Source organism: Brachyistius frenatus, unplaced genomic scaffold, assembly GCF_029030835.1.
Source record: "Brachyistius frenatus isolate BFR_SWC_R1_liver_20210118 unplaced genomic scaffold, ASM2903083v1 Contig_39, whole genome shotgun sequence".
In the NCBI taxonomy this organism is placed as follows: Eukaryota; Metazoa; Chordata; class Actinopteri; family Embiotocidae; genus Brachyistius; species Brachyistius frenatus.
Window position 1 is genome coordinate 2,083,123 of NW_027210638.1, and position 60,948 is coordinate 2,144,070.

At 43.5% G+C, this 60,948-nt stretch overlaps 1 protein-coding gene and 1 long non-coding RNA gene across 2 annotated transcripts; one reads left to right on the forward strand and one right to left on the reverse strand.

Moving 5' to 3' along the window:
* Positions 1–7,895: 7,895 nt before the first annotated feature.
* On the forward strand, positions 7,896–51,205 carry znf469 (zinc finger protein 469). The gene is made up of 2 exons (XM_069701943.1): positions 7,896–8,055; positions 38,097–51,205. Exon 2 carries the CDS (start codon positions 38,287–38,289, stop codon positions 50,098–50,100), a length of 11,814 nt encoding a protein of 3,937 aa, XP_069558044.1. The 5' UTR covers positions 7,896–8,055; positions 38,097–38,286; the 3' UTR covers positions 50,101–51,205.
* LOC138622850 (uncharacterized) lies at positions 50,937–57,734 on the reverse strand. Its single transcript, XR_011311042.1, has 3 exons — positions 57,480–57,734; positions 53,970–54,040; positions 50,937–51,682 (listed from the first exon to the last, which is right to left on the reverse strand). It is a non-coding gene; the product is annotated as an uncharacterized lncRNA (long non-coding RNA).
* Between the last annotated feature and the right edge of the window lie 3,214 nt (positions 57,735–60,948).

Sequence of the window (60,948 nt, forward strand, 5' to 3'; positions counted from 1 at the left end):
GGAGATCAGGTCAGGACAATCCTGCTGAATATGCTTTTAAGTGCATCACACATGAGCAGCGTGTCTTCATGTCATACCGATGACGCATCTTAAATGATGCTCATAAATGTTGGACGAACCATACAGACAGAAAGTGGAGTAGCAGGAACAGTAGCTGGATTGTGTCGATCTAGGGGACCAAATTTGAGCTGAACTGAACAGAAAGGATAATCTCAGCAAAAACAGAGGGAGGTGTGGGTATAAGAGTGCAGGGTGAGCATTGATTTATCTGCAGTAAATAGGTTGCACCACTCCCCTCTCTGTGGGGTAGAGCACAGTTGACACCCCTCTGACAGCAGATGTGGCTTCAAATGAATTAATCACTTTTATTTCTATCTGCTCCTTAAAGTCCCTCTACCCATTCTGCGTGGTGGCACTCATGTTGACTGAAAGGCAACACATACTGACAACTGTTTGGTCAATTCCAACCACAGCACAGTGACTGCAATACAGGGATGAAAGATTTTGACACACCCCTCCTTCATAGGAGATGTAGATTCCAGTCATTGTCTCTCATGTTTGTACAATCACCTTGCCTGCATGTAGCCGACCTCTGACCTCAGGAAACACATCCTCGTGGGAGAGGGAAATGTGCCTGTGCGAGGCCCACTCGTGGGCGGCGGAGTGGTTTTATACACAGACTGGCATTATCTGCATCTCCTGCTCCACTCAAAGGACAGCGCCACTAAATATACCCTGTGAGGCCTTCCCAGGCTCCTCTGGGCTGGGGAGATGCAGCCGCTGCTTGGGCCGAAGGCCAATGACATGGCTGCCGACCTCCACGCAAAGTATTTTTAAGGTCAATTACAGGGTACAGTGCCTTTAGATGGCCGAATGGTGCTGAGGAGGCCTCATATTAAAGGTTTATGTGGAGAGGGACCAGAGAACTCTGCCTTAGCTCACCCCAGCTTCCATTGTTACCAAACAGTCACTGAGACAGTGCATCCTGAGTGATTCCTGGTGGGGTGTCTGTGCGTGTGTGCGTGTGTGTGTGTGTGTGTGTGTGTGTGTGTGTGTGTGTGTGTGTGTGTGTGTGTGCGTGTGTGCGTGTGTGTGTGCGTGCGTGTGTGCGTGCGTGTGTCTGTGCGTGTGTATGTGTGTGTGTGTGCGTGTGTGTGTGTGTGTGTGTGTGTGTGTGTGTGTGTGTGTGTGTGTGTGTGTGTGTGTGTGTGTGTGTGTGTGTGTGTGAATTGTTGACCATTAAGATTAGTTTGTTGTTGGTCCTTGCCTCTAAAATCTGCTTTGATTGATTATGTATTTCTTAGTTAAGAGGATGTATTATTTTTTATGAGAGTTGGTGTATCAGTGTAGACGGTCTTGCGAATCATTGATAGATTTGAATCTGTTCTTTAATACAATAGTTATGATTATGGTGGTACTTAGAAAATAACTTTTGATCAGGCAGCTAGACTCCATATTATTGGAGAGAAACAGTCTCAAAAGAGAGAACACATCCTATTCATCCATACAGACACAGACAGATAATGAACACAGAATAACAAACACACTTTGTTCCTCATTAGAGGACACTTATCCTAATCTTCAACTCCCACACATACGCACACAACTCCCATTCTCTCTGGGCCACACACGCAGACCCACACAGCTGACCGACACTCAATATAAATGAACATCCAGCAAGATGATTTTGGTCCTTTTCATGATTCATTCCAACACGACTCCGGTCGGCCATAAATACAGGCCTGTCAAAATGTGCTATACCCCATAGAGAGGGGAGTGGTGCGAGGTACAGTAGACACCATTCACTTCTCTGTGTGTTCGGAGGGGGCAAAGGGAAGGTTGGAGTTGGTGGCTTTGGTCTCCCTGAAGAGTAAGGTATTGATGGGACAAAAGTGAGGGGAAGGATTGAAAGGCCCATTTGTGCAGATGAGGTCCAGGCATCTCTGTGTTTGCTGTGCTGTGGCTCTGCTACAGTTCAATGGGAGCTCTATCCACCCTTCTCTATTTCAATCCAGACGTTTCAATCTAACAAAATGAAGACACCGGAACTCAAAGAAGAAATACTAATATGGCATTTAAGTATTTAACTGAGTCACTTCATTTTTTTTATTTATTGCAGACATTAATGACATTTTGAAACAGCTACCTTTGAATTAGCTTCAGTTTATACTGCCTAGCAAAGTCCAGCTTTATAATTAACTTGTCTTGTTGGGTTTTTGTGTCATAGGATTAGAACACCATTCTTCTTATTGTTATAGATAATGAAGATGGTGAGCAAATCCAGGAGGCTAAAAGGCTTCATTTCTACCTAATGCAAAGTGCAACTATGCATACACATTATCCATTTACAATTCAGGATTCCATTAATATATTTGTGGTTCGTTGTGAAAGTGTTTAAGTAATGCACTTTTCTTTTCATGCAGGAGACTGGAGTTCATAGGCCTGTAGTTAATGCTCATGGTTTTATTTAATGTAATCATGATCTTTACTCAACCTTATTCCAGTGTTTTATGCTCAACCTGCAAGGGAAGTGCAAGCAGTGCCGATTTTGTCACAGTGGGCTGCCATTTCAGTTTTTATTGCCACAGCAACCCAGGGCTTCACCATACCATAAATAAAAAACATCTCAATATATTCCAAGGAGTCAGATATACAGGTTTTAAATTAGGGATAAAAAAAAAAAAAAGAGGGCTGTTATGGATTGATAATACCCTGAATTTAAATATTTGTGTGAGGAGATTGGAAGGTGATTCGATGCAACTAACATGACTAATTAACTTTAACCAAGTGTTTTACTTTTCTAACACTCATCATACCTGAACTCAAATGTATGTAGGTAGAATACATGAACTGTTAAAAAGTCACAGAACATAACTTAAAGTAATTTGCAGAATCATCCAATAACTAAGTTCTTGCCTGAAAATAACTGTCCTGACGCTATTCTACTTTTTTGGAGGAAACGTTTGACTTTTTTAGAAGAAAAAAAAAAAATCTCTTTTCCAGCTAATATTAAGTCTACTTTTGCTCCTTCAAGGACACCGAGCACTTTGGGTGCACCTTTTCCCCTCTCTTCAGCTCTTCCTCTTTCAACAACACCCCAATCCCACCCCACTCCCCTGAGCCCCAACCCCCAGACCATGTCTCCCTGGGAACATCATCACTCCTGGTCCACATGGCGAGGCGAGTACACATCGCCAAGCTGCTATGTCTACACTGGCTGGGGTGCCCTGTGTTTGCCCGGGGGGAGAGCATGTGTTCGTGGCCACTGGGCTCACTGGGTCAGAAATGGCACACCATGGTGTGATGGGCTCTACCTGTTTCTGCTCATGGCCTTTGAAGGTGTGAAATTCCCAGAACTCAGGCCGGCCACTCAGACCAGCAGCTCCAGAGCCCCAAAGCTGCACAGACAGAGGGAGGGAAAGGATGTGTAAGACCTTTTGGTTTCACCACCATCACCTGCGTCTGCCTTGAAACTGGCAGTCTCATTTTTCTGGGGCCCTTCCTTGTTTCAGTACATAAACACACAATACACTCACAGAAGAAGTCCTTGTGTCTATTTATGCCGTAAAGTCTTAATGTAATTGTTTTTATTGGACATTTCAGGTGTGTGACAGTCAATGAGTCATGGAATATAGTCACCACATATATTCAGTGCCTACACTCAGTGCCCTTAATTGACAGTTACAGCAGCGCTGGTGTTGGTGGCAATGGGGAGGCCTTTCATTGAGGCTCTGGGTGTGTCCCCAACATGACCTGGAATAACCCTGGTACTGTAAATCCTTACCGCAATTTGGGCAAAATCAGGTTGCAGATATCATTTTACAACTTGGAAGCCAAGAAGTGCTCTTATGTACTTTACTGAGAAGCTACGTGCACGTCAAGCTGCAAGTCACTATTTTAAAAAACACAGACTTGAGGCGTGATCTCTTCTTAAGCAGCTAAGACACTTCTTTGTCAAGTCTTGTCCAAGAAACAAGACTAGGTATTATGCATTAAATGTGTGCGTCAGAGTGCACCGACAATAGTGGCATGCAGCCAGGGTACAAGACTTCACTTCTCTGCCGTCCTGCTAGGATTGAACCAATTCATTGAAAGCCAGAAAACGGAAGCCACAGATTTATAGATTTAGGTCAGGTGAATGTAAGCACATTTCTCCCAAGCTATATTTAGTTTTAGGAAAATATATTCAGTAAAGGGGTCTGAATACTTTCCGTACCCACTGTAGATAGGTAGGTAGAAACTGTACAGGAGGTCAATAAATGTCTCCATGCACATTACTTCTAAAAGGTCACAGATTAATTAGATTTTTGACCCAGGTGTTGCTCCCCGAGGGGAAGTTAGAATACTCTGAGCTCATTAAAACACTTCTTAAGTTTAGCGGTGGTGTTTTATATGATTTTTTTTCTGTGACAGAGAGAGAGAAGGACCAGGGGGAAGATATGTGTTAAAGAGCAAAGCATAAAATTGATGCCCTGTATGAACTAAGATACCTTTTTATTCTAGTAAAATACAAGCAATTGGTACTCTGATTTGCACAGGCCCCCAGGAGTCGGCTGAAACAATCACCATATTCATCCTGGAAATGTCGACAAGTCAGTCTTAGACTTGCTTACATTGATACATCTCACAAAGGTTTTCTATGTTAAGAACACAGCATGTCTCCTTTCTTTCCATCTGCATTGACTGTGCTTTCAATTTAGACTATTAAGAGTGAAATTTCAATTTCACAACATCCTATAATTGAATCCTGAAATCAAATTTAATTCCATCTGCCACCCAAAGGCAAATCTTTGATGCATCACAATAGCTTTGAATGTTTTTGCTCTATTGATCAGGTTTAGTTCATTTGCATGCATAAATGATATTACTACAAAAAAAAATTGAAGTTAAGGAGTTTTGTTTTGGACTATAATTTAGGACTCCCTTCGGCTCATCCCAGCTTGGTGTGTTGCCAGATTTGCGTGATGCCTGACAGTCAGACATTTGGCTTTCGAAATACAATCACAGAGGATGTCTATTTTTAGCTTTTTCTCTAACCTGAAGTTACTGTGAGATTATAGTGTTGTTCCTCTTTCAGCCGGCTCTGTGTGAAGGTTTTAGGTGTCTGTAAAGGTGTTTTTAAGACAGTGGTTTTTAGATATTCACTTATTACATTATTATATGTCCCGTTAACCTGATATTTAGTGTTGCCTTTTTTTAGTAAGTATGTCATAATCAAGGCGTTCGTATGCATTTTTCAAGCCTGAAGACCGCTCATCCCAATCTTTTGTTTGTAAAAAGCATATTTTTGCATTACATTCTCATCACACGTCCTCTGTGTTTGTTTGTGTCTTTGGAATAAATTCACTTCAGAGTAACAATAACAGAAAGGATAATATCTAATCTTCCGAATATGTTGTTGTGCCGTATCTGTGCTTCACCCGATTACACCAGAATTGCAACTTACAGTAACTTGAATTATCAAAAAGTATGTCCTCCCAAAAGCAGAAACCTGGAGGAGGGTGAGAGAGATGTGCTGTAAAAGGGTTAGTGCCAAGCTTTGGAAATGGACTGTATTTACATGACAGTACAGTTCATCCCCTAGTGGCTACATAGGATATTGAGTCCTCTCAGTAAATTCCACCTCAATCCTAAATGTCACATCTAGATCCTGAAGCAGTCACGTCTTTCTACTTCAAAGTTTGACTGACAGCTTGTCATTACACTTTTAATTTTCCTTATTATATGACCATTTTATGTTATTTCTATATATTTACAATCTTTATGGTAATGACAGCAGTTGATTATATAGCAGACAGTAAACAAACAACAGCTTTCAGATGTTGGATTAGTCTTTTCTCTGTCACTAAAGCCCCTGATTAAAAACATAAAACACTGAAGAGCTATCCAGGTCTCTGGTTTTGGAAGATTACTGTTTCTTAGCAATAAAGTACACTGAAAAGAGTTAGTCTCTCCTTTCTTTGTCGTCCCACTCAAACCGTCTCAAACCCCAACCCCAGGCCTGGGCTTTCACAGCCTACAATGAAGGCAGCTTAAGTACTGTTTTGTGGACCTGTGTAAATTTGACACCATTATGCCACGGAGAGGGTCTGTGTAGGTGTTAATGTTAGAGTGGGAGATCACCAGAAATCGGTATAATCCCTGCTTATCTCATCATGATCTGACAAAACAATGCTCCCTCTTTATTACATCATGGTCCTTTTTGGTCCTTCTGGTCTTGTCTATGATCTTTGGATTTTTTTCCTGCAATCTTTTAGCTACTTCATGACATTTCGTGTGACAGTAATCATCTTTGTCCCAGCTGTTCTTTTGCTTATTTCCGTTGTGCAGTCAAGAAACCACTACTGTATCCAAAACGACATATGTAATTTTATTTAAAGACAGTGGTGCCTTTTTTCTGTGAAACTGCATAAAACTCAACGCCATATACAGAATCAGAAGTCCTGGTGGATGTAGTGATGCGCTGCGGTGATGTCTCTGTACAATTTTGAACAGGATTCAAACTCAACTGTCATGTTGTGAACTGGAGCTTTCCCCACAGCATTTAGCAGCAAAAGAACTTTCAGATGTTTCGTAAATCACTACTTTGAACCTTGAGACCTCCAGTAATTTGTTTAGAATATACTGTGCTGTTTTTATTTTTCACTGAACTTGACTTTTGCCAACACATTTTTCTTCACATTTTACAAGTGGAAATGAAACTTGAAACGTAACTTTTTCATTGACTTCACTCCCACCTTTCTGTGCCACAGCCCAGTTTAAACTGGCAGACTTGGAAGAGCTAGGTTTGTGTGTGGTGGCACCGGGGCAGGGTGCAGAGCTTGCCTGGGCTGACTGTACCCAGCCCCTCATAATTACAGACAGTAAACAGCTAGTGCTTTTAGGCCTATTTTCCCCATCTGATGGGGAGAGAGTTCACTTTGGCAGAAGAAGAAAAGCCAGAGAGATTGAAAAGGAGGGTAAAGACACTCTGAGGATGGCCAAAAACTGTCATCCTTCTTTCTGGGTGTTGACAGTGGAGGCAGCTTGCAAAGAGTTGCTGAGATTCAGAGTCAGGTTTGTAGACATACAGAGACAGACATCGTCCCACCCCCAGTATCCAACACACACACACACACACACACACACACACACACACACACACACACACACACACACACACACACACACACACACACACACACACACACACACACTCTCTCTCTCTCTCTCTCATACTCCTTCTGAGCAACAGTCTTTTGATGTGATCTTTTTTACAGTAAGTGTTAATTAGAACTTGCAGCAACCCCTGTTTAGATTTATCTCTTTTCTTTTTACTTTGCTCCCTGAAACTGTCAAATTGATCACTTCCATTATGTCTCTCTGAGTGTCTGTGTTTTTCTTTCCGTCTGCCTGCCGTCTGAGTCCTTACCTCTGTCTCTTTCCCCCTTCTCTCAAGTGAATTCCTGCTGCCGCACACCCTTACTTGGTCCAAATGTAATTCTCCTCGTCATGTTTTCCTTCTTTGTTATACTTTTTACTCATTTCACACTCTCACCAGCCACCTCAACCCTACATTATATGTCATCTTTCTGTTTCTCAGTCTCCTTCCTCATCTCTCTCTGTCCCTCTCTGTCTGTGCACTGCACAGCACTGGCAGACGGTGGGATGGGAGTTTTCTTTGGCAGTCTGCTCCCCCTCTCTTGGCTGGGACAGGCCCTGGAGCGTGCTACTGGCTGCGAGTGTGGAAGGGAAGCAGGGAGGGAGGGAGGGAGAGAGGGAGAGCGGGCTTGGGAGGAGGGAGACTGGAGGGATGGAGGCGTGGTCTGCAGCTGGTAATGAAGTCTTCTCTTTTCATCCTCAGAAGGCAGAGTGTGAGCGGACGGGCCTGGGGTCTGCGCAGCTCCGCAGCCTTCTCTGCCTGTGAAGTGTGCCGAGCGCCGCTCCACTCTGCACTGCCGGTGCGTCTCAGCTCCCTTCTCCCACGGCTGAGTGATACAAAGAGACCGACACTGAGAGAGACCGTGACAATCATGAGGCTTTTCCTGGTATCGGCTCCACAGCGTTACTCTTGAGGTAAGACTTCAGACTGTCTCTTCCTCTTGAGCTGCTCCTGCCTGTCTCTCTCTCTCTCAGTGCTCTCCTTTACTGTCTGTCTGTCCATTGTTGTGGTGGAGGGTGGGAGGTGGGGCTGTGCAGATTAGGCCACTCCCACTTTCAATGTGCACGTGTCTGTTTGTGCTTGTGTGCACATACAGTAATAGTAGGCAGCTGAGTATCTGCTTGTGAGAGCATATATATATATATATATATATATATATATATATATACACACACACTGTATGTGTGTTGTCTCTGTACAGGTCAGACATTGTTAAGGTATAAACTTGTGGGTGAAAGGTTTATGTTAATGATGATGAATGGCTTCTATTTGTCAGGCAAGGAAAGAGGGCTGATACATTCTGAAAAAAGGATGAAGAGACATCCATTATTTATGAGAACTTCAGTAAAAGTTAAGTTGAAGTGACTTTTGTATTATAATGATGTTTTTCAGAACAGCTTTTTTGTTCAATTTAATATGACTCTCTTTATAGTTGGCTTGTGTTAGTGTTTAGGGAATATACAGCCGTACAGTAACTTTAAATGGGGTGTTAAAGAGGGTACAGGGTGCTGTTACTGTACCTGAGTGTTTGTGCAGCCACGTGTGGAGATTTATTTGTTTATCTACACTGTTGATTGCTGTTGAAGGCAGATGGATGCAACAGGCTACAGGGGCTCATCTCTGTAAATATAAAGGACAGGAGGCAGTTTATACTCATCTGCAACCCAGTGACACCAGGCTTTGAAGTGATTTCAGTGGATCTGTCCTCCTCCCCGCTGGGCAAATCAGATCCGGCCTGCGACTCACTCACTTTCATCCACATTCCCTTGGAAATCCATCCATCTGTATTCTTTCACTCAGCTCCTTCCTGATCCCGTTCACCCCATGAGTTCTTGCACCCTGATACCATTCGGTGAGGCCTTTAGCTCTTATCAACACCTCCTGTATTCCTCTTGACAGTGTGGTTTTATTCTCCATCCCCACTAGTCTGACATGCTGCTAGGGATTGGGTCTTTCCGATACCTCCCAGAAAAAAAAAAAAAAGCCTAAGCGACTTTCCATTAGTTTCTGCTGGGCCATGAGAATTATGGTTTCCCAAATGAATAGTGTACAGGAGCCCGGCTTAATTGAAAAAACACAAGCATGGGCTGCCATGGAGGAGACGGTCCTTGTGTCACTGTTGAACTGTGCGAATGTACTTTCCAGAGCTGGCGAGGGGGAGCGAAAGAGAGAGAGAGAAATACAAAAAGAACATGAGATGGAAGACAGACAGAAGGCTGAGGTAAATAACATTATGAAACGAAAGTGTGGAAAGTCAAAAAGGACTGATTGAAAACATTGTTGGTGCTATACAATGTAGATCTGGAGGTGAATGGAGAGGAATCATCAGGGGACACAAAAATATATATAAAAATTCTTCTGAAGTAACCCAGAAGAAAAAGAAAGAGCAGTGTGTGTGAACTTCATCTGTTCTCTCAGTTAGGACAGTTTGTATAAAACGGGATTTTAGTGGGATATAATGGCAGAAGGAGGCCATCATGAGACCGTTTTCTGGTCATTAAGCCCCAAAGGGCAACAATAGAGCCCACAGTAAAACTTGCTTGATTGCAGTCTCGCTAACAGCAGCGTCGCTCCCATGATTTTCCCAACAGGGAGTCCTCATAACATTTAACCCTGCTGAAGTTGTATATTCAGCTGTGTTAGTCTGCACCACACCAGTTTAGAGGATTTTTGTTTCTGTTACTTCAACTACCATGTCAAGAATACTGAACATATCTCATCAATATCTGCCTTGTTATCTTTTATTGTGTCTGCGGCTGCATCCCCTGCTGTCTCTCTTCCACCCTCTCAGCTGTGTTTGTGTGGCAACCCCATATGGCGATGATTGAGACCCTGTCATTGGTTCAGATGGCACATTTGTCACACACATGTTTGCCAGAAGCTGCTGTTGCTATGGGCTTGCATTGCTGCAGGGGGAAAACATCTCTTGTTGACTTCCTCGCTGGGTGGCTCATTTGTTTGTCAGGGCACCGTGACCCCTGGCCCCGACACCACCTCCTGCTTTTCTCACTGCCTGTTAATGTAACTCTAGAATCCCCCCAAGACGTCCCCACCACCCCCTCCCTTCCCCCACTGCACTCATGCATGATTACCGACAGACAGAAATATGAAAAGATCAACACAGTAGGTCCTAGTTAAAGTATTTCTTCTGAGGACAGATCCACCGGAATCCTGCATGCAGTATGTATGGAGAGATAGATAACTTCCAGGAAGTGTGATTTAACACCCCAAGGAATGGCACGTGCCTATTCTTTTTCAAATCAATGCACATTTTATTTATTGAATCCTTAGTAAGGAATATTAATCATAATCCCCCAACCAGATACTGAAACCCTGAGACTGCTAAATCTCAGTATTCAATGTATTTCAGTGTCTAAGGGGCATGATAATGACTTTAAGGTTGGTTTATTATCAGCTCAGCAGGTACTGTTCAGACCAGTCACTTAGGTTACATAACACTATGGTGGTTATTCATCCCTTAATTCTCATGGTGAGTGATCGGGTCATGACTTCCGACCTCATTGATTCACTGCTGACAGGGCTGAAACCGACTTTCATTAGACTTCGATAGTGAAAGCTGAACGATGACTTCAACCTCAGAAGAAGAACATTCTCCTGCCAGTGGTTTAAGCTGTCCTTCATCTCCAGGATTACGGTGTCAAATAATTGGCTCAAAATATTTTAAGGAGATCAGGAGCAAATTAAATTGTATCTTATTGGGTACATTTTATGATGTTTAGGGGTTCTGTGTCTGATTGACCATAGTGCTTCACCGAGATAAAGCATTTGAACCTGCTTTTCTTTGAAACTTCTGCAACACCCACTGCGTGTCTATAAAGGCCATATTTCATGTAGAACATCCAGGGGCAGTCACCAAATTGGGTCGAACAGAGACGGATACAAATACATCCCTGGAGTTTATGTCCTAACCACAATCTGTGCATCAAGCACTGATGTAGTCAATGACAAAAAGTTTTCTCAGCCGTGATATATAGATGTAAACTTGAGTCTCCTTGTTGAAATATTGTTTAGATTATTGTCAGACTAGTTTCACATATCCAGACCTATCTCCAACATGCTGTGCCAGGGCCTGAGAAAAATCTGGCTGCACCCATATATCATTCTGCTATAGGGCTTGTTTGTATTAATTTAAAGCAATCACATTTGTCATGGGCAACACTAGAATGCACTGGCAGTGGCCTTGCAAACTAGTGTTGGGGGGGAACTTTGTATTCGCACGTGAGGAAACGAACTCTAGCATTAAAATGATTAAATCGCTGCTAAAGATCGAAAAGAACCAAGAAGCCCTGCCTCATTGAATTCAACTTATCATTTTCAGCTTGTAGGTAGCTTGTTGTTGTTGTTTCCTGTTGCAACAGGGATTTTAAAACCCGTAACACTCAGATAGCAGAAGAGGAGGATAGAATCGACTGAAATAGTCGGCCAACGGTTTATTACGACATTCTTTGTCTGGTGAGTCAGACTATTCTCAGACTGACCACTGAATTATCAAACAAACATGTGGCAACACTGCCACAGCATATTGCTGTCTTTCAAATTTGACTGACAATCCTTTTGCAACCACAGCTGGCATCACCATACTCTGGATAATTCTGAATTTAAAAAATAAGTTTCATGATGTGGGTCCTGGGAAAAATACTCCTTCTGTCTTTTGCTTGAAAAAAAGAAAAGTTTGAAACTGTTGCTACTTTAATGTGAGCAAAAAAAACACGGCATCAGCAAGGGGAAAACAAAAGGACAGAAATTATGTTCTTGAGCGGGAAATTATTGGATTTTATATAAAATCCCCAGATTTGCCGCCAGACATTAAAACGCAGATGTGTCTCAGATGAGTTAGATGTTATTTCTTTAATAGACACATGTGAAGGCCAAACCTTAATTTCTAAGCAGATACAATTTTCAGCTAGATATAAATACATAATATAAGCCTTTGTTTTTATTTTATTTTATGATGTTTATACTATGAATGGTATCCCTGTCACTAGCTTGTGACAAGTCCTGTCAATAACTTTAGGAATAGTAGCCATGTAACAGTATGATGAAAGTTATTCTGACACAGCTCTCATACCTGTCCAGATACAGAACACACACTTAAGGTGACAAAATCTGAAGCATATTTTGATAATAAATATAATACTACAATGTATTCATACTGTGCTTTTCAGGATACTCAAAGACACTTATTCAATCCCTATTTTTTTATTTTATTTTAATTTTAACGTTCTTTTTCCTGCATTTTCTACAATGCACCTCTTTCGGTTTAGCTCATATAATGATATAAGATCTGGTTTTATTGTAAAAGCCGTCAGTCACATCAGGACACTCTCAGAATTGAACTGCTTGACCTCACCTAGACTGTCTCAATCTCTTTCTCATCCATTTCTTCTGACACTCTGAAACTTTTAAGGCAGAGATTATTTATAAATGGTCTCAGCTGATTCCACTTTAAAGAGTCTTTATAATGAGGTGGTGCGTCAGTTTTTAGCTGCTTCAACCTCTCTGGTTCCCTCTCCAACTGGTGGTGCTTTTACTCACTAACTAGTAAGCCCACACCTAGAATCAGGCCTGTAAATACAATTTGGAGGCAGAAGCCTCTCAAACAGATTCAGCACAGATGTAAAACACATGACTTGCAGGAGAGACAAGTCTCTCAGGTTCCACCCTCTCATCTCTTCCCCGACCTCCCTCTACTTCTGCTATTCCTCCCTATCTGTGTCCTCATCTTCAAACAGGATTCAAACATTTCAGCATATTTTCCATCCTACCGTACGTCTCTTTGTCAGGTCACACCTTCAATCTAAAGGGCTCCCTGAGCTCCCACACAAATCCACTCCAGACTAATCTATGTGTGTGTATGTGTTTGTGTGTAATGTCGTACATTTTATGTATTTAAATCCAAATATCTGTGTCAGACTGTAGGCGGTGCAATATGTGTCCTCTGACAAATAAGCACTGGATCAGCCGTCATGTGTTTGTTAGACACTTTATCCAACAGGCAGAAAATTGGCCTGAATTTTTGCCGTGCACCTCTGCTCCTTCTGCAGCGTGAAGGCAGGCCCAGCAGCTCTGATTGCTTCTGACACTGACAACAAGAACAGCCTTCCTGAAAAAACCTTCTTCAGCACTCCTCTTATATCTCTACAGAAAAGTCAGAGGAAATCAAATCAAACAAAAAAAGGGCTTTTTTTTTTCCCCTCTGAAATCATTTTGACAGTTGATGGAACTCAGACGTTTTTAAGCAAGTTGTGTAACCACCACACAATTGGCAGGTTTCAGTGGGGGTCGTCCCTCAGTTTTGGTGGACTTTAAAATGTGTTGATTTCATGTCAAAAACATTAGCACTTAATCTTCTTTCATTCTGAGTGATGCTTGGATCTGCAGTGGTGACATCAGATCTTTGACGGCGGGGGTCAGCATTGGGAATCGCAAGTAAATTATAGCTTAGGCACATCCCCAGACGCTTTGGCCCAGATCCGAGAGCCAAACAGCTTTGGGACCGCTTTCCCTTTTCAACCCCTTTTCTACTACATTCCTGCTCTTCCCTCTCACTCCTGCGTTTCACTCCAGATGTGGCATTGTTTGGACACATTTGTTTTGGGCTTGGGCTGGTAGACCTGCGCATGGTCTGATGTCATGCTCTATTTAAAGGGCAAGCCATGAGAACTGGGTGGAAAGGAGTGCACTGTGGTTTCACTTCAAAGCTTCTGTCTAGCATTGCTGATGACTGTCATCCATGGCACAGCAATCTGTGTCATGGACAGATGACCACATTCATTTTAAGTGTTGACAGACATGTCATTTTGAAAAGGTTCAGAGAGGAGGCGCAATTTTTCACAAAAGCCAAGAACATGGAATTTTTTTGTTTTATCTCATATCACCTTCAGGTTCTACTGAATTTATCTCAGTTTCACTCTTATTTGGAATAGTCTGCCACTCCTACAAAGAAACAATACTGGGTTTTATTTGAAGCTTGTACAAAGACTGTTTATGGTTTAACTGAGAAACTTGATACCATAGTTGGATGAAATGAAAAGATGATAACCTCAACTGAACTAACAAACATGACAGGCTTTTTATGGGTCAGAGGAGTCACATGCTGCTAAAACTTCCATGCCTCTCTAATTAGCTCTGTCAGTCAATGAACCTGGCACCTCATGCCATTAAAGAATGGGATAATGAATCTCTGTCTCTCTCTCAGAGTGCGGGGAATGTGTATAAGTTCTTCTCCGCCTCTCTAAATACGAAATAATCCATTGTGTTCAAGCCATACGGGAGTTAGCAACAGCAACTTTTCCTCTTTGAGGGACACAGGGGGATCTTTTCCTTGATGACTGAGCTTATTGTGCGGTCTTATTTAAATTGTCATCATAGTGGAGAGTCAGCAGCAGCTGACTATCAGACTCTACTGTCAGATTCCCCATGGGAGCTCTGCCCTCAGCACTGTTTGGCCTTCAAACACATATATATTTGCCAGGTCCCCTCTAGTGTCCCTGGTTCAAACGGCTATAAGTTCTAACCTGGCTGAATATTTCCGGTTCAAACGGTCATGTTTGCTAGATCTTCATCCTTCCCCATTGCCTCTCCTTGCTGCACGGTGTTTACTTAAGGAGTTCACAGTGGCTTCTTGGCCCTTCAGGAGTTGAAAGCTGGAATGAATGACATGCTAGCAGACGATGGGTGTCTTTCCATTCTGTCATGCACACATACACACACACACACACACACACACGTCCAGACACAGAGAAAGAGAAAGTAGCATTTGGATAATTCTGCCATCAGACCATCAGTATACAGTCTAAATTGCCTCTCAATGACCCACTTCCCCTTGCATCATCCTAAGAGGTCCACATCCTGACAGCATTTCAAGCACTTACTTTTCAAAAGCATTGCTCTGTGTGTTTTTGATGGTACAGATTCCTCATGTTAGAAGGTAACACTGTCATCAAATGAAAACAGAGTGCTGAATGTTTGTAAAAGTATAGTTTGCCTCACCTGTGTGGTATGTCAGCTTTCAGAATCCAGGTGAGCTGTTGGTTTTTTTCTCTCGTGTTCGGCCACAACTCTTGCTGTTTTATTCCAAAGATATTTAAGGACCTCCTCTCCAAAGAAGTTGGCAACGCAGTTTGAGTTTTCCCACTTTTGTAGCACACATATAATTCTGTTCTTGTATTTTGAGGGTAGTTATATATAAATGCAGATGTTTTTGACACAAAAATGTGTGCCTGTGTTGGTCTCTCCCTTTCAGCTTAAAGTTCACTACACTGCAGTGCCACTGTGGTCAACATCAAAGACTTGGACACAGCCATGTTTACACACTTTCATGCGCAGACATGCAAACAGACTTTTGGATCATTTATATTTACTTCCATACAAGAACATAAACATTAAAGATGAAATCAGGACAAATCTTGAGCATGCGTGTCCTTTCTCAGACATGCACTCAGACTCACACACTCACACAAACAGTTTCTCTGGCTGCAATCCAGTGCATCACCCAGTGTTTCCTCCAGCCGTAGAGGCCAAATATTACACATAGTGAAAGGATAACAGCGCAGACCCAGCGTCATAAGGTCAAGCACATCTAGACATCAGTGCTTCCATTTCAAATTTTGTTTACGACCATGTGTATACATACCATGCAGTCTGACAGACAATTGTATACATCCATCACCCAGCCTCAAGCTCACACAGCTGGCACAGCCAAACATTCACAGAGTCTGTTTTAGGGAAGGGGGAGGGTGTCTGCGTGTGTGCGTGCGCATGTGTGTGTGTGTGTGTGTGTGTCTACTTACGTTACTCGTTGTGGGGACATAAATCTGTTTACGCTGTCCCACTGTTGTGACTCGCCTCCCTTTTTTGAAAAACACGGTGAAGCCGGTTTGAATATAAACAGTAGCAAAGTGGAGATGAAATGCTGAAGTTTGCTCACACAAATTCCTCACGTGCTCAACACTCACTTTTTAAGGGTAATACACTTACTTTTTAAGGGTAATACACTCACTTTTTATAGGGCTAAAACAGGTGGCTGAGCTGTAGAAATAGGAGGCACAGATGGATGAAGTGACAGGGTGGAGTAATGACAAACTTCTGAAGAAATTAGAGTTAAACATTGTCATTTGATGGGAGTGCCAGACTGGTTGAAATGTACCTTCATTTGCTTGCTTCTCTCTTCTTTTTTTTTTTATTCCATTATGTTGTTTGTATCACAGGTTCTGCATTTGCTTTTATATTTAAGGAGTCTGAACTTCTGGAGTTACCAAAAAGGAAAAGACGCTAAATCAGGTCATTCGCGTACATTTGTTGGTGGACAGTCACATCTGCCAAGTTGTAAATAAAGATTTCACTGATCTGAAAACAGGAAATCTATCTATCCAGGAAAAAAGTCTAATTTAAGCAGCCCCGGAGGCAAAGTTTTGCTTCTTTTCACAGTAGCTGCAATCGTATTTTACGTAACATGTTTTACCCATTAGGAACAGGATGGTGATCTTCATCAACACAGCTGATTGACTGAGCCTGTGTGGAGCTGTGTATGTGTGAAAGTATTTGTATTTGTTTGTGTGTGGGTTTGTTTATCTGTGTATGTTTGTATGTAGCAATGTATATACACACCTACATGTGTTTTTGTTTAAATAGCCCTTTGTGGTTTCTCATGGCTATCTGCTGGTTATATCTCTGCAGTCAAAAGTCGGTGCCCACCCTTCAAGATTCAGCCTCAGCACAGTAGTGTATATCTCATTTCCATGTTTGCATGTAGCCCTAAACTGCCAAGGAGAAGAAAGGGATTTGTTATGTGAACCATGTGTGATTGCTGACGCAGATGGGAGAGGTTAAAGCAGCAGAGAACTCAAAGAGTGTGGCTTCATCTGCCAATCTGTTTCACTTGCCATCTGATGTCGGGACATGAGACTGACAGTCTATGAGATTATATCAGCTCCTAGACAGCCGGTGAGGCCGAAAATTACCACTGATACTAGAGACAGAGGGTTTTATTATCTATATTAGCCCTGTAGGTTCTCCTTGAGGCCAGGATTGCTTTTGATAAAAACAAATATAAGCCAGTGGTGTACTTAATTTCATACTGCATAGTCTCCTTTTGTTCATTAGGTTGTAGGAAATCTACCTCTTTTTTTTGAAGATAAACTTTCAAAAGCTTCCATCTTCATCCAGATTTATTGAGTGGGCTTGTGCAGCTGGGATCAACTAACAGAGTTTCTTCCTGTGAGCCACAGTGGTATTACAAGTAAATGCAACAAATACAGATACTGTGGAGGCGGATGTATTCACAGATTATAGCCTCATCAGTGTGAGCTGCAGTAAGTTGGTGCCGCTTAGAGCTGTGTGGTGTTTCTGTAGCCATAAGAAGGCTGTCCTGCCATCATATCATGTTGAGTTCTGTTCAGTGTTGATGTATCAAGCAGAAGTTTTCAGTCATTTCAAGTCATTATTTGTGGTATCCAGGTCCATTTAGGGATTGGTGCCAATCTTTAATACTTTTATGGCACCAACTACTATTAAAAACTGCTTTTTAATCTGGTACCAGGTTTCGATACCTAGGCTACATCCACACTGATATGTTTTCATTCTATAATGCATACTTTTTACTTCATTTATTCAGGAATAAATCTCATTAGCATCAGTGAGCCAAAGTATTTACCATACATAGGGTACATATAGGGTACGGAAAGTATTCAGACCCCTTTAAATTTTTCACTCTTTGTTTCATTGCAGCCATTTGCTGAAATCAAAAAAGTTCATTTTATTTTGGGCGGCACGGTGGTGCAGTGGTTAGCACTGTCACCTCACAGCAAAAAAGGTTCCGGGTTCGAATCCGGTCCTGGGCCTTTCTGTGCGGAGTTTGCATGTTCTCCCTGTGCTTGCGTGGGTTCTCTCCGGGTTCTCCGGCTTCCTCCCATCATCCAAAAACATGCACCTCAGGTCAGGTTACCTGGCGCTGCGCTAGTGGCAGCCTGCTGCAGCATCTCCCCCCTGAGAGCCCCCCTGCTGTAGTGAAGAAATTTCCCCTCAGGGATTATAAAGTGTATAAAATAAAAAAAAAATTTAAAAAAATTAATGTACACTCAGCACCCCATCTTGACAGAAAAAAACAGAAATGTAGAAATTTGTGCAAATTTATTAAAAAAGAAAAACTGAAATATCACATGGTCATAAGTATTCAGACCCTTTGCTCAGTATTGAGTAGAAGCACCCTTTTGAGCTAGTACAGCCATGAGTCTTCTTGGGAATGATGCAACAAGCTTTTCACACCTGGATTTGGGGATCCTCTGCCATTCTTCCTTGCAGATCCTCTCCAGTTCCGTCAGGTTGGATGGTGAACGTTGGTGGACAGCCATTTTCAGGTCTCTCCAGAGATGCTCAATTGGGTTTAGGTCAGGGCTCTGGCTGGGCCAGTCAAGAATGGTCACAGAGTTGTTCCGAAGCCACTCCTTTGTTATTTTAGCTGTGTGCTTAGGGTCATTGTCTTGTTGGAAGATGAACCTTCGGCCCAGTCTGAGGTCTAGAGCACTCTGGAAGAGGTTTTCTTCCAGGATATCTCTGTACTTGGCCGCATTCATCTTTCCTTCAATTGCAACCAGTCGTCCTGTCCCTGCAGCTGAAAAACACCCCCATAGCATGATGCTGCCACCACCATGTTTCACTGTTGGGATTGTATTGGGCAGGTGATGAGCAGTGCCTGGTTTTCTCCACACATACCGCTTAGAATTAACACCAAAAAGTTCAATCTTGGTCTCATCAGACCAGAGAATCTTATTTCTCATAGTCTGGGAGTCCTTCATGTGTTTTTTGGCAAACTCTATGTGGGCTTTCATATGTCTTGCACTGAGGAGAGGCTTCCATCGGGCCACTCTGCCATAAAGCCCCAACTGGTGGAGGGCTGCAGTGATAGTTGACTTTGTGGAACTTTCTCCCATCTCCCTACTGCATCTCTGGAGCTCAGCCACAGTGATCTTTGGGTTCTTCTTTATCTCCCTCACCAAGGCTCTTCTCCCACGATTGCTCAGTTTGGCTGGACGGCCAGGTCTAGGAAGAGTTCTGGTCGTCCCAAACTTCTTCCATTTAAGGATTATGGAGGCCACTGTGCTCTTAGGAACCTTGAGTGCTGCAGAAATTATTTTGTAACCTTGGCCAGATCTGTGCCTTGCCACAATTCTGTCTCTGAGCTCCTTGGACAGTTCCTTCAACCTCATGATTCTCATTTGCTCTGACATGCACTGTGAGCTGTAAGGTCTTATATAGACAGGTGTGTGCTTTCCTAATCAAGTCCAATCAGTTTAATTAAACACAGCTGGACTCCAATGAAGGAGTAGAACCATCTCAAGGAGGATCAGAAGAAATGGACAGCATGCGAGTTAAATATGAGTGTCACAGCAAAGGGTCTGAATACTTATGACCATGTGATATTTCAGTTTTTCTTTTTTAATAAATTTGCACAAATTTCTACATTTCTGTTTTTTTCTGTCAAGATGGGGTGCTTAGTGTACATTAATGAGAAATAAAATGAACTTTTTTGATTTTAGCAAATGGCTGCAATGAAACAAAGAGTGAAAAATTTAAAGGGGTCTGAATACTTTCCGTATCCACTGTACATCTCGGGTGCCCCACCCATGTAGATACAACCACTTTCTTAATGCCTCATTTCACCTGTGTCAATCAAATTTTTGGCCACGTATCTGTCTTTTCCTGTGCAGCTGTAACTGGAGGCTTCTCTGTGCCGGCAACAGTAAATTGTAGCAATTAGCAATCGCTTGCATGTGAAGTGTTTGGAGGACATCTGGGTTTCACTCTCCCCCTCTAAACTGCATGAAAGCTAATGATTTGTGCCATAGTTTGAAATGTAAATTTATTTTTTCCAAAAATGGATTTTATCAAATTGGTTCTGAATTTTTTAAATTTCAGGAACCAAGTCAGGGTCTTATTGCAGGAGTATTTCAGCATGCCATGCCCTGACACTCAAGGCTATATAAAAATGTTTCTGCAGAACGCCCTGCTAACAACATAAGTGCTCTGGAACTCTCAAGGGAAAAAGGCTTTTCCTGCTACAGTTCTGAAAAGGAAACCATGGGCCTTAAATTTCTTCTAACAATAGAAAGCTCAATAAGATCATCACCTGGACCACAAATGGGTCTTTCTCTGAGCTACCTTTATTTGAGAAGCTTGAACACATCTAAGGAGCTAAGTTGTCTTGTAGACACCAGCATACACCTGGGAGAGGTGAAGGGAGAGGGAATCCCCTACACCATCTCACTATCAGCAGAGAGCACCCCTGTCATCTTCACTGTTCCTCCTTCTGAACAACTCCCCTTCTGTTTTCTTTTCACTTCTGCCACTCTGTCTCTCTTGTCCCCAGACACAAACACAGACCCCCAGTCTCTGATGCTGCAAGGAAAGCCAACTCAGTCCACCCCTTTTAAAGCCTCATGGCTCAGTGAGATGCCAGACTGCCACTGTGGTCTAGAATGACAGACTCAGAGCAGAGCAGCAAGGGGAGGGGGGAGAGAAAGAGGGTGAGCAGAGCAAAGGTATTGCTATCAGGTTTCCCTCTAACTACAGAAAAGACTGGGTCTGAGCCAGCGCTGCCATCAGGCTTTTCATATTTCCAGAGGCACTCATGTGCATTCTGGTTATGAAATAACAAGCCTGGTCTCAGCTATTCTATTTCACAGAAGAAATTCACTGTTATTGCTGACATTTTGTTTTCCATGACTTTCCTACTGAATGAGATGCATAGGGAGAGGGATAAAAAAAAAAAAAAAAAAGAGCGGGGGTGGCAGTGTTTTTGTAAAGCTGTTGGATACATCTATTTCTACTCGAGAGCTGGTCCTCTCAGTTGCACCATATGTTTTGGATAAAGTAACATATCCCACATAGATATTTTTATGTGTGATTGACAATTAGCCCAAATGTGTTCCTTGTTTTCTGACTTCAGCTCCCAATGCATCAATAAAATATGCTTGAAAAGGAGCAGTTTGAAGTGGTTTGATGGACTGTAACTCTGTTCTGTGATTAGACCTCATTTTCTCCTTTGGTTTGTCTCTATCACTTTCCCCTCTCATTTTTCAGTCGTCTTTTGCAGCTAGCTAGCTAGCTACAGCTAACCAGAGAAGACCACGAAAGTTCGCGGGCAAAATGTCTTTGATCAAGAGCACGTAGGCACGGAAAGAAACTCAAACCCAGCTGTCAGTCAGAAGCTTTGAATTTCAGGGTTAAATCTATGATCTATCCCGGTTTTCAACTAAGTTCCCAGGACTCACTGGTTAGGCTGTGATGCAGGGCATTATAAACACTTCAACAGAACTGCTCTGTGTCACTTATTATTCAATATCTAACACAGAGCTTCAAGTCATGATGGACCTTGAGCGAGTTTTAATGAAAGATTTCCTGCTTGGTCCCTGCCAGGCCGACTACCACGCAATATCACCCACTCCTTAAGAAGTCACTCCTTCAAATTAAGGGTGAGGGAAAAGTTGCAATTCTAAAAACAGAATATTTTCAAAGCAATGGGCTCATTTTCAAAGAAAGTAACAGGAGCTGTATCCGACTTTAGACCTTTGTATGGGTCAGTGAGCATAGGACTAGTAAAACTCAGAGTGCCGTGTCTCCCCCTTTTACTTCACCAGTTCGGGCCAGAGATGAGGTGATCCACATGGTGGGGAAGTGTGGGTATTTGTATGTGTGTTTGCAGAGACAGGAGGGAAAAGTCAGACTCTGGTCTTAATCCAAGACAGGAAAATGTTGAAGTAAGCTCACCCGTCACCTCCCAGACTCCTGGATAAAGCACTGGCCTAATTATACCTAATGTAGTTGTGTGATTTATTCTTTTAGCACCCTTTTAACAGTGTGTGTGAGTGTCTGTGCATGTATGCCTGTGTATAAAAGTCACTATGAGTCTGTGGTAATGTCACTGAAGGAAGGGTCATGTGAGGAGAACTGCACTTCGGATGTGATGATGTATGGGTCTTGTGTTCCTGCAGCAGATGCTTGTTTTCTGACAGCTTGTTTTTTCCTCCCGCTGCTAGATTTGTGTCAGAAGTTGAGGCTCACCCATTTCATGCTGTACAGACAGAACAGCCCCCACAGGCAGAGGAAAGAGTTCAGTCTGTCCAATGATGTCAGTGTTTGGAGTAGATGAGTGTGTGTGTGTGTGTGTGTGTGTGTGTGTGTGTGTGTGTGTGTGTGTGTGTGTGTGTGTGTGTGTGTGTGTGTGTGTGTGTGTGTGTGTGTGTGTGTGTGTGTGTGTGTGTGTGTGTGTGTGTGTGGAGGGGGTAGATGAGTCTGGGAAGTGAGAGGAGTTGGTGTGGGGGAGGTAACACAAGATCCCCCACAGAGGTGCTCCATTACAGGCTGAAGAAAGGGAAGAGGATTCTTTACAAGGATGAAGAAAAACGTTCCACTTTTAATCTGTGTGCAATCTAAAAATAACCTCCCCTCTCTGTCTACTGCCTACTGGGGCAGGCTTGTTAAAGAGTCTGTCTCCAAAGAGAGGGAGAGTCAAAAGTGCTGCAAAGTACCAAAAGAGAAGCAAGAAGGGACAAGAAAAGAGTGAGGGATTGAGATGGAAAATGGAGCACAAGTGGGAGGGCAGAAACAGAGTTAACAGCAAAAAAAAAAATACAAAGAAGGAAGAGTGCTGTGAAGATGTGGGACAGATGAGTCAAGAGAGTGAGAATGAGTTCATGAAACTTTAGAGACTGCTGACTGGGTCAGACTCCGGCATTGTCAACTGTTCCCTCTCATCAGACAGCCAGCCGGACTCAATGTAGTGCCATTATACCCCTTCAGTGTTTGGCCACGAAGCTTTTGTGAGTGTTGGTGCAGCAATAAAAGCACCTAGTGCTTGGAAATGTGGAATAACAGAAGGACTTTTACAGGGCCCGGTGGCATGGTCTTTCTCTGAGAGGCTCACCATACTTGCAGTGAATCACACACATACCAGATAGTCACCCATTCTTCAAATGCTTCCCTGCTTTCCAGTCTCAGCATCTGACTCACAACTCACTACTGTATCTGTGCAGCCAGCCACCCAGCCTGATGTGTCATCCTCATCTGTTACTGTGATGTTGTTCTTTTTCCCCCTGACTTCCAGGAACATGAATGGAACAGGACAGTGTTTGTTTTCAGTGTCATTTGGTGATTTGAACCCAAGATTCATCTTACAAAGAGGGAAACGGACTCTAAAAATATTAGACGCCGCCTGCGGGACATTCCGAACTTCACTCGGAAACTAAAACAATCTTCAACCTTTTTTTACTGACATCCATCCGCCCAAGTATAGGAGACTTGTCTAGCCTGCATGCACCCATGGATGTATCATTTTGAACAATCTGGAACAAATCTGCCTGGTGGATTCATGTGCTCATCTAATGGTGATTCTACCATTTGAAGCAGCTCCCTCTCTCTGAACTGCAGTGCTTGATTTCAACTTTCCAGTTTAAACGGGCCAGTAAGATGTCCCATCATCCTTACTCCAGCCTCAGTTCCCTTTCATTTTATACACTTACTCACACTGCGGTTGCCAGTAATTAAATATTGTTCACTTAGATGACATAAAGTGCAGATTGCCAAACTGGTTGCCAAGTACACAATCACAATGGTGCAATTACCCAATATAGCTGATAAACAACATATGGACCCTTAAAGTTCATGGCAGGATCACACAAATATAGTTGCATACTTTATCAGTGGGGCCTTTTTTACCACTGTGATGTCATTTTCCCACTTAAAACTGTGGAGCTGACCTCCCAGCGCCATTGCTTTTTTCTCTTTTTTTTAACAATGGAACATCAGCTGGGCGTCTGTGGAGAGATTGCATCACTGAGGTTATTCAAGTCTGTTAGAGCAGCAGCCGTCTGAGGGAAGTGAATCAGCACAGAACTAGCTGAGCCCCCGACCAAACCCACCAAACGACCCACTTTCATAAACTCCTCCAAGACTGCTGCCAAGAGCATAATACCTAGCGATGTGTGGACTGTTTGAGCCTGTAGTTGACTACCTTTCCATAGAAAGGAAGGTATTCTAATGTAAGATAAGAACATGTCCTTGGACAGCCTCTCCATTAACATCTCAACAGCTAGCTCTCACTGACTCCACAAAACAACACAACAGATATTTGCGTATTTGCTCTTTGAGGTTGGTCAAAGCTTTTAACATTTCAAATCCTCTCAAAATTTATGATCTTATATTTCATTTTAATTACCCTCTGCTTCCCTGGCTCCATGCATGATATCAAGGTTGATAAGGGATGCAGAGAGTCACTCTCTAGAGAAAATACACTAATCGGATGAGAATTATGTTCATTTGTTATTCTTTCTTGGAACTGCTGCAGGTGGGACTCCTCCACATAGTTTTCAGTACATGAACTTTGAATGTGTCTTTTGTTTTTAAACAAAAAATGAGTTAATGTAATTCTTAGTCTTTCAATTCATTTTGTATCAGATGAAAAGGACAACATTGCATTTATGTTATGCCTCTGACATAACATAAATGCTGAAAGCAGGCGTAACTAATGCACTTTTAACATACATCAGACATACAGAAATAGTCAGTTGTCAGTCCTCAGTGATTGGAAATAGAATAAGAAAACGGGATCAAAGTCATGCGCAGAAATCTCATTTTACATTTCAGCAGCTCTTCTTTATTTAGATTCAGATATTTGTATATTCTCTCTAAATTATGGCTCCTATTTATGACCAAATCTTTGAGCAAGATCAGGGTGTGTTTTAGTGACCAATGGTCCTCACACGGTCCCTAAAGACTCACTAACCCTAGATTAATGGCTTTCCTGCTGCCCCAGAGATGCAGGCTGTGCCAACACAAATGGTTGGGCACGCGATGCTGGCATGACAAATTGAAGTGAGGGTAAAAGGGCAAAAGGCAGACCACAGCCCAGACTGACAGCTTTTCTAGTGCAGCTGCATGAAGAAAGCATGAGGACCAGGAGCTGAGAGGTCAACAGCGCAGGGTTACAGACCCTAGCTTGTCACTCTGACTCAGTCTTTAATGGACTGTGACAGAGCTTCCAATCCCAACAGCCTGGCCGAATGGTTTATTCATCAGAGCTTCTCATGGGTGCAACACTAGCACATTTCATGCATGCAGAGTTTGACACATAAATTGCAGTGTGCTATCCTTACCTCAGCTTGTGAAAATGGAAATGTTTTCATCTGATGTGCATGGGTTGGAAAGCAAAAAGCGATGGGAAACAATCACAATAATTGTTTCATTTGATTTACTGACTGAGTTAACAAAATATCAGAATAGTGGAACATCATTATAACACTATACAGTGAACCATTTAAACAATGATAAAGATAAACAGCAGCTGCAATGAAAAATATGAAGGTCCATCTTTCACTTTGGGTAACTTGCTTCCTTCTTTATCCTAACGTCTGATTTTATAGATCATTCTTACTCTTTAGTGACACATATTTTGCATCCTGTCCTACTAACACTGGCCACTGTCAGCAATCGTTAAGCAGTTGCTTAATGTTTTCCAAGTGTTCATTTTGTGACAGTCTGATATGGCATTGCAGTTTCAACTCCTGCATTTTAAAGTCAATTGACTAAATCAAAGTAGAAAAACAGAGCCTGTAAATCATGACTCCTGCTCAGATAAGATTTTTCTGAAATGTATGTGCATGGAGCATTATGTTTACACACGTTTGTGGGCATAAATGCCTCCATGTGTTTGAAGGTCAAGAGGGGATCATTGGTGGTTGAGTGAATGTGAGAAGGTGAGTCTTGAATACTCTGGATTTCTTGTCTTTCTCGGTCACCAAGGAGTAAAGCATTTGAGCAGATCCTAGTTGTGCAGCAGCTGTATAAATAGGAAGCCAAAGGAAAGTATGATTCATGAGATGGTGGACAAAAATTACTCCAGCCTGCAAATCCTGTTTTGCTGTACCATGAAGATCCAAATAATTTTCCCGAGTCGATCTTTGACACTCGGCTCCCACAGTGACTCAGAGAGATGGAGTATAATGAAGTCCAGTTTGGTACAGGTACAGTTGTGACTGAAGACGTGGTGATGACAGTACAGTTACTTATTTTCATGATGAATAATGCCCTTATAGATTTTTTCTTAAGAGTAAACTCTCCTTATCCAAACGATCTCTTAACCTTCTGCCTTAAAGCTGCTGCACTGAGACACTTATGTATCAGAAGCACTTTTGCTCTGTTAGTATTTGGAGCCTCTGGTGGAGCATCATCTGACAGACTCGCTATAAATCACACTCATTCATCTCACAGTATATCCTGAAGGGTGAACATATCACAGCAGGAAAAAGTTGTGTTGTCTTTGTCAATGTTACGTAAATACTCGATTAAGTGCCCCTGAACAGGTATATTTTCCATAAGACATGGGTTGAGAGAAATATTCTTAAGTACACAGCATTCTCTTTGGGCCGCTCTTTGGCTTGGCCCAGCCGCCAGCCTCACACGCAGGCATGTGAAGCCAGAGAGGTTGGACACAGCTGATGCACAGAAGCTACTTTCTCTATCGCAGCCTCCAGCACTGGTCTCCAGTGAGCCTGAGCAGGTCTGAGGGGAACAACGTGAGCTCTGCCAGGGCCTTTGGTTTGTTCTGCAGCCTCCACTCAGCCACTGACCTATAATAAGGCCTCCTGTTCAGCATGGCAAAGGCAATGGGGAGAGTGCAAAAGAATTTACTGTAGTCTGGGTTGACTGAGTTTGTTGATCAACCAGAAATTAGTCCTGTAAACAAACAGGTTTGGGTCTGTTGCATACACTGCTATGCCTCAGTTAGAGTTCATTCAGTAGCAGCTAATTTTGACAGGCTGCCGTGATTCCGTCTTGGAGACAGTTGGGGATCTTGATGTTCCTCCTCATCCATGCAGGTGTTTAACAGAAGTCTGTCTCTCCAGGTGAATCAGTGGTGTTGTTGTCTACGTCGGTGAGACCCAGCAGTGATCCTGCTGAATCAGTGGACATGTAGTCTCAGTGCTGTGCTGCCAGCATGGACTAGATCAATACTGATGTTGTGTCGTGTTGAAACAGCAGGCACTGGATCAGTACTGGTTCTGTTCTAGCCACCATGGGTCAACGCTACACACTCTCTGTGGTCGAGTTGTGGCTCTATGAATGGCTTCTTGCAGTGGCGGTACAGAGCGTCATTCTTCTCACCTTCATCTGAGGCTGACATCCAGGGGGAAGCCCAGGGAGCCGGCAAGCTAAATGTTTTTCTATCCCCCTGGTAGGAATGGACATATCGGGTGCTGTTTTAATGCGTTTAAAGTAGAAAAACAAGGCAGTGTCCAACGACCGAAAGTAGAAAACGACAAGGACAGTAGTGAAAACAGACTGTGGCTCAGGCCGTTTGCCCTCCAGTTGCAAGGTGCCGGAGGAAAAGCAAAAACATCCAGTCCTGTGACAGACTCATCATTAATGCTCTGGGTTTGTTTGTCTTGAGCGTTACTTGCCCACTTCGCCATTTCCCCAAGAATCTTAAATACCCCTGCCCCCTTGGCTCCTTGTGTAAATAGTCTGAGGTAGAGTACACTATCCAAAAACTCCTGTCCTCCCCACTGTTTCCAGGTCTAGATGGGACAAAGTGAGCATTCCAGGAATAGCAGCACAACTCCAATACCCACTCCCACCTGCTCCCATCCCCCTCAGACGTTTTTTTTTTTTTTAGGTTTGTTTTTTTTACCTTGCACCTATTATCCCCTGTAAGTTTAACTGTGACAGTGGGGGTCCTTGCTCCACTCTTTTACTTCTTATGTAACCCCACAGATGGCAGATGTGTGGCTGTGCCAGACAGACAGACATCATACAAATACTTAACACCAGCACAATATTACCTCCCCAGACTGGGGGCAGCAGTGACACAGCCTGTCTGCCGAACACCACTGAAAAGAGGGAATGAGAAGAGGGAATGAGCAGTTAGTTTATCTCAGAGAGGGCAATATTTGTGAATTTTAAAATAAAGCTTTCCCAAGGTTGGTCAGGGAGAAGCAGGGAGGCGCTTTGAGGAGATGATGAATAGGGTCCTGTGCTCGGCCCCTGGGTGGACTGAACCCCTCTGTTTGGGCTTTTTTCGGCATTGGCACACAGGGCTGCCTGTGAGGAGTGGGTCGGAAGCAGGAAGTGGTCGTGTAAGGCGATCTGCAGATGCAGCACAGAGCTCCTTTTCAACAGCAGATCCCTTGGTCCTTTTTTACACAGCGACACATCAGGTAGTCCTCCTGCTGCAGCCACAGCAAGACACAAGCCACACCGACATTGAAGGAATAGAGAGGGGGACATGAGAGGAAAAGATAGAAAACGGGACCAAAAGACAGAGAAAAAAATTGGAAATAATGAAGAGAGAGGATGGAGTGTTAGGAAAAATCAGAGTGTGGGCTTCTGCTACTCAAGTCATTGATCAGATAGGAAAAGCGGTTTAACAGAGCACTGCTGAGGTCTCTGCCAAAGTATGACAGTCCAACTGTCCAGACCGTTATCAATTAAATCTTCCACTGCAAAGCAAATTATAATTTAGTTAATGTTATTAGTCTACTAGGATCAAGCTACAGGTGAACAGCAGGTTCATCTTTCCATTGCACATTATGAAGGAACCTGTTGAACTGCCCCTATCTGTTACAGAAAAGCTACTGTAGTATCCCATCCTGGATCTGAAGTAGATTGGCAGTCTGCACTCTGAGCCCTGGGAGCTGAAATCTGTCTCCTCTCTGCTTGACTTCCTTTCCTCTTCCTCACATCTCTCCTCCCTCCCTGTCCCTATTGTGACTTTTGGATTTCCCAGGCAACATAATTGTTGCAGGTGAATTACTGAACTGTGTTATATCTGATTTCAGATCCTGTAACTGCCCAAGGACATCATCCCCCTGCCCCCGCTCGGTATTTATAGATAGTTTTTCCAGCTGCATATAAAAAGGGCCTCACTTGCAAAGGTGGCCCATTGACAAAACACTTAGTTAAAATGCTTTGCAGGAATGTGAGGCACTCCAACTAGTCCATCACGTTCCCCTTCATTTTGCTTTAATTGTCATGGCTTTTCCAAACCATTACTATAAAGTGGTTTAGAGCAGGATGCATACCACCTTGTCTCCCTCAGCACTAAACAAACAAACACTGTAAAAGGATAAAGTTAGAATCCTGCTAAAAAATTTCAGCCCGACTGGGCTTCACTTTGTATGAATGAGGCTTTTGTTTAAACAGGATTCATTGTTATTGTTTCTCAGCGTTACTTTGGGTGCCGCTAAAGTGGACCAGAGTTGGGACCCCAGAATAGAAAAATTTTTGTAATGCTGTTTGTTCAGAAAAGGCAGCCCATCAGTGCTCTCTGTTCAGAGTGCCACTGTTCAGTAGTAGTCTGACTGTATTTCAAGTGATGTAGAATGTAGAATGTATTACTGAAACAGAGTTTGCGGTTTATACTATTGTGACATAGATTAAAGAGTGATGAAGTGGTCTGGTCATGTCTCTGGCAGATCGTTTAGCTCTAGTGAGCCTTTGAAGGTTCGCCCTGACCAAGGAAAGCTTTGAGAGCTGAGACACAACAGAGAGAAACATAGACACAAACAGAATCTGGCTCACTGTGCCACAGTACTGCTAATAAAACCAAACAGAAGGAAAGCATGCTTCACTACCACCAAAGTCCTGCTGTTGTGTGACAGTGTGTATTTTTGAATACCATGTCATGCATTGACACAGGCTACTTAGGAAAGCCTGAGTCGTAATTAGGTCATTTGGACATTTCCTTGAGCTATTTAAAGAGAGGCAGGCAGAGTGAATTTGGAAAATGCTGGTACTGACTCACGCACACTGTGCCTGGAATTCCCTCTTTACCATTGGCCAGGGGACTACTGATTTTGGCATTGGTGCAAATTGGAGTGAAGAATAAAAAAGGGAGAAAAATATTACTCAGTGTTTTTTTTGTTTTTTTCTTTGCTACCCTTTCCGCCCATCTCTTACCATACGTACTGGAATTGTGCTGGAGAAAGAAACTACTCAGGTTTGCCCCAAAACACTTGACTCCAAATAACCTCAGCTCACGATCTTGTTCTTTGAGTTAGCTGTGTTGCTTCCAGCATTAAACCGTGGCTGTCAATCATGCTCCCACTCCTCGAACATTCATCCTAAATCGTCTACAAATGTTTTTGTTTCCTCCCCGCACCAACCCCCCACCTGCCCCTTACTTCCTGTGGCCTAATGCCAAACTGAAGAGTTTGGCTTTTGTGTGGATGTGGGCTGGACAGAGAAAGAAAGTATAGGAAAGGACAGCAAGAGCACAGGACGAAGGGAAGGAGTAAAGAGACATGATGGTGCATCTGGCGATGTGGTTTGAAGCAGTGGAACTTAAGAAGATGGAAGTTTATTGACGATGGTTTTCAAGCCCTATTTTTGTCTCCGTCCCACCCTGAAGGTTATATTTCAGAGCGCTTTCTCTCACCATACATCACATATTACCTGGTGCCAAGTCTTTTGGAAATGAATCACTTCCTGTCAGGAATCTGCTCTCCCTTTGATTTAAATGTCTGTGTGCCAGTCTGTGACCCCGGCAAGACAGCATTAAATTTGACTTAAACACTTTGATTCATGGGTTAGTAATGTAACATTATATGTACCGCTCTATAAAAACGCACTACAGTCACACAGTGTATTATGCGAAATTATACATGAAAGCACTTGCCTGCTTAAATACAGCACAACCTCACTCACAAAGATGCACATATATACAATTATACCCATTTGAATGTAAGAATGTACTCACGCACTTGGTGCATTGATGTAAAGCCTGGAACATTCTTCTCTCCTAATTGCGAACACGAACTGAGACTAAAGGTTCATTCACAAATACTGCTTTTGTGTATCTGTCGGCTGTGAAGTCTCACAGGAAAACTGTATTTCAAGAAAATTTGCTTGTTTTATTTGGCATTGATATGTGGTGCATTTGCGCAGCCCAACTTTCCCAAGGTTTAGGGGAAAACCCCTTTCACAGTCACGTGTTGGAACTTGACTGTCTGTCTTCTTGTCTGAGGACGCATGCAAAGAAACTCCATCGAAGTTCTAAAAACAAAAGTCTGACCTGAAGTTGAAATGTGATGAGTGTGGCCTGCAGGTACTTTAAGATCTACAGACTCTCCGCTGATATCATTTAAGAAATTTCTGCCAGTCTCAACCTTAACAAGTCACACTTTATATTCATTCTTACCAAATGTCACTCCAGAGACGAGGAGACAGTCAGTACAAGGTTACAGTGTGAAGCTCGTCGGGGTTTGTAAATGAGAAACACTTCCAGCTAGAATGTCACATTTGTTTAACAAAGTTAAACTGTACTGCACTTGTCGGTTATTTACTTCACTCCGTCACACGACATGCTTTAAATTCAAGATGATGGTAGGTTTGCATTTAGTTGTTTTGCGGAAGCATATAGAATTTCCTGACTGCTCAATACATTAGCCCTCACTGTGAAGCGCCAACCTTGTGCCGCCTGTAAAAATCATTATTGAGCTTCTGTGACACTGTACAAATAGTGTATTGCTGAATAAGTAGTTTGCCATTTATGCATTACGTATGCAGGACAAGGGAGCTTCTGTCAAAACTTAGTGGCATGAGGACACAGTTATCTGCAGCCCTGCCTGTCTGTGCATGCTTGTCTTAGGTGAGTTTGTTCATTGATTCATGGGTGAAAGGGTGACGGGTCAGTAAGAAAAGACTGAGTCCCCAGAGGCCACTTACACTTAGGTTGTAACTCTGCCCCTGCAGGCCCAGTCTCATCTCTGGATTTTCACCTATGTGGTAGTGGCCCCAAACTCTTCTCACTGTCTCTGGCCTCCTTGAGATATGCAAATAGTAATGGAGCAAAACATGCAGTTCTTACATAAATAGAAGGCTTCCACTGTAATCCGTTTCTAGAGTAGTTTCAGATCAGAACAGTGGGAGCCTGTTAAGTAATGATTGTGGAAGTTACTTAATGACAGTAACACTGCAAAAATGTTTATTTCAGATAAATACAAAGTTAGACATTCAGTGGGTTTGCGCTTTAGGTTTATGCAATATAGAGGTGAAAAAAATGAAAGAGAAAACTGTAACAGTAACATTTGTCTCATCTCTAGATGTTTGTATAAAGATTTACACTGTAAATACTGAACATAATCTATTAAAAAAAGGTATTTATCTGGCACCTCTGAATGACACTATTTGAGTGATGAGAATGTGAAATAGATTTTTTTTTTTTAATGTTTTCACTGCTTTATTGTTGTTTGCTGGTTCGGTTCTCTTTAGCAATTTGAAGGACAATTAAAACTACAGCTTTATGATTTCCCTGTCGTGTGTGGCTGCAACCGTTGAAGTCGAGGTTGCCGTATTTTACCCTTCACTTCTTGTTTACACATGTGGGGGGTCCCACATCCAGATTCAATATTTTCCCCTCAGAGATCACTTTATAATGGCATTGCATCTGTTTACCTTTTAACCAGTGATCGCTCAGTTCAGCATTTCTTAGGGTATATCACTTGTTATAGGAAACATTGATTGAGTGACCTTTACCCTTATAAATATCTGAATATGTGTAGCCAGTACTGCTTATTAAGCGTAATAATTGCATTTGAGGTTTCGGGAGAATGTTGTTAATGAATCTTTATCTCATCCCATCTCAAAGTTTCTTTCACATTTAATAAGACTTTGATGATTTTAAGTGGCAACCAAATACTTTTGCCCAGGCAGAAGAAAGGACAAGCAAATATTGATACGCTAAAAAAGGAATGCGGGAGGAATAACACCCGAAAGAAGGATTTTGTCCAAAAAGGATAAAGTTATCGTGGTTATAAGCAGGAGTCAGGAAATTTTGTCTACCTTGCCCTTTCATTAATATCCTCTTCTAATAAGTCATGTTTCACAGTCTATCACTGTACCTATTTCTTTCACAATCACACAAGTAAAGTTCCATAGACATGCAGAAATACGGGAAATTGGGTCAAAAAAGAGGAAAAAATAACGTTTAAATGCTCTAAAACAAAGATTCCATCATGTTTGTGGAATGTTGTGGTTTGCAATATGGAAACAGACTGAGTCCAGAATCCAGTGGTTAGAAAAAAAATAAATAAAAGAAAAAGTTGTCTGAGAAAGAGGAAAAACTTGGGAGGGGGTAAGGGGAGCCTCTGGAATTACACACCAAAATCCCTCAGACATGCACACACACATACACACATACACTCAAACTCACACTCACACACACACATACACACACGCTCCTTCTATCTTCCCCACTGAGCAGTTAACCACATTGGGTGAGGGGTGGTGGTGGGAGGGAGGCACAAGTATAACAAGCCTCCTTTAGTGCTGTGCTCTCTGTTTCATTTGAAGTGCTCAGACGTTGGCATCTTTTGAATATTCTGAAGGCTTCTGACAAAACGTCACCAGCGTAGAAGAAGCAGATGACTCTTTAATTGTCGTCTGTAAATCAAAAATTGAGAAATTACGGTTGTATACTACTGACAGGCCACTGCTGTTCACACACCCACATCCAGAGCTTCTGTTTTAATAACTGCGGTGGCAGAGTTGTGAAAGCATGCTGGGCTCTGAGCATCACTGACATACCTCTCCTCCTAGCCTGCCTTTAAACAGACATGAGCACCGAGATCTTAAAGGCAAATTGCCTGCATAATGGATGTTTCCAAAAATACAGAGGAGCAGGCAGGCACGCTGACCGAGGTTTTGGCGGCGCGCCCTAGCATGGGCCTGGGGCCAGTTGTTCTCACTGTGCATTCCCCCTCGCTGGACCAGTCATGCAGCGAGAGGTGTGAGGAGAGCAGTCAGACAACTTTTATTCTGCCACCTGATCCTCCCCCCCTGCATCTGTCCGATTACACAGCCTACTGGGCTACGCAGCACACCAGCATCCCCCCTTCGCCTCCTGACACTCATCTCTTTGTATGATTTCCCCACTCTTTAATGGCATTCCCTGCTCTCCTGGTAATGCCACTCCTCTTCTCTTCTCTCCACCACCTCTGACCTCATCATCTCTCATCTTCATCTTCCTCTCCTCTCTCAGTGATCTTCGAAACTACTGTGTGATGATATTTCAGTGCACAAGCATCTGGAAAACATGAACAAGTTGGGAAATTCCTAGTAATGACAGTTATTGATTTACATTATTATAAAGGAAGCTATTGTTTGTAGAAGTGGATTGCTCGCCCTGCTGCTGCCCTTCGCTTGGCTCTGATAATGTTTTGTCTCTCTGGAGAGCGATTGTCTTCAGGATCTAACTGCTTTGTGTGGTATATTACACAAATGTTAAATTGCTGCACTGTTCAGATCACCCATCTTGGTAGCTATGGTCTGCTTTTACCATTTCTTGAAGGCACCATTGGGTGCTCTCCTGTTACAGAACACACATCAACAGTAATGTTGAGTAGCTCGGAAGAAAGTGATGCGGAGCCTGTCGTCTTTTAAGTTTACTGACTTTGAGAGATATGGAGCTCATTTGGGGTTTTAGCTTCTTGGAAAATTGAAATTGCAGAAGCAGCTACATAAGACACTGATGTGATGAGTGGACAGAGATTTTCACCTTGCTACCAGCATGTTTTCACTCAACGCAACACCACATACATCCTGCACCAAAATGACTTTCAGGAAATTGAGTTTTCTTTCAAGCACCTATAACCCATTCCCTCATTCCAACTCAGACCCTTGTCAAAGTAATGAAAAAGAAAGTTGATCCACTTTTGTTCCAGTTACGTCCTTGCACACGCACAAAAACACACGTGCCCATACCACAAACACACCAGTTCTTAAACACTCAGCAGTCTCAAGCATCAGGGTGGTGTTGTGGTGAAGCCATATGGGGCGCCAATGCTTGAGAAACTTGGTGATTTGACAGGAGGCCTAAACACACACACACACACACACACACACACACACACACACACACACACACACACACACACACACACACACACACACACACACACACACACACACACACACACACACACGTGGACACACACACACACGTGGACACACACACACACACACACACACACACACAATGCCTTAATTGACTTGTAAAACTGCACTAAAACACACTTTTATGGAACAAATTTTAGACCAGTCGCACAGGGTTTGATATCAACTTGTGCCCAGCTTTCATTTCTGCCACCACCACATTGTCTTTATACACAGTCCAACAGCAATTTATACTTTTCAAGATAAGTCTGAATAAGCCGTACCAAAGACGCCATCAAATTGGCAGATTAATGTGGGCAAAGTCTGTGGATGAAGTAATTCTGGTTTATGTGAAGGAGACTGGTGCAAGGGGAGAATTACTGAGCTGCACAGGGCTGTAGGGGAAGTGGATAAGGCATTTGTTAAGATATAAATGACCCCTTACTCTTTGTAAGCTGACAGCTCAGGCTTTGGTGCTACTTCTGTAAGGTCCCTGTGATCCTCATACTGCTCCTTTTCTTGCTGCAGGCAGTCATTCTCAGCCTCAAACCGCAACAGCCGGTCTGGGCAAATACAATTGGGGCTATGATGTATGATGTATGATTGTGACTGTTGACTCTGCGGAGTTGGATCAAGCGCTGCCTGGTGGAGAAGCTGGCAGGGCCTTTCACCCCAGTTTCCCCAACCGGTGGCAGAGATAGCTGCAGACACTCTGGCTTTCAGTTTCTGTGGAGCTGTAAAGGGGATGTGATTTTTCACAACTAGGTCTAAACCCAGCCAGGTCTCAGCTTCAACCTTCCCTCCCAACCTGTTAAATACCTCTGGGAGGTTTACCAGAGGATGAGACAAGGAAACACATGGCAGAGCGGGATCCTCTGGGTAAAAATGCAGCATCGTATCTTGCTATTGCATTTGTCAGGTGGTTTCTGGACGTATTTGCTACTGGCCTATGGATGTAAACACAAGACTCAAGACGCAGGGGTAAAGGCCAATCCGTCCTATGTGATTTTTGCCTGTCCTCCTCTCTGTGCCATGTGAGAGCGCCTGCATTTATACTTATTGACCTGTCGGACTGTGAGACCTCATTTATCCTGTAATGCAGTCGACACACCATGCATATGACTTTTAGCATTAATAAAGCGACAACACGTAGTCCTTATGAAAAATGTTGTGCCTTTAATTTCTGATCTGGACTTTGTGTATAAAATGTTTCATCTTGAGTGTAGGTGGTTTGGTTATTTTGCCCGGTTTCACAAATAATTAATTTGTTATCATCTTCCAGATAAGCAGCTCTAATGTTATGTCAAGCAGTCTTATCATAGACTCAATGATGAGTTGATCAGACAAGATCTCTACGAAATGAATTTAGATAAAAAATAACCCTTTTTTTTTTTTTATCTATGCAGCCCTGATTAGACAGCTAATTGCACATAGCTGGAATCTAGCTGTGTCTAATACGCAGGTACCTACCTGCAAGACAATGCTCAGTAAAAATATTGGTTGCATTGTTCAGATTTGGTGCTCAAAAAGGAAAAATATTATAGAACACAAAGCCCTTTGTGTAATTAAGTCAGTGCATTGCTGTAAATTAGCAAATCAAGTTTAAACCCTTGGACTGATAAAGAGGCATTCAGGATTGAAACAATATCAGATTCAGACCACAAAATGGCTCTGGGAGGTTCAAAAACATAATCTGAAAGATTTATGAGGATGGACATATTTACAGTATCTTTTTATCTTTGCACATTTGACTACCCTCCATCTGGTTGGAAAATTTATGGTGCAGAGAAGTGAGCGCATCCTGCTGAAGGTGTGTTTTCAGTTTTCAGGGTAGTCATTGCTGGAGGGAGAGGCCCCATAAAACAGTGCTCACATGCCACACATTTTATATAGTAATACTGGGATTTCATTATGCAATTCTTACTCAGGCACAAGTTAAAACCCTCCCAAGTAAACCCTTAAGAGCACCCTATATCTGTCAGGAACGTGTCTTGCTCAAGGACATGTCCGCATAGCTAAAAACAGAGGCTTGAACCCAGTTCCTCTGGCTAAATGGTAGTCTCTCCAACCCTTGGCCACCCCCAGCATTGGTAATAGCCAGGGAAAGCAGACAAGAAGGTGGGATGGAAGTTTGGTTACTAGGCCAAGAAATTACATTTTGGTGCTAACTCCAAGTTTCATCTGGTCTCACCTCAAAAGAAGCCGGAGCAGTGGAGGGCCAAAGTAAACTAGGACCTGAGAAGCGGTGTCTGGGATGCCTGAGGAAAGGCAACAAACGTCAGTGTGCCCACAGTTCTCACTGTCTAAGGCCTGACTGACTAATCCTCGATATTCCTCCATGATCTAAACCTGAAGCCCTCTGTAGCAATAGAACACTGTGGCATTGTGTCCCTGCTCCTAAGGAGTCTGTGATTCATTTACTGGCAATGCTTTTTGGATCCATGAACTGTATTTTTCTCATCCTCAGTACTGTATTGAGCTTCATCATTTCAAGACCGAACTGGCTTCTATGTGTGATTGTTTATGTAGAGTATTTTGAGTGCGATATGCCATCCATTCACTGTTGCCAAGCAGCAATCTAAAACTCAGACAAAACTGTATTTACTTGTTTGAAATGTCATTTCACGGAGTAAGGAATCTAAGTGTTAGTATTATGTCCAGGACGAGTAGAAGTAGGAGTTTGGCAGTATATTGAAATTCTCTATTGATTACACAGAGTCTTTGTGCATTGGCAGCACAGCTGTGTGATGCTGCACTAGTGCTCTCTGCTGGCTGAAACAGGGAACATTGTACTTCAACTTTCACATTAAAAATAGATGTTTAAATTGTTTATTTAAAATCTTAATATAGTTTTCTTGTAACCTACCTTTTATTAACTGTTTGTTTCATGTAGAAATTTCTCCCCTTTCTATTTTCAGTACTAATACCTCAACTAAAAGAATTAAAGATTTCTTTAAATTACATTTTAAAAACAAGGCATCTGATCCTCTCCATTCTCTTTTCCTTCCAGGTCCGCTTTGCTGTGGTGCCAGATCTGCAGTTCACAATGAGGGTGAAGAGATGAACCTGCAGCGAGCAGCCCTGTCCCTGCAGTTCCTGCCACTGGACATTAACTGATTCCTACTACCCAGAAGATGATGTCCCTGTCTCCCAGACAGCACCTCTGAGGACCAGGCCTTCACAGCAAGCATTTGTGCACCATGGCAGGAGAGACTCAGCGAATGTATGCAGTCAAAGAGCCGGACGCTGAGTCCAAACTGCAGGATGAGGGGACGGCGCTGGAACAGCAGAGTGACAAAAACACAAAGGAATCTTCAGAGCACTTTTCAAGCACCAGCACTGAGACCAAAGCCAGCAGCAGAGGGGCGAAAGTTGAAAAACTAGAGAAGAAAAGGGACTGTCATCAGCAGCGTGAGGCTGTCATACGGCCACAACAGGCAGGGAAGATCGACTTCAGATCCCTGCAGAACAGATCCAAATTTGCCACCGACAGGACTTGGTCGAGTGGTAAAGGCAGTCCCCAGTCGCCAAGTGGAAAGGGCCGCAGCCGAGAGAAGGGGAAGCGGTCAGGAAAGACAGAGCGTGGCAACCCGCAGCAGCTGTACAGACTAAGCATTACAAATCCACGCACCGTTGGTATTGCCTACCCACAGCAGAAGGTTTTGCCACCCAAGAAGTTGGACACCAGTCGTGGCCCAGTCTCGGGCAGCTACAGATTCCACGTTCCCAGTATCCCAGAGAGAGAGGCCGAACTACAGCAAGAAGAGCTCAACTACAGCCGCTGCTTCCAGGAGGCTTCCTCTAACCTTACCTCCCCAAGCTTTACCTCACAGGCACTGGGTTCCTCAACTGGAACATCCTCTCATCCACATCCACCCCTGTCACAGCAGCAGCAGCAGCCAACATCAATGGAGAACAATGGTGCACAGCCTGGTAGCCAGCTGATTCTGACTGACTTTCAGCTGAGTGGCTCTAATGCATGGCAGTCTCCTGAAAGGACTTTTAATGGTGCTAACTATGGCGTTACAACACAGAAATCCACTGCCCTCTCAGAAGTCAATAAGGCAAGTGCCTTTGTGCCTGCTCCATTTCAATATGGATATCATTTAATGGAAGAATCTGCATCTGACTCTTTTTCCTGTGAACAGAACCATCAATCTCAAGACTTTACAAATTCCTCTCTAGGTTCTGTTCATGTGACCCACAACTCTTTTTCCTTTACGTCTGGAGAAGGACAAAACATTGCTCAGAACGGCACTCAGTTCAGTAATGAACAGCAGCCAGATGACCGAAGCTCTTATCCTCTCCCCGCACAGTCACAGTTCATTCAGGGGGTGGTGTCGTCCATCCAGTGTCCTAGGAGTCTGAGTGAGGACTCAGCCAGCAGTGACAGTTCGGGCTCCAGCTCACAGCAGTCAGAACAGGGGAAGGCTTCCCTGCCTGAGAGCACAGACACTATTGGACAGGCAGACAGTAGGGATGCAGCCATCACCCCGGGGAGTAAGAGACACTGTCACCCCAAAGACACAGCTGCCAACCAAAGAACTCTCATTCAAGGAAGTGTACATGCAAGAAATATTTCACAAAGCTCAGCCTCCCCAATGCACTTTCCCAACAAAACATTTAACAACACTCCAGTCAGTAACATTCGCACAGGCTTAATATCTTATGATCAAAACATCAACAATAAGGTTTTAAACAGGCTACCACACTCATGGGAGGGGCCGAATAAAGCATATTCACAGGCTGATCAAAACACAATTCAGTATACTGATATGAATGATAAGTTTCAATTTCAGAACCAGCCAGCACTTGACCATGGGCCAAATTCATCCAAGAATAGCAGAATGCCCTGGCAGCAGATACGGCCAACCTCTGCCATGCCAAACCAAAACCGAATTGAGTTATCTAGGCAAATAAGCAATCAGAAATTGGCTTATATAGTTTCCCCCACTGACTGGCAGGACGATGGTAAATCTCATAAACACAGCTCCCTGAAAAACCCCAGCTCATTTCAGAACAGCAGAACGAGTGATGGGTTTCCAAACCAAAGACAGGAGACGGTAAAACACAACAGTAACACAGTCTCAACTTTTAAAGTAGAGATGAGCCATGAGCAAGTTTGTGAGTCCAAAAATAAGGCAGTGTACTTCGGACTCAACCAGTCTCTTCCAGCTGCACCATCACGAAACTATAGCTATCCGCCATTACAGGTTCCACCTATGGGACTTATGGTGTCTCCTTATGAATCTCCTCTGCCCTCCCCAGTTCATAACCCTGCATCGAGTAGTACCTGTTCCTCCCTCTCCCCTGCGTCCACTAGCCCTGTTAACATCAGTTCCGAGGATAGTCAGATGTCCAAGTCAGCCCCCCCTCACCTGTTCTATCAGCAGCCCCAAGGAAAAACTCAGCTACCTTCAGATCACCTGAGCACTCAGCCTCACCAGTTTCATTCTGATGTTCCACGAAACCTTCCCTATGCACCAGACAGAGCCAAAGATGACATGATGAGCTACCTGCAAAACAGCACGCATCCAAAGACGACTATGGATGGAAACAAAGGCTACATGGATAGTTTTGGGGTGGAGCATCACCAGCCTCCACCACCGTACTCTGCACATCAGCTGTTAGCCAGCTCGTTAGCAACAGCAAATCTCGACCAGTTAGATGTTCTTCTGACATGCAAACAGTGTGATCAGAATTTCAGCAACCTGGTCTCATTTTTAGGCCACAAGCAATATTGTGCTCAGCACACATTTCCACAAAACGACCTCAAAGACATATCAAAGATGGAGGACAGTAGAAAGTTCCACACAGAGCCAGCAAAAGCCGTGTCGAATGTTTCAATGTCGAGGTGTCCGTCTGACCTTCACCTATCTTTGTTAGGACTCAATAAAAACGGAGAACTGATGTCTGACTGTGAAACAAAAGGAGACAATAAAGATGATCCAATAAAACTCAACTTGTTCTCTGGTCCAGGTAACCTCCCAGTCCCGCTCCCTGAGTTGGAAATGGAGGATGCAAAATTGGACAGCCTAATCACAGAAGCTTTGAATGGACTGGGATATCAGTCAGACAATGCAGAGATAGACAGCAGCTTTATCGATGCATTTGCTGATGATGACCTCACCACTGTCAAAACATCATCAATCAAACAATGTCTCAAAACGAAAGAATCGCTGGTGTTTGAGAGCAAAAATAAACAAGCAGTTGAAGACAGGTCTTTCACGCAGGGAAAGTATTTTTACGACTCTGATGTTGAGAGCCCCAATAAAATATCTCTGAATTTGAAACAAGATGAGAAAATTAACATAAAAAAAGAAGCCTCTCATAAAAATTCAAGAATTGCCTCCAGGGAGAAGACGTGGGAACAAGACAGCAAAGTGAAGGAGGCAAGAAAGCTGTGCAAGCGTGAGGACGAAAACACAAGCACACAAAGGTTTCTCTTATCCAGCAAGTTTTCTGAGCGTTGTGGTGTTAAAAGCTTTCAGGACAACTCTGCACTTCGAGGGTCAACGCCCTCACAGGCCTCCACATCTCCAACATCAAGAACTGCAGTGAAAGAGAGCAAGAGGAAAAGCACTGGAGGGGGCACCTGGAGCAAAGAACTGATTCACAAAATAGTGCAACAGAAAAATAAATTCCATAAGCTCCATGTTAAAGGTACCAAAAACCTTCAGTTTTCCTTGGTGATGGAGAGACTAACTCCCACCGTGCAGAACCCTGCATTTGGGGAATACGACTACGTCTCTGACTCAGATGATGAATGTGAGCCTGTAAAGATAGCAAGCCAGGGCCGACTGAATCAAAGCAGTCGGTGTAAATACACGTACACGAAAGAGTGCAAATGGCGAGCGAGGAGTGAGAGGGACCAGGCAGCGTGGAGACACGAGTCGAAGGAGTGTTTTCAGATGAAAAAGAGCGAGGAGGTTTCTCTCTCGCCTGAGAAACACGGTTCCTACCAGAGACTCAGGAGGAGGGCCAGCAGGTCCTCCACAAGCAGTGAACACAGCACATCTGTCCGTGTTTCGAGCGACAGCATCAACAGCCCCAAAAGCACTGACCGCACTGACTCAGACTGTGAGAAGAAGACAGACAAAAAGAATGACTCTCCAGAACAGAAAACCCATGAAAGGTCCTCCCCACAGAAGGTATTTAAAGAGTCCGGCACACTAGCACTGACATTCACTAAATCTGTCAAGAAGTATAATACTGACAAAGCCATTCACTCTGATAACAAAGACAGCACGGATGATCCAAAGAAGTATCATTCAAATCCAGAAGCTGCTGATCTGGTGTCAGTCTCACAAAAAGCAAAAGACACAATGAAAAACTTTGAAAAAAGCAGAAGCTCTCACACAAAACCGAGAGAAAAAGTCACATCTCACAGACCGGAAACGGGCACAACAGTCTGTTCAGACAGAAACAACCTACAGAGAACAGACGATCTGTGCCCCAAAGAAGAACCGACACAAGATAACAAGACACCACAGTTTGATTCCCAATCTCCGACTGTCACCAAAGAAACTGATTTCAGTTTTGCCAAACACACAAAGGGCAAAAGAAGAGAGGGGCCTCAAGCCACACAGCCAGAGCTATCAGACAGCACCATGTTTGAAAAACAAAGTGACGGTGTCTACATGGTCAAGGAGGCCATTAGTTTAGTCAATGACCTAGACACGCACAAGCCTGCATCCCTTTGCACCTCTTTGATGGATGAGGTGTGTCTATCTCCGACTGAAAGCCAAGGCCCGCTGATACAAAAAGATACGCTCCCCCTCATGCCCTACCCTCTGGATCAGGAGCAGGGGCTCATGAAATCCCCACTCTCATTTGACACCTCATCAATGTTTGGGGACCTCACAGGATTCGACAGTGGCCTTTACTCAGAGATGCCGATTCAGAAAGAGGGTTTCCATTCGATAGAAAACACAGCCGATAAGAAGGAAGAGTTTGTGCCATCTTTCTCTCCCTTTCTGGAACCAAGAGACTGGAGCCTCAGTTGCCCTGTGCTATCAGACGAGATATCTCAGTACAAAGGCAGCCCTGAGAAATCAAATGAAAAGAAGCCAGATTACAATCACGTTCCTTTGTCTCTGCCAGAAAAAATAATTGACTACAGTGCAAATCTCAACAGCTGCGCATCAGAGGATGAGCTAGAGATAAAGAGAATAGTGAATGAGCTTGAAAACCAGCTGCAGACAGCCAAGTTGGAGAGCCCACCGTTACTCGTACAGGATGTCCCCAAGCAGCTGCAAATGAGCAAATTTTCACCTTTACGTCTGGGTGATGAGTCAGAGATTGAAGGCACTGGCTTGAACATGAAATGCCCTGTGCCAACCATATATGGACCAGTTGCGAGTTTGCCTCCAGAGCCTTTTACTGAAGCTGGACTCCCATGGTCCAGTGCTTTCCAGTTTGATCTCATAGATGAACACCACAGTCCCCACACTCCGATTCACAATGAACCAGGGGCGCTTGAACATTTTACTGAAAAGGGGGATCATGCTGCAAATGTGATTTCCACAGCCTCACATGTTGAGCACCCACAGCTCCACCATGACCAGAAATCAGAGGAGAGAAGTGCTGAAAAAGAGACTCCTGTGGAAACAAAGGAGGAGCTTTTAGAACAGAAGAGATACACAGAAAACCTCATGAAAAGCCTGGAGGTGATTTCGGACTCTATATTCAAAAAAGAGCCAATTATATCCGCACACAAGAAGCCGAACGTCAACTCGCTCACAAGTCAACAACATCAAGAAATTGAATGCCAAGCAACCGTTGCAGCTGAGAGAGAAGATCGTTGTGAAAAGGAAGCAATTACCGGAAAGGAGAATATATTATCACCTCCAAATATCAATGAGCGGAAGGATGAAATTGAATTCATTCTGAATGAGTCACAGTCATCGCTCTCCAACAAGGCTGACCCCACACTCACTGGCAACCAGCCAATTTCATCACATCCCAGTGAGCCTGCAGAAAACGAGGATTACAATGCAGAGACTAAAGTCACATCAGAGGAGGATATCACTGAGAACAGAAGTGTGACCGAGTCTGCTCACTGCTCGAATGTGGTGACACAGGAGCCCCATGTGGTCGAGGAATCCCGCGGGAACAGAAATGCAGAGGGTGGTGTGTTTAAAAACAATAGTGATGGCCAAGAATATTCGACTACAGATGGCAGTGAGGAAGCAGAGGCAGCGAAGGGAATCACGTGTCAATCTGATGGTCGTCCTTTATCACCAGCTGTAGATGACCCCTGTCTAGACACTGGCGAGAAAATGGCGGATGTGATTAAAGCAGCACTGCAGCAGCGATCCGTTGATGATAATCCTGCAGACATTAGCTCATCGCATGCTGATGAATTGAAAGTGGAAATGTCAGGCAGTGTAACTGAGGTACTAACTGTTGAAACATCAAAACATTCTCCCTGTAACAACTCCAGCCCTCCGAAGACGTACAGTGACTCTGATATGTCGGTGGAGATCGTCACCACAGACGAGCCCTGCAGTCCACTACTGGTGGACAGCCATACAGAAAGCAGCAGCCGCTGCTCACCCTTCCATGACACGCAGTCCATCGAGGGACAAAGCAATCTGTTGATCCTCTCACAGTCTGATGGCATCATTAACAGTGATTCCTGCAAAATTACTTCGTTTAATGACTCATTAAAAACTGAGACAGGTCTCGTCTGTGAGTCGATTCTAAAACAAGAGGAGATTTTAAATGTTCAGGACATCAAAGAACACCTTCCTTTTGATTTTATGGCAAGTCAACATAATTCACCGTGCAGAGAGGAAGTGGAGGAAAATCACTGCGTCTTTTTAGACACAGCCCCGCCCATCAGTCCCCTTTTATCAACCTCTCATCAGACACCCATGCAGCAATATGACGAACAAAAGGATTCATGCAAGCCAAAAAATAAATGCAATAACAAATCAACTGATCAAGGCTCAATTCAAAATGCCAAATCCCCCATAAACGAAGATGATAACCAAAATGTCAAAGACGCATTAAACACAGCTGCTGAGATGGAGTATTCTTTGATAAGTCCTCCTCACCTTGACTTGGGAGTCATGCAGTGTAAAATCCCCAGCTCTAAAACCCCCATCCCCTCTCCACTTGCTGTGACAGCCGCAGCAGAACCACCAGACGTGCCAGACAGCCTAAAAAAAAGAGATCTAATGTATGATTTCAAGCTCAGCCGTCTCAACTACAACAGCGTCTCAGATGAACCTCCACAGCTGAATCAATATCACTACATACCAATATCACCAGCCAGCAAACCCGACAAGAATCCAGACATCCAGCAGAGACCCAGAGTTGACTGCGAATCATGTGACCTGAGCGTTAACCCTGCACTGATTTTTGACAAAACTGTAACAGATACAGCAGTATCACTGAACTCAGATCCTGCTGCTAAACTACATTCATCAGATGAGCCACTGGTCCTCCAGCCGAGTATGAAATTCACATGTTTTTCTTTGGGTCTCCCAGCTGAAATCAAAAGAGCAGATTCCTCAGCTGACAACGTCAAGACAGACTTGGAGGTTTTCCACGATCCGGTTGAACCTGTTGATGATCTACACATACACGCTGACCCCATGAGCAAGGCTGAAGCAGAGAAATTAGATTCTCACCAGGCTTCTGTTGAGGACAGTACACTTCTCAAAAAAGACTTTTCAGATGGTCCGCCCACTCCTAAGCCACTCGTCATCTGTGAAAATGAGCAAATGCCTCTTCCACCAGACCCATCAGAGAAGCAACCAACAATAAAGACTGGCCAGTGTTCAACCGCGCACCAAATACACAAAGAAGCCGCACAAAAAAAGACACAGACCAATGCACAGCAGGGGAAAGTGCTCTGTGAAATCTGCTTCATGTGCTTCAGGACTGTGCCAGGGTTAAAAAGGCATAAGGCCATGAAACATTTGGTCAGAGCTGAAAAATCCATTGGCCTGCAGAGCACAGCATCAAGCCATCAGGGGACTGTGTTTATTTATGAAGCATCACAAGCCACAGAGAAAAAACATAAAGATGATTCACAGACCTGTTACCCAACAAAAATAGATGGGCTGCTGGAGCCAAGTAGCACTCTCGTATCTAAAGCAGCAGAGACTGAGTCAGTCCTGGAGGAGACGACAACTGAGACAAGTGCAGTGGCCGAAGATGAAATGGGTCATCAAACCCCTCTGCTGCCAACAAAAGCAAAGAGGAACAACAAAGCTAGAAAGAGCAAGAGCAGCGGGGTAAACATGAAGCCTGACCCTTTCTCTGATGAGTTTCTGAATATATTAAAAACAGACATACTTCAAGCCATAAGTCCTGAATTCAAAAGCAGTGCACTACAAGACTGCAGCAAGTCTCCCGGGGATGAAGGGAAAATCAATGACAGGACTGTTACTGGAACGGAGGAATTCCCTCAACGCGTTACTTCAGATTCTGGTTTTGACAAAACATCCCGCTCTCCAACAACAGAGCCAAATGTTTTTAATGGAACCGTAGAGCTAAATCACATCGCTGACACAGAGGAGATGAAATGTGCAAGCATAACAAAGATGGCAAATATGGAAGTGTGTGCAGATAATAATGTGGAAGGTATTGCATCTGTAGACGAGGGTATTACCGGAGAATGTGATGAGTCCAGAAAGACTGAAGAGATGTGTGAACAGAAAGGATCTGAAGAGAGCCTCGCCCAGGAGATTCTCAGGAAAGTGGCAGTAGAGATCAAATGTGAGAAAAACAGCGGCCCTGCAGACAAAGTACATCCTCTCTCCTGTTTGAATTCGGCCCCTCTCAGTCCTCCCAGCATTAGTCCAGATCTGAAGGCCTTACTTGACGACGACACCACGTTCTCACAGCTGTTCCCCAGAGATGAGGAGGCCAAAAGGAAAAAGTGCCCGAGGGTGTACAGCAAAAGAAACAAAAGACAGAAGCTGTCGCCCCGGTCAGATGTGACTCCGGACTACCTTCCTCCTGAAACTCCTGTGCAAAATAAAAATCAGTTCGTGGAAAACCAAGCTGAGCAGACATTCCCTGACAATCAAACTAACCCCTGTGAATATGAGACCATTTCTATTGATGATGCCATCATGTTGAATATGTGCCACAACAGCACAACAAAGACTGATGCCACGCCAGATGTTAAACAAAGTGATCAGGAGGAGAACGTTAAAGAGCTTCACAACAATCTCTTAAATCCACTGGAGAGCACCATTGATAAATCTTTAATTGAATGGAGTGGCTCCGGTGACTTCAGTGGCTCAGCGGTGACATCTGACCCCGACACTTGCAAACCAGAAGCGACAACCACACCCTGCCCTCTGCCAGCTGCCCCCTACACTGTGGAGCCATGTGTCACAGAGGGTGTCCACACCTACCACAGCATCGACATCCAAAACATCAACACCACCTTTCAGCTTCCTGAGATTCAGTTCTTTGACTCTAATAAAGATATCTCTGTAGCTCCGCCTACTGCAGCTGTTGACATGGAGAACAGAGATGATGAAAAGTCAAAGAAAGCAACGGAGCGGCGAGGCAGGAAACGACAAGATGGTGGAATGAAGGTCAAGGATAAGCAGTACAAGTGCAAAGTGTGCTTCACTTGGTTCCTCACTCTCGGTGAGCTGAACTTTCACAAACTCTCCCACAACCCCTCTCCTCCTCCGACCTGCTACATGTGTGTGCAGCGCAAGTTCAGCTCGAGGGAGCAGCTGAGAGACCATCTGAGGGAGAAACACGCCAAGAACAAGACGGGGATCTGGACCTGTGGAATGTGTTTGAAGGAGATATCAGACGTGTGGATGTATAACGAACACTTGCGAGAGCACGCCACTCAGTTCGCCAGGAGGGGGCAGACTCAAGGCTCCATGTTGGGCATTTCTGGCTGCTTCATGCAGGAGACAGCAGTGAAGAACTTTATCTCCTCGATCATGCAGCACCGCCCCAGCAAAGCCAACAGAGAGTCCAGCAAAGCTACCAAAGAGCAGGAAAAAGCTGTTTCTGCCAACAGCCCTGTTCGAGAGGGGAACGCCTCAGAGGGGGCGGAGCCTAAACTTCACAGAACTAAAAGCAGCAGCGGGGCCGGCAGGAAGCAGAGCACGTTAACCCCGCTTGAGGTCCTTCACAAAACAGAGACACCTAAAAGTGTGGAGATGCATCCCAACTGCAAAGATCCCTCAAGAGACTGCCACCACTGTGGGAAACAATTCCCCAAACCGTTCAAGCTCCAGAGACATTTAGTGGTTCACAACCTGGAGAGGATTTTCCTGTGTCACAAATGCCCCGTCTCTTATCAGGAGGCTCAGGAGCTGAAAGATCACCTAAAGGGCGCTCACGAGGAGATGGACGAGTTGGATTCAAAGCACACCACCCTTTACACCTGCGAGCTCTGCGCCGATGTCATGCACGTGATTAAAAAATCCTTCATCTGCAGCACCTGTAACTACACCTTCTCTAAGAAAGAGCAGTTTGATCGGCACATGGAAAAGCACCTGTCAGGGGGGAACAAAATCTTCAAATTCCGAGGCGTCCTCCGACCTGTCAAAGTCTCCGCGTCCAAAGAAGATGAATGTGATTTGCCTGCAAGTAAGAAGAGGAGAATTCTGTCTGACAGTCTACAAGAAAATAGCTCCGACAGCGGCATCGCTAGTGTCAGCTCGCTGCACTTAAATCAAAACTCTGACACGCAGTCTTCAAAACCCTCCGTGTCCACATCAGACGACTCCACACAGACCACTGCCAACGAATACCACAGCGACACGAGCAAAACAAATGTGAAGACTGAGGACATCGCTGAGGACTACTCTGAACTACTCGTAGAGCTGGAAAAATGTATTCAGATGGGCTCGGCGGAGTCTGCTGCACCCAAGGAAGAGGAAATTGACCCGGCTCCCTCACCTAATCTTGATAAGGAGGCTAATGGAAAATCAATTACTGAACCATGTGACGTGAAAGAGGAGAATGAGTCAGTCTGCATTAGAGCAGAGACAACTTCGTGGTCAGCATCTAAAGAGAGGAGTAGTGCAGCGGAGGAGACTGTTAAAGCAAAGGAAGGCTGTGCTCAAGGTGACACAAATGAAACTGAAGGAAAAGCAGATTCACTTCCATCTAGCAAGAAGTCTTTTGTCAGCCTGAGAGAAAATCAACTCATTCCAAAGACACCTGAGTCCGCAAAGCATGATTTAGCTGTTGATGTGACGGAGCAGCAGAGGGATGCTGAGCAGTGGCATCACACGTCCAGAGCTTCCAGTAATGACAGCAAACAGCAGCTATTATGTCATGGTGCTGAGCAGGAGAGTAGCAGTCAGATGAAAGACAAAGTCGCCCCAGCAAAAACAACTGACAACAATAAAAACAGCTCGACAACCAGCAGCGTGAAGGCTGCAGAATCGACACCAGTCCTCCACTCCAAAGTTTCCCTCAATGCTTCAAACGAGGACAAGGAAGCTGTGAGACCACAGAAGAAGAGGAAGGACATGAAGTCCCCTCACAGCCTGCAGAGGGTTTCCTCTCCATTCACACAAGAGAACTTTGGTGTTGATTCGAGGGCCAAAAAGAAATTTCGCCCGAGCAATTGTGCAAATCCTTCTGTGCAGAGAAAGTCCGACGGACCTAACGAGTACCCCGTGCTGTCCTCGGTACGGGACGACGTTGTTAGCAACAAAATCGTTTCCAAGTGCAAGACCTTAAACTTGGGGTTGCAGTCAAAAAGAAGTTTGCTTGACAGCTGCACGCAAAAGAAAGCTGAGATTGTTTCGCCTCAAAACGGGGACTATAAAGCCAAGAAGGGATCTATGGGGAGACCGCTGCATCCCCCTATAGCTAAAGTGTCCTCAGTTCCCATGAACAACTCTTTGAATAAATCTAGGCCAAAGATGGGGGTTAGGGCAATGGAGAGTCATTCTTACCGGACAGCAGAGTCCCAGAACAACCTTCTCAGCCAGCTGTTTGGCCAAAAACTCACTAGCTTTAAGATTCCTTTAAGGAAGGACACGTCTGAATCTATTAACTGATGGGGGGTTTGAGGGATCTGTGAATAAAGAGACTGTAAATGTTCACAGTTATAAAAGTTTAAGACAATTCATTATGGTGAATGAGATTGCACGGCTCTTTTCTGTGAAATGCTATCTTTCAATACTTACATAGTCACTTTATGTCTTCTTTGTTTGTTTGTGTGTTTTTATTACACAAATGTGAGGACGAATGGCAGAGAGGAATTTTGGGTCAAAACTAAATATGTTAGTTGGGGGATAACCAATGAACTTTTTGAGAGATTATATTTCATTTACCTAAAGGAGAGAAAAAAAATACTTGAAAATACAGTAAAATACTTCCTTCTAAGAAATGCATGTTCATTTTGCATTCATAACATGATTTTTTTTTTTTTTTTCTGGTTTAAAAGGACCAAATGACATCATAACTGACTTGGACTATTGTCTGTGCACCTTGTACATGCTTCCAGCGTATTAATTTTGTATTATTTTTTTTTTTACCTTTACTGTACTGCATTGACATTCATCATATTAGCCTTTTGTATAAACATTCCCTGGTGCTACATTGTGTTTAATTGTAATGTGAATGCCAATGTCCTCGGAAGGGAACACGAGATCTGTAGCAGTTACAGTACAATACATCCAACTGTTTTTACTGGTTCTCTGTAGTTTATTAAAGATACTGTGTAAAACCATCTAAGTAATTCATATGTAGGCTGATAGAGCACAAAATTAGGAAAGCTTCCATTGTATAAACTCAGGTGCATACAAGGACATCACAGTCCCAAGACCTGTATTTGGAGTTCTTCCCATGCACTGATAATACCACACACAAATTACAAACTCAATCATCTGTGTCTGAAACTCCAAATGTTTATTATGAATAGTATTTACTAGGACAACAAAGGTGCTTTATCTTGTTTATACTGTATGTATCTTATATTGTATAATATTGTAGGTAGATTATTGTTTGGTGTAATGCTTCATGTCAAAGTTTTATTTTAATAATGTACAAAATGAATCAGATTGAGAAGAAAGGGAAATGCAGTGCCTCTTGCAAGTTGTAAAGTGGTTCACTAAGTGCCTCTTTTTATGGTTGGTTATTAAAGATCCGTATTGGTCTCTCCCTACTCTTTTCTTCCTTTTGTTCATGACATGTTTTGCAAATGTTCCTACTTCCATCCCTGCGGACCGCAGCTGTCACCACATGCATCAAACACTGGAAGCAGTGGAAGCCGCTTGTGCCTGGAGGCAAAAACAGGTGCACACACAACAAAGTCTGACTTCATTTCTTTGTCTTCAGAGCAGCACTTCAGTGAGCTCACTCTTCATCTGAAAGATGAGCGTAAATGTATCTTTACTACAGGGAAACATTCAGCAGAAGACAACCGTATGCTGGTGTGTCCGCGAGCGCCGGCGAGGAGCTCTCGCTCGTGTCATGCCTCCGTCACGTTGCTCTCTCACCACATGTAAAATGGCTTCTATTCCTACATGAACATTTTTCATCATCACATAGGAATAAAAAGCCATACTACACAGTGGCATATATGTAGAAACAAAGCGGAGTAGTCTTCTCACATCTTCCGCTGAATCACCATGAGACCTGAGAAAACAGAAGACAGAAAGGAGGTTACTTTCTTGAAGCTCAAGTATTTATCTATTCTAAAATAAGATAAAAGGTGAAACTTTAACTTTGTCGTCAAATGTGGACGGAAATTGAGATCTGTATTACAAGACAGGAAACGTGTACATCTATCAGCAGACTAACAAGTCAGTGTTAACTGAATCAGATTTGTACATGTGAAAATGTAGCTGCTATTTCTTTAAATCATAGATCAACAGAATATGTTGCCTCTAGACTTCATAGTGTGTCAGGATGTCTTGTAATGTTACAAAGCAATATATAAATATAATCATTTTTATTGAAAGTTTACAAGGTGTTAGGAACACGCTGGTGTTTTCTGTAAACACAGGAAGCAGCCATGTGTTGATTCAGAGGAAGTGTGGAGGAAATAACTTCTCTAATTAATTTAGTGGGAATACTGATTTGGCAGCTCCCACAAACAACATATTTTTGGACTCACTGGTGACAACTGAAAATAAAGCAGGCGAAACAGACTTCAATCCCTGTCTGCTGTTCTGCCTCGCAATATATCAAAGTTTCTCCAGTAGTGCAGAGTTTAGATTCTTGAAAGTACGCTGGCAGGTGTGTTTCACCTTGACCTCTTATGACAGAACAGTAAAAGTCATGAATGACAGCTTAAAGATATAAATTGACCCTCAGTTTCCTTACAGCAGATGAGAAGCTGTGATTAAGGCTTTTTAAGATAACTCGGACAGAAATTACCTGGAGTTCAGAAACTTTTATTTTATTTTATTCAGTTTGGATGAAGTCCTGAGATGCACGAGTGATTCTCAGAAAGCTTTTCAGACAATGGTTACATTTCTTAGATCCAGACTGTACCATATCTGTGAATTAAAGATCTTTGACATGCCTAAATTTAATACTGATGTTACAAAAACAGCAGAAGTCTATGCACTAAACATTATTGCATAAATTGCTCTCAATGATATTGACAATATTGGCAAATTATGCCAGTTAAAAAAGGTTTCAGCACTTATATACTAGCAGTTTTTGCTTGAAATATAATCGCCATAAATGCAATTGAATTAGCTAATAACAAGTATATTTAATTTATGCACATTTTCACCTACATACTAGCAGACTATTCCTGGTTTTAATATACATATAGATCTGACAAAAGGTTTGTCTCTCTCAATATTAGTTGGGTGTACAAACCACAATGCTGGCCTTATTGTTTTCGTCACTTTTTAGTATAACCATCTGTGTGCCTTTTCACTATTGACACATGTCTCCCTTGATGTCCGCCTGCAGGTGCCCCACTATATGGACAAAACTTTGATCAGAAGTATATTAATTACAAATAATTCACTGAGCTTTTGCTCATAACTTACCGTAGAAATACCTGACTAATAACCTATTTGTTGCTGTCAGCTGATGTATTGTTGAGAGTCAACCTGAATATCAAAGTGGTTCACTGAGAGGAAATGTTTTGTGGTTTTGGCAGAATTCCTTTCTCTCATTCACACCAATAATTGAATCCTTTCACAATTGTAGATTCACAGCATAAACCAAATGAAAAGGGTTGGAGTGGGTGGATGAATGACCATATGTTGATGTGTGTGTGTGTGTGTGTGTGTGTGTGTGTGTGTGTGTGTGTGTGTGTGTGTGTGTGTGTGTGTGTGTGTGTGTGTGTGTGTGTGTGTGTGTGTATCCCTGTCGTAAATAGATGCTATTGATGCAGTGGCAGTAGTATCAACATTAATTAGAAAAGAAACGACTTGCTGAGAATCACAATGTGTTTTATTTGAGCCCCACAAATGAATCATTTAAAAATACAGAGAGATTGAAAAAAGTTTGATCTCATTTAAAAATGTGTCATTGCCAAAGAGTCCCAACAATTTCTAAAAGACCAAGTGATGTTGCCCGGGTTTCTGTGTTAAAATTACCTAATTAAATCTTGCTACATATTCAATTAGCCAGATGATGCCGGCTTCGTTCTCTAGACTGGGATTCATTTCATTGCACTGCAGGAATCCCGGCCAATCACTGATCCAGTTATGAGTGTTGGTGCCCAAAAGCTGCGTGATTGATGGCTTCGATGACAACTGAGCCACCGAGACATGCAAGTGAAAAGCCTGTGATTGACATGTTGAAATACACAATTATAATAGAAGCTAGATAAGTGACATTCTTTTTAGGTATTTAAAGGTCCTCTTCACTTGTGCTCTTTTATGTCATGCTGTACTGGTGATTTAATGAAAAATGTATGGCAGATATTTTAGCCTAAAATGCACTTGGATTTTACCTGAACCTCACGGTCTGCTCGGTCTCCCGCCACAGTGAATCTCGCTCAGGGCCGGCGATCAGCAGCTGCGGCTGATGAAGACAAAATGAAAGTCGAGATCTCAGTATATTTTGTCACAGTTTAAGCCAGAATGTGTCACACAGAGCGCGTAGGAGCCTCGCACACCCTGCAAGTCAGGCATCCTTTTATCATCTGATCTATGAGGAAACTCTCCAGAGGCACAGTCATGCAGGAGCATGACAGGAACGCTTTGCACTTTGAAGTAGAGTGACATTATCAGTAAGTATGGTCTTGAAATAGCATCTTCTCTCTCTCTCCTTCTCACTTCTGACTCTCCCTCTCTGCCTCGTCTGATCTCTGACTTTCTTCCCTCTATTTTTCTCTGCCTCCACCCTCATTTTCCCGCTCGTCCTTTTCTCGCGCTTTTCTTCTCTCTTCACCATCAATTTACAATTCAGCATCTCACCCTCTCTTCCCGGTTTTCCATCTGCCTCTTCCCATTTTCTTCTTTCGCCCTTTATCTCAGTCAGTCACCTGATTTTTTTTTCTTACATTTTCCTCTCTGCATAATTCAACTAATTTCTCCCCACATCACATTTTCTTTGTCCATCCCTCCATGTTGCACGCTCACCTTTCCATCCACCCTTCTCCCTGGTTTCCCCTCCCTTCCTTCCTGTCCTGCTGCCTCACCTCACCCTCCACTCTCTCCACCCCCACCGTGGAGTGTGCTGTTGGCTGCCTCTCAGGGAGGTCATGAGATCAGGGACAGATAGAGATGGGCTACTGGTCAGCGGTAATGACACACAGGCTGAGAGGCCACTCGGGTCACCTCTGTTGGGAATGTGAACTTTCAGCCATCACTGAGAGATAAATAGATAGATGGATGGGGAGGAATTTGTTGCACGAAAGGGGAAGGAATGACTGAGCATCCCTCTCTGCACACACGGGGGAGATCGTGATGAATTTCCACTGGGATGATATCTGAAATCATTTCTGTACGACAGCGAGAATGTGTATGAATAATTCAACATAAACACGTTCCCTCTGGTGTGAACAAAGAGGACAAAGAAATCTTTGAAATCAAGACATCAATCCAATTTTGCCTGACAACCATCAAAACACCAAGTTCACCCTTAAAAATCCTCAAATAAAAGTAAGAAAACTACGCAGGAAGTCTGCACTCCCACAAGACAAGACGAAGAACCTGGAGTAGGACTCAAAGGAACTGGGGCAGTTGTAGCATCGAAATGAATTTCAAAGCAAATGAGCTGATAAAAAAACATCACTGTGGGTGAAAGGTAATGTGGGAAGACGAGGCATTAAAGTTACACCAAGCACACTTTGGATTTCTTAATTAATGGCATTGCACCAGGAAGTCGTGGTCCCTCGCTGCCAACCATTTGTCAGGCCAGTCAGCACTAGAGAGGGAACAGGCTGCACACAATGGCTAAAAGCACCTGTTTGATGTTCCAGGTTTGCAGGAATAAATGGGGTTGCGCTGTCGGGACTATGCAAACAAATGAAAGCCTGCTGGTGTGTGTCTGCAGCGACTGGAACACTGCACCCAACAGTAGGTGTCTCCAGAGCAGCCGGCGCCAAAAAAACACACAATTTAATAAAACAAAGTTTTCTACATACACGCGTCGTAATTAGTTTGCTGAATCTGCTGTAAGTATAATTTTCTAAATGATATATGAGGCATTCCTGAGAGATTCTATTTATACCACTTCCATGCAGATCCATTGCACTTCTCCGAGCTGTTTACAGACTGGAGGACAAATCAGCAGGTAGAAATAGGGCGCTGAGAGTTAGGCAACAAGAAATAAAAAACGATCTTGTGATGGTAAATTGGGCTGCGTGACATTTTGAAATTGATCAAACTTCAATTATGTATGTGTAGGCTTGAATTCCTCACGTTTCATAGCATAGACCAACATACAGTGAAAACAACCCTTTATAGACACAGCCGGAACCTGGTGGCCGGTAGGGATTCCTCGCGTACCTCAGAGACTCTCTCCATCCGTCCACCGCCCCCTCCACCCCTTATTACTTCTCCACTATAACCTTCATCCCCTCCTCCACATCCACAGTGTGCTTCGCTCCTGCAGTCTCTGTGTTTATCACAGTGAACCTGAAGGATCTACCCTGACATTTGATGTGGCACAAAATTGGATTTCCACTGTGATTCTCTCCCCAAGCCCCTCGTGGAGTGTAATCCACGCTGCGACTAATTGAGTGACATGCCAACAGCCTGAGCGTGTAAATGGATGGTTGCTGGTGAAATGTGTCTGTGACCTGCTCTCTTTTTTTTTTTCCTGATGGCCTTTGAGTGGAAATGACACACACACACACACACACACACACACACACACACACACACACACACACACACACACACACACACACACACACACACACACACACACACACACACACACACACACACACACACACACATCCTAGCTGTGCAGGATTCTCCAGTACAAAGACACATTTCATCCTTTGTCAATGTCATTTCTCTTTGTTGCCTATTGAATGTGACCCTGCACGTAGTGTTGTCTGGCCGCCTGTGACATTCACAACTAATCTCAGCAACAGAAAATCAATTGCCCCTGCATAATAAACAACACATGCTATAGACTGGCTGAACTTGTGTGATGGCTGAACATGAATTACCGGGTTTGACAATGACATTACGCCTTGTGCACAAGCAAAGCTGTAATCTAAAGTGGGAAACAGGGGTGTCAGTGACAGATGTTACAGGATGACTCACCACAGCTATGTCACCTGTCTGACCACCAATATCCCAGAAAGCATTGCTTTAACCATGACAAATCCCTCATGCAGACAGAAGAGCTCTGTAACAATGACGCAATAGACAAAAGAGCATTTTTTTTTTTTTTTTCCCACCCCATGTCGATAGGTTATCTTTGCTCAAAATCCCTACACTCTAATCTTGAATCTCTGTCATGCCTTCTGCTCTGGAGACCCGCATCTGATTTGGATTTGAATAATTCAAGCTGTTTTCCTCCCCAGAGGACTAAATACAGCAGTTTCCTCTTCATTAAAAACTTTACACTGATGTGTGTGTGTGTGTGTGTGTGTGTGTGTGTGTGTGTGTGTGTGTGTGCGTGTGCGTGCGTGCGCGCGTGCGTGCGTGTGTTTTTGCCTCCTCATACAGTGAGCCCTCCTTCCACACCCCCACTAAAATATACACACCCACACAAATTCGCACAGACAGGCTGGGACTGGGATGTAGAAGTGTGCACTAAACACACACACACACACACACACACACACACACACACACACACACACACACACACACACACACACACACACACACACACACACACCCTCCTGAGGTTTGCTGTGACACGTTCTGAAAACATGATAATTACTTTGAACAAGTGAGTTGCTGGCAGCGATTTAAAGTGTAATGGCAGGCAGCACGTATCAAAAGACACTGATGAATGAACTCGTAGACGGATGACAATGTGGCATACGTACCTGCAGGATTTCATTCACCAGACTCTCCCTGCTTCTCCCCTCAGCTTGCCTCTCACCCGTGCCTCCCTCTTTGTGGATGCGGCTGCGCCTGCCGGTGTGTTTCTGGAGTCTTCACCCTATCGAGTCGGGGACCGGGGCTCAGCTGCAGAGACTGACATCATCCCTTTCAGAGAGGAGGTTTTCCCCTCCCGCTATCTGCACCCTCTCTCTCTCTCTTTCTCTCTCTCTCTCTCGCTGTGTCTCGCTCTCCCTATCTCTCCCTCTCTCACCCTAACTCAGCCACTCACTCTGTACAGTAGTATTCTCCTCCTATCTCTCCCTCCCCTTTCTCCTCTTTTTTTTTTTTTTTTAACCTCTCCTTATCTCTGTTCTGCTTCCTAATATTGCTGCTATTTTTCAGAGCCACCACAGGTGAGTGACGCTGGCACTAAAAACTGTGGCTCAATAGTAACAAGTGCTCAACTAGGACTGTGCTATTAACAGCAGCCTGGATTTATACTGTATTTTTACCCCCTCATAATCATGTGAATCTGCCACCACACAGGAAACTTATCCACTAGGAGTTTTTACATTAGAGGTTTTATTAATAGATGTGGTTGCCTGCAGGTTTTTCACAATTAGCTTCCCTTTTTCCTCCCTCCCCCTCCTGCATCTCCTTTCCATTCCTGTTAAAGATCAAGGACCGAAGGAGAACATCAAGACCGAATCCTAATGGGCAGTCTGCTTTCACCTATCCAATTCTTTTAGATCAGCACGAATGAAAAAGGAAAGGAGCTAAGCATAGGGAGCCGCTTTGAGTCTATTGAGATGGATGCGTGCTGTGGTGCCTGCAATGGTGGAGATGGGTGTTGCTGTCCATGGTGCTGATTACACTTGCAGGAGACATCACTAAGGACAGCAGTGACCCTGCAGACCCACAGAAAATAGCCTTCAACAGAGCAGGGAGGAAAAAACCTGTTTCAGCCGCTGCAGAAAAACCTTAATAAATACACATGCACAGGCTTGCGTGGACACACATTCACACACAAGTGTACACACACAGACAAACACACACACACACACACACACACACACACACACACACACACACACACACACACACACACACACACACACACACACACACACACACACACACACACATATAGAGAAATATCCCTCCCAGCCTCCTCCTCTGTCTTCCGCGGGCATTTCTCTGCGTCTCAACTCATTTAGGCTTACATTCATCATTGTAAGGTAACTGTGGCAGGTGGGATTAAAATGGATTAGCCCTATTAAAGAAATGTGTGGTGCATATTACACCCGAGCCACACACACAGTTGTCCACAGAGCCACATGCGTTTAACTGCAGGCGCAGCTGTAAACTCGCACACAGGGGAGTACATTAAAATGCACACAAATGTGACTACACAGACGTACACAGTCTGCTAAAAACCAGCAGGATGAAGGTGAAAAGGGCTGACAAGGCGACTTGATGATGACATCCACAGCGGCAGAACAGGAGGGAGAAATATAGATTCTGTGTATATTGCTGTTTTTCTGCCACTCACACAGTGGACTCCTTTTTGTTGTATTAACTCTCGTCTCAAGAGGTAGCTTTTAGAATCTCGCCTCCTTGTTTCCATAGTGACACTTTCCCTGCTTTGTGCGAGAGAGTATGTGTGCGTTTCCGAGACACACAGAGAGGAGAAAGACAGGCGTAGGGAGGGAGAGAGGAGGGGGATGACAGTAAGATAACTTGGTTCACTCACATTTATTCACTACAAAAAGAGAACCAAAAAAAAAAGTCCACACTGCCAGTTTTCTACATGAGGGAAAGTCTCCTCTGTGCGTTTTTCATTGCCCATCAGCCGTAAGTTGCTCAACTTTCGACCAGCGGCTTTGCAACTGCTCGCCAAAAACAAATCTGTTGTTACTTCAGCTATAATACGAACAATAGCACAAGCTGATTCCTCAAAATATTTTTTCATGAGGATTACTCAGTGCTAAGTGTTCATCGTGTGGGCGGCCAGTTCTGTTAAAAATACATTGTTGAAAAAAAAAAAAAAAAAAACATTTTTGGAGGGAAAAAAAACTGATGGGAAACCAATTTATTTCTTATCTTTTTGTTGAAATCCACAATCTTTATCTGCTGTGTGAAGTTGCACCTTTTAACACCTTTTAAAAAGAAATGTGTTTATCCGACAGAGATATGGAATTTCATCACTTGTGGGGACATGTGGCAATGCCCAGTCCCAAAAGATGACATCATTAGGCAGAAACCGTAGTAAACAAGCATCACAGTTCTGTTGAAGATCCTCCTTCGAGTGTTTTTCTTTTATCTTCTAGCCAATATTGTCACTCAGTAAGTCACCAAACACCTTTATTGAATATTAACTCAGGCAGGATAATGAAAAGCATTCAAAATGACCTTCAGGGGTACAACTATTACCTTGATAAAATACTACCTAATCTAAATCTGTGGTGCGCTGCATGTAATAAATTATTAATTATTGATATTAAATGGCTGAATTTATCACTTTCAAAACAACCTGGGTGGAGTTAGGAGATTGATGGCAGGAAAACAGATGTGTGCGTTATGTGAGTGTGCGTGTGCGTGTGCGTGTGCATGCGTGTGTATGTGTGTGCCCATTTGACAGTGTATAAGAGTTTAAATCTCCTCTCATGGCCCAATAGGAATCTGCACTAGAGAAAAGGCTTAGCCAAGGAGCAAATCCCTTCTTTTCGTGCCCCCCAGCATCTCAGCCAACTGCGTTCCACATCAATGAATCTGATTCAGGAGCAAGGACACTGGAGGCTCGGCTGAGACGCAGGGTTGACTACACATAAGGGGATTGTCTAAACTGAGACGTCTTCCATCTTGAGCTATCACAACTCTTGCGTATAAACAAGGATACATGTGACAAACTTAATGAAATGACGGAAGAGGTAAATGGATCCAAAGCTGAATTTCCTGATAATGCAGTAGATTTAAAACATGGCCTTAAAGAGCACCTGAAAACTTTTCAAGAACCAGAATTCACAGAACATTTCAACAGTTTCAATTATTGTAGCTGCTTTATGCAGTTTCTGAATGGTTGAGGATGACTAACATGGCAGCGTAGCATCATATGAGTGCAATGGCAGGGTGGTGTTACATAAACTGGAGCTGTTCCCCATGAGTGCTCGGAGGTAAGTGGTGGTTCTTGACATCCATTCTGATTTTGTATGAGAGAAAGCGAGAGAGGAGGGAACAGCCAGAAGAGTAGTAAGGAAAATGCAGAAAGTGTTCATGTCAGAGGTGTTGACTGATGCTTGAATGACTCTGAGCTGCTCTCAGCAGCAAGCTGAAGTCGTCGTAAGCCCAGCGTTGCTCAGCTGCTCCATCAAGCCCGCAGTTATCTCCATAAAAAGAGGGTCTACCGCCCAGACAGTGAGGCGGAGGCAGAGGCGCAGCACTCGATCCTTCACCATTTCAAATTACTGTAAC

What these genes read in the sequence shown, in the direction of transcription:
- znf469 (XM_069701943.1), top strand. Translation starts at nt 38,287, where the DNA reads ATGGCAGGAGAGACTCAGCGAATGTATGCAGTCAAAGAGCCGGACGCT.